The sequence below is a fragment of the Carcharhinus amblyrhynchos genome, chromosome 35 (genome assembly GCF_965287045.1).
Source record: "Carcharhinus amblyrhynchos chromosome 35, sCarAmb.v2.hapA, whole genome shotgun sequence".
Lineage (NCBI taxonomy): Eukaryota > Metazoa > Chordata > Chondrichthyes > Carcharhiniformes > Carcharhinidae > Carcharhinus > Carcharhinus amblyrhynchos.
This window is the reverse complement of record NC_137358.1, coordinates 14,489,535-14,559,827: the sequence shown is the minus strand read 5'-3', so window position 1 is coordinate 14,559,827 and position 70,293 is coordinate 14,489,535. Positions and strand designations below refer to the sequence as shown.

The 70,293-nt window shown below is 48.0% G+C and overlaps 3 protein-coding genes across 6 annotated transcripts in view; 2 read left to right on the top strand and 1 right to left on the bottom strand.

The window, feature by feature from the left end:
* adsl (adenylosuccinate lyase) overlaps positions 1 to 12,739 on the top strand; it is an 18,192-nt gene extending 5,453 nt beyond the window's left edge. The window contains exons 3-13 of the mRNA XM_080217560.1: positions 658 to 702; positions 796 to 875; positions 4,216 to 4,387; positions 5,460 to 5,506; positions 6,564 to 6,654; positions 7,026 to 7,095; positions 8,102 to 8,249; positions 9,236 to 9,326; positions 10,466 to 10,555; positions 11,273 to 11,449; positions 12,049 to 12,739. Coding sequence (XP_080073686.1) covers positions 658 to 702; positions 796 to 875; positions 4,216 to 4,387; positions 5,460 to 5,506; positions 6,564 to 6,654; positions 7,026 to 7,095; positions 8,102 to 8,249; positions 9,236 to 9,326; positions 10,466 to 10,555; positions 11,273 to 11,449; positions 12,049 to 12,135 — 1,098 coding nt within the window. The 3' untranslated portion in view covers positions 12,136 to 12,739. The remainder of the gene's footprint in view (positions 1 to 657; positions 703 to 795; positions 876 to 4,215; positions 4,388 to 5,459; positions 5,507 to 6,563; positions 6,655 to 7,025; positions 7,096 to 8,101; positions 8,250 to 9,235; positions 9,327 to 10,465; positions 10,556 to 11,272; positions 11,450 to 12,048) is intronic.
* A 1,483-nt stretch (positions 12,740 to 14,222) lies between these two features.
* Positions 14,223 to 41,699, top strand: pick1 (protein interacting with prkca 1). Of its 2 annotated transcripts, none has more exons than XM_080217495.1 (13): positions 14,223 to 14,308; positions 20,129 to 20,206; positions 23,618 to 23,729; positions 24,594 to 24,722; positions 26,971 to 27,037; positions 28,173 to 28,262; positions 29,390 to 29,443; positions 30,006 to 30,068; positions 32,077 to 32,210; positions 33,397 to 33,489; positions 36,995 to 37,045; positions 37,799 to 37,943; positions 41,311 to 41,699. In XM_080217495.1, exons 2-13 carry the CDS (start codon positions 20,166 to 20,168, stop codon positions 41,529 to 41,531), a joined length of 1,200 nt encoding a protein of 399 aa, XP_080073621.1. In that variant the 5' UTR covers positions 14,223 to 14,308; positions 20,129 to 20,165; the 3' UTR covers positions 41,532 to 41,699. The 2 variants fall into 2 exon arrangements, with proteins under 2 accessions (XP_080073621.1, XP_080073622.1); XM_080217496.1 differs by lacking the exon at positions 14,223 to 14,308 and adding an exon at positions 16,182 to 16,630.
* Positions 41,700 to 46,697: 4,998 nt separating this feature from the next.
* Positions 46,698 to 69,134, bottom strand: slc16a8 (solute carrier family 16 member 8). Of its 3 annotated transcripts, none has more exons than XM_080217468.1 (5): positions 68,897 to 69,134; positions 58,435 to 58,669; positions 56,249 to 56,392; positions 50,391 to 51,266; positions 46,698 to 48,822 (listed from the first exon to the last, which is right to left on the bottom strand). In XM_080217468.1, the coding sequence occupies exons 2-5, from the start codon at positions 58,652 to 58,654 to the stop codon at positions 48,482 to 48,484; spliced, it is 1,581 nt and encodes a 526-aa protein (XP_080073594.1). In that variant the 5' UTR covers positions 58,655 to 58,669; positions 68,897 to 69,134; the 3' UTR covers positions 46,698 to 48,481. The 3 variants fall into 3 exon arrangements, with proteins under 3 accessions (XP_080073594.1, XP_080073596.1, XP_080073595.1); XM_080217470.1 differs by lacking the exon at positions 68,897 to 69,134 and adding an exon at positions 68,780 to 68,867; XM_080217469.1 differs by lacking the exon at positions 68,897 to 69,134 and adding an exon at positions 68,730 to 68,828.
* Between the last annotated feature and the right edge of the window lie 1,159 nt (positions 69,135 to 70,293).

Here is a 70,293-nt window from a genome sequence, read left to right as displayed (position 1 = left end):
TGGGGGATTGTTTCATGCAGACAGTGGTGAGTGCCTGGAATGTGCTGCCAGAGGAGATGGTGGAAACAGGTACATTAGTAACATTTAAGGGGCATCTGGCTGGGTACATGAAGATGGACTGAATAAGACAGAAGGGTTTTTTTAGCTTAATTAGGGCATCATGATCAGCATGAGCTCAGAGGGCTGAAGGGCCTGTACCTGTGCTGTACATTTTTGTTCTTTGATATTTCAGATATTCTTGCGCTGTTGGTGGTTCTGTAGCTGCAATTGGATAGAGTTAAAACTCCCTCTGCACAGACCCTTCTTGTTGATGGAAGTAAATTTCTTGTCAGTGTTTGGTCTGGATTTGAAACTAGTTCTTGTTGATCAAAGGGGAACAGAATTTAGATCTGATCTGCCTGGCAAATCTTGGTTGTGACTTGCTGAAGCTAATTTCAGCATTAGCTTGAAATAGCAACTGCCTTTTTGTCCTTCTGGCGTGCGAGAGGAGGTGCCCAACATCCCCTCATACTAAACAGACAACGTCTGGGTAATCCTGCAACCACCCGGTTTATATTGTGGTTGATGTCCTGTCTCCTGAATCCCTATCCTGATCTCTCCAGCACTCCTCTTATCCTTGTCTCTCTTCTGGACTAACTGTTTCTCCTTCCCCCACAGGATTTGATTGTTCTCCGTGATGGTTTTGACATCCTGCTGCCCAAGGTGAGGTTGTTTGTGTGCTGATAGCTGCAGTTTGCTCAGTTGACGTGTACGAGTTACTTTGACACCGACTCACTCTCGTTCCCTCTGCTGCAGTTGGCCCGAGTCATCAGCCGCCTGGCGGACTTTGCTCAGAAACACGCTGACCTCCCGACACTCGGCTTCACCCACTACCAGTAAGTGGCATTTTCCAAAGGACCTCCCACCCAACACACACGTTTCCCAGACAACTTGAATCTCCTCCTGTCGTTGATATCTCCCTCTTATGCTTTAGATAGTCTTCCATTTATTTCATACATGCTCAAAGCAAAAGACTGCAGTCCCCACCCTTTGAGTGGTCTTCCAAGAGCCATACCTCTGCTATCTGCACGCACACACTCCCTCTATTGTACAGCCCCTGTCTAGCCATCTCCTCACTCTGCTGCAACCTCGAATGGACTCCGATTTCTTTGAGTTAACTGTTTCACTGATCAAATCCATCACCGTTAATCTGCAAGCTCTTCATTAAAGGAGATTAGAATACCTATAGTGCAGGAGGACGCCATTTGGCCCATTGAGCCTGCACTGATTCTCCAAAAGAGCATCTTACCCAGGCCCACTCTATTCCTGTAACCCTGCACATTTACCGCCTAACCTGCATGTCTTCAGTTATTCTCGATACTAGTCCTCTTTAACCTTGTCAGCCACCACCTTGGGCAGCACCAGACCCTTTGTGAGCTGAAATTGGGGTCATGAATAAATGGGTACTCCCAGCAAAATATGGAACCTTTGTAGGATTTGCTAAGCAGCTTTGACTCTCTGTCTGGGGAGAGGTTTTCTAAACATGTTATCTCTGAACGGTCTTCATTCAGGCTGCTGTGTTAAAATTCTTTAGCTGGTAGGATAGCGCTGTGGGCCCCCTTATCAATGCAATTGTTTAGAAAGGACCAGGCTGTGACCCTCAGCATAATGTAAACTGAAAATCTGACCTCGAGTATGGTGATGAACAGGGGAAGTGGGTAACCATCCTGACGTCTGAAGTACCCTGTTCTGAATCTACTGGTCTGAATAGTTAGATAGATGATTGATGCTGGGTAAGCTACCAGCCCCCAAAAAGGGTGTGTAATAAAATTCATTTATTAGTGTCACAAGTAAGGCTTAAATTCACACCGTAATGAAGTTACTATGAAAATCCCCTAGTTGCCACACTCCGGTGCCCATTTTGGTACGCTGAGGGAGAATTTAGCGTGGCCAATGCACCTAATCAGCACGTCTTTCAGTCTGTACTGGTTAGTCAGCATGGTAGTACAGTGATTAGCACTGCTGTCTCTCAGCGCCAGGGACCCAGGTTCAATTCTTGGCTTGGGTCACTGTCTGTGTGGAATTTGCATGTTCTCCCCATGTCTGCGTGGGTTTCCTCCAGGTGCTCTGGTTTCCTCCCACACGCCATAAGATGTGCGGGTTAGGTGGGTTGGCCATGCTAAATTGTCCTTAGTGTCAAGGGGACTAGCTAGGGTAAATGCATGGGGTTGTTGGGATAGGGACTGGATGGGATTGTGATTGGTGCAGGCTCGATGGGCTGAATGGCTGCCTTCTGCACTGTCAGAATTCTCCATTTCTTTGGGAGGAAACTGGAGCACCCGGAAGAAACCCACGTAGGCAAGGGGAGAACGTGCAGACCCTGCACAGACAGTGACTCAAGCTGGGAATCAAACCTGGGTCCCTAGCGCTGTGTGGCCGCAGTGCTAACCACTGTGCCACATGCCACCCGGTGTATCCTGGTGAGGGTGGTGAGATTGCGGTGCTCACTGGCAGCTGCCTTTCCCAGAATAGATGAGGCAGAAGAAAAGATCAATACACTCTGGCCACTGTTCCTTTCCCCTTCAGGATCAGAGAAACCCTACAGTGCAGAAGGAGACCATTTGGCCCATCAAGCCTGCACTGGTAACAACCCCACCAGATGCAGCTGTATCTTTAATTGCTCTGACCCAGTGCTCTGGAATTTTCTTCCTGGGTCCTTTTATTCCTTCCTGTCCTCTGGATAAAACCCAGTTCTTTGCCCAAATTTTGATCACTACCATCATACCCTGGCCTCCATTTTTGGATTATTTCTCTGCAGTGGAACATTTTTACACATTGCAAGTTGGCAGTTTGGGCTGTGATGTAATTGGTTTGTATGCAACTGTGTTGATTGCGGAGTGGGTCCTACGCCCTATCTCCATAACTCCATGTATTTACCCTGCTAATCCCCCTGGATAGTGTATGTTTTCTGTCTAATTAGTTAATGGATTGTAAGTGAACTGTTGTTTCCTAACAAGCCATCTTAAAATTTCTTCTGACTAGTTTACTGCCCATTTCGGTATCTGTGGTTCCAAAGCCTTACTCTAGTCTAAGTAATGATACTTATGAAATTATTGTCAATTGTCATAAAAACCCATCTGGTTCACTCATGTCCTTCAGGGAAGGAAATCTGCTGTCCTTGCCTGGTCTGGCCTACATGTACCTCCAGAGCCACACCAAGTGGTTGAATTTCAACTGCCCTCCAGGTGGCATGGTGGCACAGTGGTTAGCACTGCTGCCTCAGTGCCAGGAACCCAGGTTCGATTTCTGGCTTGGGTCACTGTACGGAGTCTGCATGTTCCTCCTGTGTATGCGTGGGTTTCCTCCAGATGCTCCAGTTTCCTCCCACACTCCAAAGATGTGTGGGTTAGGTGGATTGGCCATTCTAAAATTGCCCCTTAGTGTCAGGGGGACCAACTAGGGTAAATGCATGGGGCTGTGGGATAGGGCTTGTTTGGGATTGTGGTCGATGCAAACTCAATGGGCTGAATGGCCTCCTTCTTCTGCACTGTGGGATTCTGTGAAATGGCCCAGCAAGTCACTCAGTTCAAAGGCAATTAAGGATGGGCAACAGATGCTAGCCTTACCAGTGATGTCTATATTCCATGAAAGACTGAAGAAGATCCAAAATTCTACTGCCCCTATCCTAGCTCGTACCAAGTCCCATTCACCAGTCACCTCCGTTCACTTCTGATCTGGTCACACTTTGTCAAATTTTCATCCTTGTGTTCGAACCCTCCTGTGACCTTGTTCGCCACCTGCCTCCTCTCTCTCTGTTCTACAGCAACAACACCCCGCCCCTCAATCCAAACTTTGTCTCTCCAATTCCAGCCTCTTGTATATTCTCCCCTCCCATTCTGCCACCATTGGCAGCTGCACCTTTAATTGCCCTAACCCAGTGATCCAGAATTTTCTTCCTAGGTCCTTTTATTCCTTCCTGTCCTCTGGATAAAACCCAGTTCTTTGCCCAAACTTTGATCACTACCATCATACCCTGGTCTTCATTTTTGGATTATTTCTCTGCAGTGGAACACTTTTACACATTGCAATTTGGCAGTTTGGGCTGTGATGTAATTGGTTTGATTGCGGAGTGGGTCCTGCGCCGCGATTGGCCCATTTGGTGGGTCCTGCACCGCGGTTGGCCCATTCAGTGCTGGGTTTGGCCCGTTCAATGGGTTCTGTGCTGTGATTGGCTAGGCCGGCCCAGTTGACTACGGTTGGGAAGCGTTGCTGTCTCTGGCTCCAGGATCTGTGTATGGACCTGAGAAACCTGGAACGTGCCCGGAATGAACTTCGATTCCGTGGAGTGAAGGGAACAACAGGAACTCAGGCCAGTTTCCTCCAACTCTTCGAGGGAGACCACTGCAAGGTGAGGGATGTTAGCAATTCCGAGAATGGGAGATAGTGACTTGCACACTCCTCACAGCCATACTAACCAAAATCCTTCAGTGAGTTCCCCTCTCCCACCTGTCACTCTGCCTGAGACTTGATCTAATCACCAATTTCTTCACTTTTCAATTCTATTTCTGTGGAAATGTTTGCTTTTTAACAGCTCTATGAATCTGTAAAGTTTATTGGTCACCAGTAGACTTACATTAACACTGCAATGAAGTTACTGTGAAAATCCCCAACTCTGGCACCTGTTTGGGTACACTGAGGGAGAATACACGTCTTTTGGACTGTGGAAGGAAACCGGAGCACCTGGGGTAAACCCACGCAGATTCAGGGAGAATGTGCAAACTCCACATAGACAGTGACCCAAGCTGGGGATCAAACCTGGGTCTCTGGTGCTGTGAGACAGCTATTCACTGTGCCACCGTGCTCCCATAAGATGCTGGAAGTCTTTGTTCTGTGGAAAAATTACTTCAGAAAGATTTCTATTCTGCAACCTGCACCCCCCGCCTCCCAAACACACACACACACAAAATTTAGAAACATTAGAAACCCTACAATGCAGAAAGAGGCCATTTGGCCTGCTGAGTCTGTACCAACTATAATCCCATCCAGGCCCTACCCCATATCCCTACATATTTACCTGCTAATCCCTCTAATTTATGCATCTCAGGATGCTAAGGGACAATTTTTAGCATGACCAATCAACCTAACCCACACATCTTTGGATTGTGGAAGGAAACCGGAGCACCTGGAGGAAACCCACGCAGAAGAGAATGTGCAAACTCCACACACAGTGACCCAAGCCAGGAATCAAACCCAGGTCCCTGGAGCTCTGAAGCAGCAATGCTAACCACTGTGCTACCGTGCCGCCCTCCCCACAGTCCAGGCACTTTCTAATGAACAAGACTTGGTTCAGCTCTGTGCTCTCTCTATCTTTTGTGTCTATTGCTCTTTCTCTCCCCCTTCTCTCCTTCCTGCTCCCACTCCTGCTCTTTACATTTCCTCACCCTCTCCCACGCTGTTCTCATGCTCTGTGTTTCTTTCAGGTCGAGGCGCTCGATCGCTTGGTGACCGAGATGGCAGGATTCAAACAGTGAGTGATTATCCCAGGGTCGGTGTAGCTCAGTTGGCTGGACAGCCGGTTCGTAATGCGGAGCGAAGCTGACAGTGCGGGTTCAATTCCGGTACCGTTTGAGGTTATCCGTGAAGGCCCTGCTTTCTCTACCTTGCCCCTCGCCTGAGGTGTAGTGACCCTTGAGTTAAAAGTCACCTGTGGGTGACTTTGCCTTTTATTTCAGCTATAATCCAGGAGTGTTCAGTGTCTCCATGTGATTGGAGTCCACATATCCCCCAGGCCCCTCTTTCCCCACCGTGTGATATCAGTGAGTCCAGTTGAGGGTATAACAATCTCTGTTGAAAGGCCTTATTCATGAGTCAGTGAAAGCTAACATGTAGCTGTGACAGGCAAACGGTATGTTGATCTGATTTATTATTGTCACGTGTTGGAATACAGTGAAAAGTATTGTCTCTTGCACACTACACAGACAAAGCATACTCTTCGTAGAGAAGAAAGGAGAGAGTGTAGAATGTGGTGTTACAGTCATAGCTACGGTGTAGAGAAAGATTACCTTAAATAAAATTTAAAACCTTATTAGTGTCACAAGTAGGCTTACGTTAACATTGATGTGGAGATGCTGGTGTTGGACTGCGGTGGGTACAGTAAGAAATCTCTCAACACCAGGTTAACGTCCAACAGGTTTATTTGGTAGCACGAGCTTTTGGAGTGCTGCCCCTTCATCAGGTGAGTGGAGGATTGGGTTCACAAATAGGACGTATGTAGATACACTTCAGTTTACAGGATAATGGTTGGAATGCGAGTCTTTACAGGTAATCAGTCTTTTCAGATGCAGACAGTGAGAGTGGAGAGAGGGTTAAGTACAGGTTAAAGAAGTGTGAATTATCTCAAGCCAGGTCAGTTAATGAGACTATATCACCCTGTCAGGACTCTATCAATGTAGGTAGATCAGCCATGATCTAATTGACTGGTGGAGCAGACTCTGGTCAAATGGCCTACTCCTGTCCACCATTTATATCCTCCCCTGCCTTTCCTGAGTGTTGAATTCAAATGTTTTATATCTTTTTGCCCTCAGAACCTATCTGGTGACTGGACAGACATACAGTCGGAAAGTGGATATCGACTCACTGGCTGTGCTCTCAAGCCTTGGAGCCACGGTCCACAAGGTCAGAACTGTGCATGCTCAATGATCATTGACAATAAGTGATTCCTGAGCAGTGAACAGTATAAGCTATGCTTTCAGGGAGTGTGTGAAAGGTGATGGTACTGGAGTATTTTGGATGATGTGGGAAGTGTGTGTCTTGTTGGCCCCTGTACACCCTGGAATCTGATTCAGCCACTGCAGAGATGTCTCCTGTTTCGCATGCTGGTTTGTGCCCAGAATCATCCGGGCAGGTGGGAGCAGAGCTGTACCAGGGTATCTTCTGCAGCCGGACAGGTTTATAGAAGGGAAGGGCTGATAGGTCAGGCTGTGCGATGTAAGCGTCATCGAGTATGGAAACGTGACGGGAAATCTGACTGTATCTCTCTCTCTCAGATCTGCACCGATATCCGTCTTCTGGCAAATCTGAAAGAGATCGAGGAACCCTTTGAGAAGGACCAGATTGGTGAGTAATGTAGGGAGGAGTGGGAGGGTTAGAGTGGGGAGACATGACCTCACAGGGGGAGGGGTAATTCCTGCCCCTCTGAGGAGAGGGCAGTTTACATTTTGGGGACATGGGTGGGGAGTTGGGTTTGCAGTAATGGGCTGTGTGCCATTGGTAAAACTGACGCTGTGACCCTCCTAGAGCAGCAGAAAGCTCGGGGTTAGCAAGTGGACACGGTGGTCTTCAGCTTTGCTGCTGTGATTCTTTTGGAAATTTTAGGCCAGGCCTCCAGCCCGCCATGACTGGAGGCTTGGGGTGAACTGCAAACTCCCCCAATTCCAGCCCTGGGGCTGTATAGACTCTCAGCAGGAGGGCCCAGGTTCTAATCCCAGTTTTCTGAGTTCCAGTAATTCTCAGTATTGGTGGGAAAGTGGTCAGGATTTCCACACTACCTGTGTGGACACAGGGGGTCAGGGTCCAGCTGATCAAAGTAACAACTCTTATTGTTACATTTCCCCTGCCCCACACCCCTGGGTCCTGACTCGTTCTGCCCCGCCTTAAACAAGGGAGGGAAATAAAAAGAAATCTCACCTGTGGTCAGTCCTTTCTTTATCCCTTTGCTGCACTGGCTCACTGGAGGAGATAGGTGGGGTAGTGATGGTGGGTAAGCTGGTCAGTGCCAAGGGTGGAAGCTGTCATCATGGAAATGGAGGGGCACTTGGTGAGTTGTGGGGAGGCAGTCAGTTTGGGAAAGCGGGGGTGTTGAGGATGCAGTCCATCAGTCTGGGAGTGATGGGTTGGGGGATGCTGTTGCTTAGTGAGGGGCAGTCGGGCAGTACCATTTAGGAGCCTCAGTCTGAGGGTGAGGGGTGTTAGATCAGGGAGTGCAGATGGTAAGTCTGGGGGAGGGACTGTGGGTTACAGGTGCTGTCAGTTAGTGATGGGATGGCGAGGGGCAATCCGGCAGTGCCATTTGGGAATGTCAGTGTGAGGGTGTCCATTCACGGGCTGTCACTCCTGTTTGCAGGATCCAGTGCCATGCCCTACAAGAGGAATCCAATGCGCAGCGAGCGTTGCTGCAGCCTGGCTCGACATCTCATGGTGCTGGTCCTGGACCCACTGCAGACAGCATCTGTGCAGTGGTTTGAACGGACACTGGACGACAGCGCCAACAGGTAACCTCACCACATCCTCGGAGCAGATCACTTCACCAATAAATACCGCGACCATGGGACTGGAGTAGGAGGAGAGGAGTAGGTCTTTCCCTCCTCCAGGAGAATGGTAGATCTGTCTCCTCTCGGGTAACTGAGTGGCTGGGACCACATTCACAGATTCATCTTCCTGCTCTTTATCACGTTTACTGATCTTTGCCATCGGTTTTGTGCATTTGGTTTGGGTGTTACATGTGATATGGTGATGCCGTATGAGGGCTCCTGAGGTGACAGTTTCCAGCTCCTGGGATGACAGTTTCCAGCTCCAGCCATTGTTGAGATGTCACAAAAGCACAGTTTCATCTTTGACTCTGTCTTAAGGATTTGGATGGAGACAGTCAGAGCACACACTGCAGCAGTGAGGAGAAACTTTTGCCATAAGCCTGGGCTGGGATTGTTTTAAAAGTTGAAAGTTTATTTATTAGTCACAAGTATGGCTTACATTAACACTGCAATGAAAATCCCCTAGTCGCCACACTCCTGTGCCCATTTGGGTATACTAAGGGAGAGTTCAGAATGGCCAATTCACCTAACCAGCTCGTCTTTCGGACTGTGGGAGGGAACTGGAACACTCGGAGGAAACCCACACAGACACGGGGAAAGTGTGTAGACTCCGCACAGACAATGACCCAAGCCAGGAATCGAACCTGGGTCCCTGGTGCTGAGGCAGCAGTGCTACATCCAGATTGCATCCGCATCCTAGAGATTTCCTTAGGACATTTGACATCAGTGTGATACTGAACACATCTAGACATTGTCAGGATGCCTGTTAATCATTGTGTTTTCCTTCTTCCTTGCTTTCTCACTCTGTTTCACTTCATCTCTTCTGGCTTCTCCCCCCCTCCCCCCGCGCTGTTCATGCACTTGCCTGCACCCCCTGCCCCAACACACATTCATCCCCCCTCAACCCCCCTGCTGCTCACCCCCTCTTTCTCGCTCCTTCTCTCCAGGCGTATCTGTTTAGCAGAGTCGTTCCTGACTGCAGATATTATCCTGAGCACTCTCCAGAACATCACTGAGGGGCTGGTCATTTACCCAAAGGTAGGATTGTTGTCTGCTGTGAAGATGTTCACGTGCTGCAGCTGATGCTCCTGATATATTTACAGAGCTGAGATTGGGGTGAGAGCAGCCATAGGAATTCAGAGCAGGAGTTGGCAGTTCAGCCCTTTGAACCCACTCTTGCCATTCAACATGATCATGATTGATCTTACCCTGGTCTCAACTCCACTTTCCTGCCTGCTCCCATTGCCCTGTGTCCAGCATTTCATCAGAAACACATCGATCTCTTTCACAGAATCTCTGCAGTGCAGAGAGAGGCCATTCATCCCATCGAGTCTGCACTGACAACAATTCCACCCAGGCCCTATCCCCACAACCCCATGCATTTACCCTTGCTAGCCTGCCTGACAATAAGGGGCAATTTAACATGGCCAATCCACCTAACCTGCATACCTTTGGACTGGGAGGAAACTGGAGCACCTGGAGGAAACCCACACAGACATGAGGAGAATGTGCAAGCTCCACATAGTTACCTGAGGCCAGAATTGATCCCGGTCCCTGGCTCTGTGAGGCAGCAGTGCTATCCACTTTGCCACCCCTGCCCATGCATTAGTTGATTGATTCTGCTTCCACTGGATTCTGGGGTAGTGAGTTCCACAGATTCACAACCCTCAGAGTAGTTTCTCCTCATCTCAGCTTTGAACCATGTCCTTTCACTCTATATTTATGACCTCTTATTCCAGACTGCCCCACAAGGGGGAACATCTTATAAATCCCCTTTAGCATTTTATAAACCTCGATCAGATCTCTTCCCCGCCCCCATTTCTCTGAGCCCCAGCGAGTACAAGCCCAAGCTATCCAAACCTGAAGGAACCAAATTCAAACAGCATTGAGATATAATTGCAGTTTGCAGCAGATCTGGGATCCTTCACAGCACAAAGCTGGGAATGAGCCACCGCAATTATGCGGCATCTCTGTGACTAGGATACCACGTGGCAGAGAGAATGGGAGTTACAGGCTATCTCTGTGATTGTGGGGTAGAGGCTGGGAATAGAGTTGCCGAAGCTGTTTGAATTAGTGAGCGAGCTCCCCAATTTCTCCAGCTGCCCTTCCCCATTGTTGCTGCCACCCCTTCCCCCTCAGCTGCCGCACACTCACTGCTCTGCCGCTCTCCGTTCCAGGTGATTGAGCGGCACATTCGTCACGAGCTTCCATTCATGGCAACAGAGAACATCATCATGGCAATGGTGAAAGCTGGCGAAAATAGACAGGTCAGTGTTCCCCTGTGCCCGGGCTGGAGAGGCAGAATTAGTGGTGGAGCGAGTGGGGCAGTAAAAGGGGTTGCACCCCCTTGTCTTGGTGGGGGCACTGTAAAATGAGTTGCACTCCCCACTTGTCTGGGGGTGCTGTAAAATGGGTTGCACCCCCCTCCCCCTTGTCTGGGGGTGCTGTAAAATGCGTTGCACCCCCTAGTCTGGGGGGACTGTAAAATGGGTTGCACCGCTTGACTTGAGGAGGGTGGTTACTGTAAAACTGGCCTCACTCTGTCTAGAGTTGGGAGGTTGTGACAATGGGTTGTGCCAGTTTCATTTCAGAGGCAATTGTTCACTTCGTCTGACACAAAAGACAATTTTATATTCTCATCAAAAGGTTAAGAATGAAAGACGTATCTTTAAAATCTAACGATTAGTATTTCTCTAATTTTAATTTTACAACAGGATTGTTTGGTAGTTTTAGCATAAGCTGCCTGTCTGGTCAATACTGTTAGGTTTGGGATCTGAGGGGGATGTTTCGTGAACAAGATTGAAGCTGTTTTCGATGTTTAATGCAAAGTCGAGTTCTGGTGCCTGGGGGACCTGCAGTGACGTGGGTGGTGTGTCGCGATTTAACATTTGAGACTCTGCTGTCTTCCCGTTCCCACCGTTTCGAGTGTGTCTCTTGCTGTAGCTCTCCTGACCTGTGTTTTATTTCCTTCCTGCCTTCTACAGGATTGCCACGAGCGAATCCGTGTCCTGTCCCAGCAAGCAGCTGCAGTGGTCAAACAGGAGGGAGGTGACAACGACCTGATCAGCCGAATTCGGGACGACCCTTACTTCAACCCAATCCATGGGCAGCTGGAGGCACTGCTCAACCCCAAATCCTTCATCGGCCGCGCCCCACAGCAGGTGAGAGTAGAGTAGGAAAATGTGGGGGGGAGGGAGGGCACCAAGCTTGGAATCATCACTGATAACTAACTCATGCCATAGATTGTCACTGCCCTATGCTCCCCCCACCCACCCCCCTCATGCAACTGGCACCTTTTCACAACTGAGATATTCAGTCCTACATTAACACTGCAATGAAGTTACTGTGAAAATTCCCTGGTTGCCACACTCCAGTGCCTGTTCTGGTACACTGAGGGAGAACATAGCATGGTCAGTGCACCTAACCAGCACGTCATTCAGAATGTGGGAGGAAACCCATGCAGACTCCACAGAGACAGTGATCCAAGCTGGGAATTGAACCTGTGTCCCTGGCACTGAGGCAGCAGTGCTAATATCGGAATATAAACAAAGCACTGGAAGCACTCCGCAGTTCTGGCAACATCTGTGGAGTGAGAAACGGAATTGACATTTTTGAATGTTATCCTTCAGTTCTGAAGAAGCTGACCTGAGTATTTCCAGCACTTGCTTTTATTCGTGCTTCGGGTATCTCCTAATATTTTGCTTTCATTTTATTGATCATTTTGGCATTGATTATATTTGATTTTTTTCTCTCCTGAAAGGTCATCAGATTCCTCGAGCAGGAGGTTCACCCTCTCCTGATCCGTTACGCCAGTCAATTGGAGATGAGGGTTGAGTTGGAGCTGTGAGAAACCTGAGTCGAAAATCCATCAGAATAGTTCAAGGTTCCGGGTGTCTCAGATTCCTGTATGGAGCAGTGTGTGTGTGTGAGATTCGTGCCTTAGATCTGAAGACACATTCTGTTCAATTGAAAACAAGTTTATTGCTTGTGGAAAGACTGTGGTAAATGACAGAGGAAAGGGGTAATCATGTCTGCCAAACCCTGCAACACCTGTGATTCTAGAAACCTCTACTATCTTAATTTTATAAGAAGGGCGATTAGTAATTTTAGTGATGAAGCATGTAGGTGCTTTGTACGCAGTGTGATATTGTCCAGGTTCATGTGGAAATGTGATTTACAGCAACCCCCCTCCCATCATAACCAGAGTGATCCAACATGAATAATATTGCCCTCCACTCAAAATCATGGAAGGCCTCATAACTTATTCTAGAGTTCTGTTACAATTTGGACACCGTATCATCAAATTATTGTCAAATTTGTTGGAATTGAATTAACCCAACACTGCTGTCCATATAGTGATGACATGGTTAAAGGTTTCTACTCAAGTGGCTTCCATGCAACTTTTATCTCGATAGATTGCTTGTGTTTGAATAAAGACCTTTTGCAACTTGGTTTTGGTGTTTAACATTTTTTTCAATGAAGTTAGAGGTTTCAGTCACTCTGGTCTCTCTCTGTTGATCAACCCATAATCCCATTCCACCTGTCTCAATGTTTCACCCACACCCATTTGTTTTTTCGCCTCTGCCCCTCCCTGACCAGGATTATCTGAAATTATTGTGATGGGGCAGTAAGGTGGCACAATGGTTAGCACTGCTGCTTCACATTGCCAGGACCCAGGTTCCATTCTGGCCTCAGCATACTGCCTGTGTGGAGTTTGCACGCTGTCCCTGTGTCTGCGGTCCTTTGAGTGCTCTGGTTTCCTCCCACGTTCCAAAGATGGGTGGGTTAGGTTGATTGGCCATGCTAAATTGCTTCTTAGTGTCAGGGGGACTAGTAGGATAAATAAAGTGGGGTTACGGGGATAGGGCCTGGGTGGGATTGCATTTGGTGCAGACTAGTTGGTCCAAATGGCCGCCTCCTGCACTGTCAGGATTATATGAAACAAATTGGTTTTGTTTGCATCTGTGTTAAGATTGGCAGAATGAAATTCGATTGGGCTGACGGCTGCTGCTGGGTTGTAGTTGGGATAAATAAGATTTCAGCTGAAGATGGCATTGGGGTGGTGGTGGCTTCAGGGTAGAATTGATCATTGAGATGGGAGTGGGATCAGATTCAGGGTTGGAGGTTGGGTTTGGGACTGAGTTGGGATGAGGTTAGGGTTGGAGGTTGAGGGTGGTTGGAGTTAGGTTAGAGGTTGGGTTCAGGTCAGTTTACAGGGTGAGGGTAGGGGTCTGAAGTTGGGTTGGGATCAGGTTAAGAATTGAAAATTGGCAGTTGAGGGTGGGTTGGGATTGGGTTAGTGGTTGGAGGTGGAGGGTGGCTTGGAGTCAGGTTACAGGATGAGGTTTGAAGTTGGATTGGATTATGGGTTGGAAATTGGCAGTTGAGGGTGGGGGGCATGGCTTGGGATCAGGTCAGGTTACAAGGATGAGTTTTGAAGTTGGATCAAGTTAAGGGTTGGACATTGGTGGTTGAGAGTAGGTTAGGATTTGGGTCAGGTTACAATAGGTTAGGTTTTTCGAGTCGGACAGAGATAGGACATGTCCTTTTTCCTTTGTACTCTGCTGCTTTTCTTTTGGCTCATATCCAATCCTTGTTGCCCCCCCCAACCTGGGCTGCCTTGCCCTTAGGTTAGGGTTGGGTTAGAGCAGTTTAGGGGTTGGGTTTGGGTCAGGATGGGGTTGGAGGTTGAGTGGAGGGAGTCCAGATACTGGAAACCTAACTGGGGTCATTGGAGAAATAAATGTAACGTTCCTACGACAGAGAAGAAGCCATTTAATCGGGAAACTTGACTAATTTAACAGGGTTAAAAGACATTAGCGCAGCCATGCTCTTAGGATTTCCACTGAGAGCACTGCCAGTATTAAAGATGGTGAACACCGCATGGCCTCGCCAGGGCAAGCTGCCTATCATATGAGCTCATATCCGGGTCAGCGCGCCGGAAGGAGAAGTGACAAAATAGTGCGGCCGAGCTGACGTCATTAAAAAACAGAAACATCCGGAGCAAGATCAGGAAAAAGGTGAAAAATTGGGATCTGACGGGAGGGGGTGGGGGATCTGAGGAGGTTGGGGGTCTAAGGGGAGGGGGATCTAAGGGGAGGGGGATGAGGATCTGAGGGGGGGTTCGGGGGTCTGAGGGGAGAATCTGAGGGGACGGGGGGGGGAGTTTGGGGTCTGAGGTGAGGGGGCTCAGAGGGGAGGAGGAGTTGGGGATCTGAGGTGAGGGGGAGTTGGGGACCTGAGGTGAGGGGGAGTTGGGGACCTGAGGTGCGGGGGAGTTTGGGGTCTGAGGGGTGGGGGTTTGGGGATCTGAGCTGAGGGGGAGTTTGGGGTCTGAGGGGAGGGGGTTTGGGGATATGAGGGGAGAGTGGTTTGGGATCTGAGGAGATTGAGAGGGGCCTGAATTTTCCCTCAGTGTACCCGAACAGGTGCCGGAATGTGGCAACTGGGGGATTTTCACAGTAACGTCATTGCAGTGTTAACATAAGCCAACTTGTGACACTAATATATAAACTTAAAACTGGCAGGGTGATGGAGGCAGAAACTCTCATAACATTTAACAAGTCTTTAGATGTGCACTCGCGATGCCAAGGCATACAAGACTATGGGCCAAGTGCTGGGAAATGGGATCAGAATAGTTAGGTAGTTTATCTTTGTCCAACACGAACTCAGTGGGCCAAATGGCCTTTTTCTGTGTTGTATAGCTCTATGACTATAAATGTCTAAGTTGTAGGGTAGTAGGTAGGCTGTTACTAGTTGGGTGCCAGAATATTCAGCTGTTTTTTAACCTATCTAATCAAGTTTGCTAACAATACAAATCTACTCATGGAAGTAAGCTGTGAGGAGGATACAAAGCATCTGTAATGGGATATGGATAGGTTAAATGAGGAGATAAAGTGACGACGGATGGCGAATAATGTAGTAAAATGGAAGAACCAAAAAAACACAATTTTTAACTGGTTGACAAACTATGAAATATTAGAATTTAGAGGGTGCCTTTGTTATTTATTTATTAGTATCACAAGTATGTTAACACTGCAATGAAGTTACTGTGAAAATCCCCTAGTTGCCACACTCTGGCACCTGTTCAGATAGACTGAAGAAGAATTTAGTTCGGCCAGTGCACCTAACCAGCACACCTTTCAGATTGCGGGAAGAAACCAGAGCACCCGGAGGAAACCCATGCAGACAGAGGGAGAAAATCCAGACTCCACACAGACAGTGACCCAAGCTGGGAATTGAACCCGGGTCTCTGGCGCTGTGCGGCAGTAGTGCTAACCACTGTGCCATCGCGCTGCCCTTAGGTAATGAGCTCCAGACTCCCACCATCCTTCGTGTGAAATTTGTTTCCTCACATCCTCTCTAAACCTCCTGTCCCTTATCTAAAATCTATGTCCTCTGGTCATTGATGCCTCCACCAAGGGGAAAATTTCCTCCTGTCTACCCCTCATAATTTCATACGTCTCAGTAGTGTCCCCCTTCAGTCTCCTCTGTTCCAAATAAAACAACCCCAATCCATCTAATCTCTCTTCATAACTAACTCTCTCCAGCCCAGGCAACATCCTGGTAAATCTCCTCTGCACCCTTTCCAGTGCTATCACATCCCTCCTATAATGTGGATTCCAGAACTGCAAACTATACTCTGTTTAGCTGTACTCTCTTTTTGGTTTTTTAATCCTCTGTCCATGCTAATATATTATCCTTATCCACGTCAGCCCTTGTGCAACAACCTCCCCATGTCTGTGTGGGTTTCTTCAGAGTGCTCCAGTTTCCTCCCACAGTCCAAAGATGCGTGGGTTAGGTGGATTGCCATGCTAAGTTGCCTCATCGTGTCAGGGGGACTAGCTGGGGTAAGTGCATGGCATTTTGGGGATAGGGCCTGGGTGGGATTGTGGTCAGTGTAGACTCGACGGGCCGAATGGTGTCCTGAACTGTAGGATTCTATAACCTATAATGTGACAGCAGAAAATTATTTATTGATTCTTTTGTGTGAAGTGAGTTGTCCATCCCTAATTGTCCTTGGAGATACTGGTGATGAACTGCCTTCTTGAAACGTCGCAGTCCACGTAGTGCAGTGGTATTAGGGAGGGATTTTGACCCAGTGACAGTGAAGGAATGGTGATATATTTCCAAATCAGGATGGTGAGTGTTTGGAGGTGTTCCCATGCATCTGCTGGACTTGTCCTTCTAAGTGGCAGAGGTTTGGAAGGTTTTTTTACTTCATTTGTGGGACATGGGCATCACTGGCTGGCCAACATTTATCGTCCATCCCTAGTTCTCCTGCTCAGAGGGTAGTTGAGAGTCAACCACATTGCTCTGTATTCGCATGTAGGCCAGATCAGGTAAGAATGGCAGATTTCCTTCGCTATAGGTCATTAGTGAACCAGATGAGTTTTTCTGACATTCAACAATGGTTTCATGGCCACCAGTAGGTTCATAATTCCAGATTTCTTTTATTGAATTCGCATTCCACCATCTGCCATGGCGGGATTTGAACCCGGGCCCCCAGAACATTAGCTGCGTTTCTGGATTATTGGTCTAGTGATAATACCACTAAGTCGTTGCTTGTTCAATGGAGGTTTGACAAATTATTGTAGATGGAATCCCAAGCAGAACATCCACTGGTTCGCCTTGAACTACCTTGCTAGACACATTGTCAAAAGCTCTAATTAATTTATCGAGCAAGATTTTCCTTTCATAAATCTGTCTCACCAAATTATGATATTTTTAAGTTTCCTGTTACCAGTTCATTAATATTGCTTTAGATTCCAGCAGTTTCATGAGAATTGGTGTCAGGCTAACTGGTCTGTAGTTTCTCTCTCTCTCTCTCTCTCTCTTTTTCTCTCTCTCTCTCTTTCTCTCCTTCCTTGAATGGCTGAGTTACACTTTGGGACTTCTCCGAATCATTGCACCCTGTTGCGGCCACAGTCTCTCTTCAGTCCATTTGAACTTGTCAGATCCAGAGGTTCTGGTCCCATTCATTTCTTGAGTACCTTTTCTTTAAGGCTACTTTTCTTTAAAGTTAATAATTTTATTACTTTTAAGTTCCTTCCTTATTATTTGATTTGCTTTGATTTATTTTGTCACACATAAAGTATTGTTTCTTGCACACTCTACGGACAAAACATACCGTTCATAGAGTACATAGGGGAGAAGGGAAGGAGAGGGTGCAGAATGTAGTGTTACAGCCATAGCTAGGGTGTAGAGAAAGATCAGCTCAATATATGGTAGGTCCATTCAAAGTCTGACAGCAGCAGGAAAGAAGCAGTCCTTGAGTCGGTAGGTATGCAAACTCAGACTTTTGTAACTTTTTCCTGACAGAAGAAGGTGGAAGAAAGTATGTCCAGGGCACATAGGATCTTTGATTATGCTGGCTGTTTTCCTGAGACAGCGGAAAGTGTAGCTATAGTCAATGGATTGACCCAAACTGGCACCACGGTCTGGCGCCAGTTCGGGTCAATGCACTAGCCAGCATGTCGTTCAGAATGTGTGAGGAAACCAGAGCACCGGAGGATGGACTGGGCTATGTTCACGACCCTTTGTAGTTTCTTGCGGTCTTGGCCAGAGCAGGAGCCATACCAAGCTGTAATGCATTCGGAAAGGATGCTTTCTGTGTGCATCTTGGTGAAAGTTGGTGAAAGTTGTAGCGGACATACCAAATTTCCTTAGCCTCCTGAAAAAGTAGAGGCATAGGTGGACCCTTGGTTCCCTATTATTTCTGCTGCGTTTCTTTTAAGTCTTATGCTGTGAAGATAGATACTCAGGGACGAATTTCAGACTCTTGACAAGCGCGGCAACGCAGTTGGACAGGTCCACAACTCCCCAGTGCTGGTTTGCTGACTTATTATTGCCTCTGGGCCAGTTTGGAACCTGTCAGTTTGTGGATGTTACAGTTATCTGCCCACAAGGAGCTAATTAGTGACTAATTAGTCTGATTAAAAGGCCTATTCAGGCACATGTGCCTAATGAAAGGAGGCAGCTTTCCAGCAATAGAGCAGGGTCCGGCATTCCCACGTGGCTTATCCAACGTTCCCTGTCACAGTTAATAAATGACCACAGCTGCAGCCACAGGCTGCCCCGTGGAGGGATTTCCCCCTCTGCAACGGCACTGTGACCAGTTTTCATTTTAGAATGTTTAAATGTTGCTAAAATACTATCCCCATATCCTTTGATCCTGGAATCATGGAATGCTTATGGTGCAGAAGGAGGCCATTTGGCCCATCGAGTCTACACCGACTCTCCGAAAGGGAGGGGGATACTCTGAAAGAATATCCCCCCCGCAGCCCTACTCCACAAATTCACCCCGCTAATCCACCTATCTTACTCATCTTGGGACACGAAGGGTCAATTTACTATGGGTAATCCACCTAATCTGCACATCTTTGGACTGTGGGAGGAAACCGGGGCATCTGGAGGAAACCCACGCAGACACCGGGAGCACGTGCAAACTCCACACAGACAGTGACCCAACCCGGGTCGTTGGTGCTGCGAGGCAGCAGTGCTAATCATTATGCCACTGTGCTGTCCTGGACAAACACACACTCACACAACACTTGAATGGTTTCCTGCACCATGCTACCAGCAGATTTTGCCTGTCTCCAACTGAGCAGCAAGAAGCTTGTACTTGTTGGTTAAGGGTAGGTTCCCCCAGGACATCTCCTGGTACTTCCTTACCTGCCTGCTTCACATTCACGCCCTCCTGTCCCTGATCCTACCAGGCTGGTATCACTACCCTGCTTTGGGGGCACAAGTGCCTCCTGGATCGAAGTGTCCAGGTAACTCTTCCCCCTCCCTGATGCCCTGCAATGTCGGCCAACTCAGCAATCCTGAGGCTGATGTTCCTCCAGTTGTAGGTGTGGTCATCTGGGATTGCAATGCTTGCCAGAAACTCCCAAAGTTGTAATTGTGAACCAACAGCCAGCCCTGTCATCCCAATTATTTCATTAGGCAATGTAGTTAGTCAACTTATAAGTGCTCAAACTTTTAACTAAGCACTCGATCCAGTTCAAATTATAAGCAGTTTGAATATTTACCAGTGACATAAGCCACTCTTAAACGCTAAAATCAGCAGCTCCTTCCCCCTCCGCACACGGTATAGCAGAGTGGTCAGCACTGCTGTCTCACAATGCCAGGGATCCGGATTTGATTCTGGCCTTGGGTCACTATCTGTGTGGAGTCTGCACATTCTTCCCGTGTCTGCGTGGGTTTCCTCCCACACTCCATAGGTATGCAGGTTAGATGGATTGGCTGTGCTAAATTGCACCTTAGTGTCCATAGATGTGCAGGTTAGTTGGATTGGCCATGCTAAATTGCTGCTCAGTATCCAAAGATGTGCAGGTTAGTTGGATTGGCCGTGCTAAATTGCTGCTTAGTATCCAAAGATGTGCAGGTTAGGTGGATTGGCCATGATAAATGTGTGGGGTCAAGAATATTTCTGACTCAGCCTTATGAATATTCAATAATCCAGCCTCCGTAGCTCTCTGAGGAAGGGAATCCCAGAGCCCAACCACCTCCTGAGAGAACAACAATCTTCCCCTCTCCATTTAAATAGGAGACCCCTTATCTTTAATCTGTGCCCCCTAGTTGGTCTCTCCCACAAGGAGAAAAACATCCACACATCTATCTAAGATGCTGTCTAGATATTAGGGTATTGTCCATATGTTAGGATCGTGTTTGTATTTTAGGTTTTTGTGCCCCATCTGTGTCCATATTAAGTTTTGGGAGAATTGGCTGTGGGGGAAAAAGTTGAAAGAGGCAGCTTGGACAGGATGTGTTAAACTCTCTGGTGCAACGTTGAGCCTGAATGATGGATCCCACTCATAAAAAGTTCTTCTCCACAGAGGCCTGAAGCAGCTGGAGATTGTCGAGCGAACTATAATGTTCAGCGACATGGATTTTGAAATTGAAGAGGATAAATTGTGAGTAAATGTTTCTCTGATTGAATAATATGGCACAAAAATGTTATTAACTGTTACTGATCTGTATGCATTCATGAGGTGTGGGTGCCACTGATAACGCTGGTATTTGCGGTCCATCTCTGCAAACACTGATTTGATTTATTATTGTCAGTGAAAAGTAATATCCCTTACATGCTGTACAGACAAAGCATACTGTTCATAAAGTACATAAGGGAGAAAGAAAGGAGAGGGTGCAGAATAAAATGTTGCTGTTACAGCTGGGGCATAGAGAAAGTTAAACTCAATATATGATAGGTCCATTCAAAAGTCTGACAGCAGCAGGGAAGAAACTGTTCTTGAGTTGGTTGGTATGTGATCTCAGTCTTCTGTTTCTTTTTCCCAATGGAAGAATGTGGAAGAGAATATGCCTGGGTTGTGTGGGGTCCTTGGTTATGCTGGCTGCTTTTCTGAGGCAGTGGGAAATGTAAGCAGAGTTATTTGGATGAGAGGCTGGTTTGTGTGATGGACTGGCTCATGACCCTTTGTAGTTTCTTGCAGTCTTGGACAAAACAGGAGCTATACCAAGCTGTGATACATCTGGAAAGGATGCTTTCTATTGTGCATATGTAAAAGTTGATGGGATCTGGAGCCAACATGCCGAATTTCCTTAGCCTCCTGAGAAAGTAGGGGTGTTGATGGACTTTCTTAACTATAGCGTCAGCGTAGAGGATCCAGGCTGTTGGTAATCTGGACATCTAGAAACCTGAAGCTCCTGACCATTTCATCACTGTTGATGTAGACAGGGGCACGTTGAAGTTAATGACAATCTCCTTTGTTTACTGACATTGAGGGAGAGATTATTGTCTCTGCACATTGAGAAGGTCATAATGCACCATCTTGAACCACTGCAGCCCAGAAGCTATTCCTGCAGAGCTATGAGGTAGGGAGTTTGTAAGATTTTGGTCTAGGAGCAATGAATGAACAGTAATAGACATCTAAGTTGGGTATGTGACGTGGCAGAGAGCTCAAAGGCATTTCCATCTACCTGTCCACAATAGTGGCGGTCGTGGGCTTGGGGGGTTCTGTTGACGAAATCTTGGTGAACTCTAGCTTTGCCCCTTCTAGCTGGTGCTCATTCCAGTTGCAGTGTGACAGAGGGACAGGATGTTGGGTTCTGTCACGGGCATAGTGATTGGGTGGACTGCTGTATCCAGAATGGTGTCGAGCTTCTTGCACGTTGCTGGGGCTGCACCCGAGGCCAGTATCGAACTCCCCCGTTGGCCCTGGCGCTGTGAGGTAGTAGTGCTAACCACTGCGCCACCCTCGTCACAGTCTTGTTTCAAACCTGGAGAAAGGAGCTGAGGCCCAGAGTGTTTGGTTGAAGACATGTATGCTGAGTTCCATTGTGGTCAAAGATGTGGGGTGTTTGTGGAACTTTCTCTTCCTCCTGTTATTATTTTGATTCATTCTCTGGTTGTCGGCATCATTGGCAAGGTCACATTTATTATCCATTGCCCCTGGGAAGGCATTGGTAACTGAGTGGCTAACTGATCGTTAAGTGGTGACCAAATTACTGTGGGATTGGAGACACTAATGGATCCGAGCCGGTAAGATTGGCAGATTCCCTTCTCCAAAGAACTTCAGTGAATAAGCTGGGTTTTGACAGTTGTCTGGTCACTGTTACTGACACCAGCTTTTTATTTTCCCATTCTGAATGGAACTAAAATCCTCAAATTCCCCTGTGGAGGGTGGATCTGAACTCCTGTTCTCTGAATTATTAACACACCCTGGTTACTAGTTCAGTCACGTAACCACTGCACTACCACATCCAACTCGCTTCTCTGTTCATTATCATTATTGACTGGATGTGGTGACTTTACTCTGAATCTCGTACACAGGGCTGTTTAAGGCTGGTAGCTTCATTAGATTGGGATCCTACTCTTAAGATATCTACAGCATACTTTCTCCACCACATTGAATCAGAATTAGTCTTCGAGTTAGACAGTATTTGTTGAGTGAGATCTGTACTCGGCCACGTAGTCATACACCCTGCTGTACCATTCTGCTGCTGTTGATGGTCCCCAGCAGCTCAGGGTAACCACTTTGTTTATTACTCATTTGTGGGACATGGGCGCTGTTGGCTGGCCAGCATTTATTGCCCATCCCTAGTTGCCCTTGAAACTGAGTGGCATGTAGAGTTAAAGTTTACTTATTAGTCACAAGTAAGACTTACATTAACACTGCAATGAAATTACTGTGAAATTCCCCTAGTCACCACACTTTGGCGCCTGTTCAGGTCAATGCACTTAACCAACATATCTTTCGGATTGTGGGAGGAAACCGGGGCACCCGGAGGAAACCCACGCAGACACGGGAAGAACATGCAAATTCCACACAGACTGTGACCCATGCCGGGAATCGAACCCGGGTCCCTGCCACTGTGAGGCAGCAATGCTAACCACTGTGCCGCTATGTTGGGTCAATTTCCTGAGGGCAATTGAAAGTCAACCACATTGCTGTAGCTCTGGAGTCACATGTAGGCCAGATCTGGTAAGGATTTCCTTCCCTAAAGGGCATTAATTAACCAGCTGGGTTTTTCAAAGAACAACACAGCACGGGAAACAGGCCCTTCGGCCCAATGAGCCCGTGCCGCCATTTTATCATTGTGAGTTCCCTCTTCTACCCATGACCTTTGTCCAGGCTTATGGCCCTCCACATTGGAAACCAGATTGAGGGGAGACCTAATTTAGGGACAAATTGTTACATCAGTCAGCCTAGAGCACATCTTTGGGGTGTGGGAGGAAACCCATGCAAGCACGGGGAGAATGTGCAAACTCCCACAGATACTGGCCCAAATCCATGTATCTGCACAGCAAACAGTGATAGTCACTGAGCTGTTGTGTTGCCCATCAGCTGGTCCAGTTTAAGTGTACAGTAGCGACGTGAAGCACTAGGCTACTCTCGAAACATCCAAGAGCAGCCCTTGCATGACCCACCGCGTGTATGCCCCTTGTTGGACAACAAGGCGGACCGAAGCACCTGTGGATTAAAAGAGAAAAACATCAATAACGTGCACATCTTACGCAAACATTCAAGAGAATTCCCAGAAGCTCAAAAGTAAAATAAGTGATCCGACAATGTTTCACAGTCAGCAATAAATTCTTAATTCCAGATATTTTTATTGAATTCAAATTCTGCCAGCTGCTGTGGGGGGGATTTGAACCTGGGTCCCCAGAACATTAGCTGAGTTTCTGCATTAATAGTCTAGCGATAATACCACTAGGCCATCGCTGCCTTTAGTAGCTACTACTAAGATGAATGCACCACAGTAGATGACATTGCTATGTGTTGTCCATTGATTTAAATGGAGAGGGGCATGTTGTTTTAACATCAATGTAATAAGTATGAATTTTTTAATGGTTTTTTTATCAGAGGTATTCCGACTGTGCCTGGGACAGTGACGCTGAAAAAAGACTCTCAGAATTTAATTGGAATCAGCATTGGAGGAGGGGCCCAGTACTGTCCCTGTTTATACATTGTGCAGGTAAAGGAAGCCACTATAAACCTCCTGTCCAGAAATAAGATAACACGTCTCTCTCTCTCTCTCTCTCTCTCTCCCTCTTTCCACTTGTGGGTTGGCTGAAAGGCTCTGCTCACGTGTCTAGGTTCACATCTCGCTCATCACGTCAGTTTTGTCCTTCCTTATGTATGCCCATTCCCGCCAAGATTACTTGGTATTCTGTGTAATGTAGTAGTTGTTCCATTTCCTCTGAGCTCTGCCCCCTTCTCTTCTACACTCACTGTGTGGAGTCTGCGCGTTCTCCCTGTGTCTGCATGGGTTTCCATCGGGTGCTCCAGTTTCCTCTCACAGTCCAAAAGATGTGCTGGTTAGGTGCTAAATTCTTCCTCAGTGTACCCGAACAGGCTTCGGAGTATGGCGACTGGGGGATTTTCACAATAACTTCATTGCAGTGTTAATGTAAGCCTACTTGTGACACTAATAAACTTTCAACGAGGTCCCATCCCTGTAACCCCATATACCTGCCCCATAATCCCACCAGCCTACACATCTTGGAAGACTAAAGGGCAATTTAGCATGGCCAATTCACCTAACCTGGATATCTTTGGACTGTGGGAGGAAACCGGAGCACCCGGAGGAAACCCACACAGACACGGGGTGAACGTGCAAACTCCACAAAGACAGTGACCCAAGGCCAGAATCGAACCTGGGTCCCTGGCACTGAGGGGCAGCAGTACTAGTCACTGTGCCACCGTGCTGCCCTTTGTTCCTGGTCCACTCCCACTCAGCTAGTGTTCTGCTCTGGTCCTGCTCCTTGTTCACCCTGGGCCCACTGCAGCTCCTTTGGTGAGGTGTTGTGATTGACGTGGTGTGTTTTGGCCCCGGCAGGTTTTTGACAACACTCCAGCTGCTGTAGACGGCACTCTGGCCGCGGGTGATGAAATAGTCGGCGTGACCGGGAAATCGGTGAAGGGGAAGACGAAAGTGGAAGTGGCCAAGATGATTCAAGCTGTGAAGGTGTGAAGGAGAGGAGGAGGAGTGGGGTGGGGGAGAGGAGAAAGGGGTAGGCCATGAGCTACATACATGGTGGGGGAGGGAGCTGTAGAGGAGAGGGGAGAGGGCAAATGGGGAGGGGAGAGGGGGGGGCCTGAGGGGAAGGACGGAGAGTATGGGAGAGGAAGAGGAGGACGTGATGGGGGGACTACATGGAGGGGAGAGGGAAAGGTGTATGGGGAGTCTGGGGGTGGGCATACGGGGTGGGGGTGTGTGGGGGTCTCTATGCTGGAAATTTAATTCTACACAAGTGACAGTTAACATGAATAAGAGCCCATGGAATTGGTTACAAGACAGCTGAGAGAGAATATAATTAGTGGGGCAGCATGGTGGCACAGGGGTTAGCACTGCTGCCTCACAGTGCCAGCGACCCGTGTTCAATTCCCGGCTTGAGTTACTGATTGTGTGGAGTCTGCACGTTCTCCCCGTGTTTGTGTGGGTTTCCTCTGGGTGGTCTGGTTTTCACCCACAGTCTTAAGATATGCAGGTTACGTGGATTGGCCATGACAGTGTGTGGCGTTACAGGGATAGGGCGGGGAGAAAGCCTGGGAAAGATACCCTGTCAGGGAGTAGGTGCAGACCCAATGGGCCAAATGGCCTCTTCTGCACAGTAGGGACTCTACGGTCCTATGAATATGGATTATGGGTATGTACTCCACTCCAATTAGTGAGATTTCTCTCACCACAGCTCAACCTTTCACTATATAAATGTTTTAAATAAATAGTGAGTTGTATATGCATAGGCACAGTCATAGAGTTTCACAGCACAGCAAAAGGCCCTTCGGCCCATCATGAATGCATCAAGCACCTATTCTAATATCATGCTCTAGCATCTGGTCAATTATGTTGTATGTTGAGGTTTGCTGATGACACTGTGGCTTGCTGGAAAAGCTGCCGCGGAGGGACTGGAAAATTCCAGCGTAAATTAGGTGGCACAATAAAAGCACAGAAAGCTGCAAAAGCTTTGGACAAAAGATAGATCAGCGTAGTTTCTCATCTCGGCCCCCATATTCAGTCTGGTGCACCTGGAGGGGTGCAGAGCAAATTTACCAGTCTGTTACCAGGAATAAAATGGGACAGCTGAGGATGAGCTTTGATGGGAGATCCTGGAGACTTAGGCATGGGTATTGATGTGTGAGTTAAGGGACGAAAGGATAGTGTTTTGAGGGGAGAGCCAGTTAGGGATTGAGAGGATTGGGCCTCAATGTCAGAGTTTGGGGATTGGATGGGTTTTGATGGAGGAGTTTGAGGGTTATAGACTCATAGACACCTACAGTGCAGAAAGAGGCCCTTCGGCCCATGGAGTCTGCACCGAACACAATCCAACCCAGACCCTACCCCCATATCATACCCACTAATCCCTCTAACCTACACATCCCTGGACACTAAGGGGTAATTTCTTAGCATGGGGAGTCTGGGGATTGGATGGGTTTTTGATGGGGAGTTTGGGGATTGGATGGGTTTTGATGGGGAGTTTGGGGATTGGATGGGTTTTGATGGGGAGTTTGGGGATTGGATGGGTTTTGATGGGGAGTTTGGGGATTGGATGGGTTTTGATGGGGAGTTTGGGGATTGGATGGGTTTTGATGGGGGAGTTTGGGGATTGGATGGGTTTTTGATGGGGAGTTTGGGGATTGGATGGGTTTTGATGGGGGAGTTTGGGGATTGGATGGGTTTTGATGGGGAGTTTGGGGATTGGATGGGTTTTGATGGGGAGTTTGGGGATTGGATGGGTTTTGATGGGGAGTTTGGGGATTGGATGGGTTTTGATGGGGAGTTTGGGGATTGGATGGGTTTTGATGGGAAGTTTGGGGATTGGATGGGTTTTGATGGGGGAGTTTGGGGATTGGATGGGTTTTGATGGGGGAGTTTGGGGATTGGATGGGTTTTGATGGGGACTTCGGGGATTGGATGGGTTTTGATGGGGGAGTTTGGGGATTGGATGGGTTTTGATGGGGGAGTTTGGGGATTGGATGGGTTTTTGATGGGGAGTTTGGGGATTGGATGGGTTTTTGATGGGGGAATTTGGGGATTGGATGGGGTTTTGCAGGCGTGTTTGGGGATGGGATGGGGTTTGGGGATTGGATGATCAAGTGCCTTGACTGTGTACTTTGTTAGAATTATAGAATGTGTTCTTTAGCTGGATTTTCAGTGATAAATATCATAAATTGCTGCTTTTTGTGTATTAACATCTCTTTTAACATGCTGCAAGGGAGAAGTTACAATTCACTACAACAAACTCCAGGCTGATCCTAAACAGGGCAAGACTTTGGATATAGGTAGGCACTGCCTTAGATATTTAACTTGCTAATGGGTTCCTTTTCACCCCACAGTGGGTGTTTAGCACTGCTGCCTCACAGCACCTGTGACCTGCATGCGATCACTGGGCCACTGTCTGTGTAGAGGCTGCACACTCTCCCCGTGTCTGCGTGGGTTTCCTCCGGATGCTCTGGTTCCCTCCCATAGTCCGAAAGATGAACCAGTTAGGTTGATTGGCTGTGCTAAATTGTCCCTTAGCATCAGGGTGATTAGCAGGGACTATGGGGATGGGGCTGGGTGGGATTGTTGTTGGTACAGGCTTGATGGGCGGCACAGTGGTTAGCACTGCTGCCTCACAGCGCCACGACCCTGGGTTCGATTCCCAGGTTGGGTCACTGTCTGTGTGGAGTTTGCACGTTCTCCCCGTGTCTGTGTGGGTTTCCTCCGGGTGCTCCAGTTTCCTCCCACAGTCTGAAAGACGTGCTGGTCAGGTGGATTGGCCGTGGTAAATTCTCCCTACGTGTACCTGAACAGGTACTGGAGTGTGGCAGCTAGGGGATTTTCATGGTAACTTCATTGCAGTGTTAATGTAAGCCTACTTGTCATAATAATAAATAAACTTTAACATGCAACCTCTCCCGTGAAGAAAGGTAACAATTGTAGAACCTTATTTGCAGAGGTCATAACTTGTTGTTAGAGACTTTGCAAATATTATTTTATAATGTTTCCTTCCAGCGTCATGTTTTCCCTTTTTAATTCAATCATTCTTACTCCCATTTGTACACTTTCTGTGCCTGATTTGACTCTGTAATTCACTATTTCCTCCTCTGTCATTCTTCTGTTTAAATCTGAATCCTTAAATTCAGTGGGATGTAGATTATTTGTCCAGTTCCAGATGCCCCGTTGTCCTCAGAGTGCCAGTGTTCTCTCCCACTTGTAAAAACATTCAGCACAGAAATGCCCGTGCTGCAGAATGTAGAGACAAATCCAGAGAAATCTTTCAAACAGCGCAGCCAGTGAGCGCAGCTCCCAGACCTGAGGCAGTGTTCCCGTCATACTGAGGGGTGAGACAACTCCACAATTCAGCTTCACTTTAATCGAATCCCAGGAGGAGCATGAATATTTAACACTGACGGATTGTATCACGTTTTACAGTTCTGAAGAAAGTCAAGCATCGGCTGGTGGAGAACATGAGTTCAGGCACAGCTGACGCCCTGGGCTTGAGCCGAGCCATTCTGTGTAACGGTGAGTGGGACCGAGATTTATTCCAGGTTAATGGGGTCATTTGTAGCTCAGTTGCCTGGATGGCTGGTTCGTAGTGTAATGCCAGCAGCGTGGGTTCAATTCCCGTACCAGCTGAGGTTATTCATGAAAGCCCCGCCTTCTCAACTTTGACCCTCGCCTGAGGTTAAATCATCACCAGTCAGCAAACCCGCTCAAAGTGGAGAACAGCCTGTGGTCATCTGAGACTGTGGCGGCTTTACTATTTGCTTTATTTTAGATTAATAGAGTGAGACTGGGGTTTAATCCAGTTTAATATCAGAGTGAGACCGGGATTTAATCAGGTTTAATATCAGAGTGAGACCGGGGTTTAATCCGGTTTAATATCAGAGTGAGACTGGGGTTTAACCCGGTTTGATATCAGAGTGAGACCAGGATTTAACCCGGTTTGATATCAGAGTGAGACCGGGATTTAACCCGGTTTGATATCAGAGTGAGACTGGGGTTTAATCCGGTTTAATATCAGAATGAGACCAGGGTTTAATCCAGTTTGATATCAGAGTGAGACTGAGATTTAATCCGGTTTAATATCACAGTGAGACTGGGGTTTAATCCGGTTTAATATCAGAGTGAGACCGAGGTTTAATCCAGTTTAATATCAGAATGAGACCGGGGTTTAATCTGGTTTAATATCAGAGTGAGACCGGGATTTAATCCGGTTTAATATCAGAATGAGACCGGGGTTTAATCCGGTTTAATATCAGAGTGAGACCGGGATTTAATCCGGTTTAATATCAGAGTGAGACCGGGATTTAATCTGGTTTAATATCAGAGTGAGACCGGGATTTAATCCGGTTTAATATCAGAGTGAGACCGGGGTTTAATCCGGTTTAATATCAGAGTGAGACCAGGATTTAATCCGGTTTAATATCAGAGTGAGACCGGGATTTAACCCGGTTTAATATCAGAGTGAGACCGGGATTTAACCCGGTTTAATATCAGAGTGAGACCGGGATTTAACCCGGTTTAATATCAGAGTGAGACCGGGGTTTAACCCGGTTTAATATCAGAGTGAGACCGGGGTTTATTCTGGTTGAATGGCAGGTGGGGCCCTAATGACTGACAGATTCAACAACTGGTTTATCTTCCAGATGGTCTGGTGAAGAAACTGGAGGAATTGGAGAGAACAGCAGAGCTTTATAAAGGTGAGGGCTCGTGAAGTAAAGGCAGTGAGATACCTATCGGAAGAGGGGGTGGATGGAGTATAATCATTTTCACTGCAGTTCTGCCCATCATTAGATGATCCCCGGGAGCGGAGAGAGTCCCTGACTGGCAGGAAGCGGTTGCAATCTGAAATGTACGTGTCTTGGGTGGAAGGTTGGGTCTCTGTTGAGTGACACCTTGTAAATCTTGTTCACATGGACAGGAGCAGAGGTTTGCTTTGAGTTTGAACCTTCCCTGTCAATTTATGAATGAAATGACGCGACACCTGAGGTGTGGAACAGCGTGTGACATCGGGGTTTAATCTCGGGGAGTCAGTGCCAGGGCCTTTGGATGTTGTGCCAGTGACTGGCGCCCGAGTTAGTTCAAGCTGAAACTGTTCGGGCGCCCCTTACACTGATGCTCAAGTCTCAACAGGAGCTGCATCAGGGGCAACTGCTGAGTGTCAAAAGCAGGGGAGAGAGAGTGGGCTGGAAACGGTCAAGGGAGGAAAATGCAATGTTAATCATCGGCTCAAAATGTTTCCTGCTCCCCACTGTATTGCAGGATTGATGGAACACACAAAGAGGCTGCTGAGAGCGTTCTTCGAACTGTCACAGACACACCGAGGTAAGCCCCCTTCCGTTCATCATTCGAGGAGATTGAGAGCAGTGCCTTAGACAAGATGAGTATAATAACTGGCGGCAAACTGTTACTTCCCTGGAATTTACCTGTGCACAATGGAGTGTGAGAGTGACAGTAAGGAGAATAAATGAAGTGTATCATTTACTGTGTTGAGTTGCCCAGAATGGAAGATGAGAATCTTTGACGACTGCAACCTTCGTGCTGACACGAAGCAAGCAAAGCAGGCGCCCTCCCAACTCCGAACTATGTACAGATGCCACACCCATGCCCCGGATGCTGTCTGAGACAGATTCTTTGCATCACCTGGGGGACCCGTGGACTAACATCAGCGTCCTCGAAGGACCCAAGAACACCAGCATCCAGGCCATGATCATCAGAAACCAACTCCTGTGGGCTGGCTGCGTGCTTAGGATGTCAGAGCCCCAATTACCAGAGCAAATCATCTTCGCCCTGCTTGCTGCCTCACAGTGCCAGGGAGCCAGGTTCAATTCCTGGCTTGGGTCACTGTCTGCATGTTCTCCCTGTGTCTGCGTAGGTTTCCTCCAGGTGCTCCAGTTTCCTCCCACAGTGTGAAAGATATGCTGGTTAGATGCATTACACAAGTTAAATTCTCCCTCAGTGTACCCGAACAGGTGCCAGAGTGTGGTGACAAGGGGCTTTTCACAGTAACTTCATTGTAGTGTTAATGTAAGCCTATTTGTGACATTAATAAATAAACTTAAGCTTAAACCCAAACAAGAGAAGCACAGGTTGGCATGGTAGCACAGTGGTTAACACTGCTGCCTCACAGCGCCAGGGACCTGAGTTCGATTCCCGGCTTGGGTCACTGTCTGTGCGAAGTTTGCACATTCTCCCCGTGTCTGCATGGATTTCCTCCAGGTGTTCCGGTTTCCTCCCACAGTCCATAAATGTGCAGGTTAGGTTGACTGGCCATGCTAGATTGCCTCTTAGTATCGGGGAATCAGCAGGGTAAATATGTGGGGTTATGGAGATAGGAACTGGTGGGATTGTGGTTGGTGTAGATTTGATGGGCTGAATGGCCTCCTTCTGCACTGTAGGGATTCTGTGACTTCAAAGACATCCTGAAGGCCCAGGAAGTGCAACATAGGCATCAACGCCTGGGAGACCTTTGCTCAGAAGAAACCTACTTGGAGAAACCTTCTGGTTGAAGGGACACAATTCTTCGAGGACATCAAACAGAAGAGGAGACCCAGAAAAGGAGCCTGAGAAAGGAACGCTAGTGATCTGGAGTTCCCAACGCATCTCTCAGAAACAGAGTGCGGCTGAAGATGTGATTCTGGGATTGGACATAGCAACCACACATGGACCCACAGAACCCACGAGCAATGTCACAGAGATTCTTTGGTGGACAATCATACTCGATTGTGAGTGATCGAAGAAGAAGACCGCGCCGGGGGCAATGTGCTGGTGGGGGGAGATGGTTGCTAGTTGCCTGGATCTGAATGAATGAAGTCCCCTTATACCACAGCCTGGTCAGGACTCCCAGAATCGAAAACCTGAGAAACGTCCACCTTGAGGAGGGTTGATGTGGAGAAGCTGCGGTCCTGAGAACACACAAGGTCAAGGGGAGATTTGGCATTTAGAGTCGTGAAGGGCATTGGGATGAAAAGGGATTGGATCCAGCGAAGGAGTGTCAGTAACCAGAGGGCAAAAATACTAGCAAAAGAATCAGAGGGGAGATGAGGAGAAATTTCTGAGCTGTTGTGACTTGGAATGCCCTGCCTGATAACTTAATGGAAGTAGATGCAGTAATGACTATGGCTTGGTGAGAGGTTAATTCGATTGTCTCCCAAAGGGCTAGCACAAGTACAATGGGCTGAATAGCCTCCTGTTTCGTACCGTGAGGATACTGTCAGTCCCTGTGAGAGTTGGAGGTTGTAGCTCTTTATTTTCAGTGCTGTATGAGGGTTTAAGTGCTGCTGCTGTTGTCTGTGGGGGCGAGGGTTGTGAACACTGTCTCGATGTGTTTCAGGTTTTGGTGATGTGTTCTCTGTGATTGGGGTGAGGGAGCCTCAGCCCGCTGCCAGTGAAGCTTTCGTCAAATTCGCAGAGGCTCACCGGAGTATCGAGAAATTTGGCATTCGACTTCTGAAAACTGTGAAACCGGTAAGTTTGTGTCCTCCCCATTCCCCCCTGGCACTGTGTCCCTCCCCTCCTGGGTGCTGTTCCCCTGCCCTCACTACATCAGGGATTTGGCCTGTCCTCTCACACTGTCATCAGGGAGCTGATAAATATCTTTGTAAGGAACTTTTCTTTTTTCCATTCAATGAGGGAGAGAAAGATAAAGCTGATTTTGAGCAAATTCTGAGAACGTGGAATGTCTGGGCTGGTGAAGGGCAAGGATTTGGTAAAAGGCAACTCACGTTTGACTAACCTGATGGGCAAAGTGACCGATTGAATCAGTGAGAGAACAAGGCAAGTGGATGTGAAGTTTCAGAAGGAGTTCAGACTGGGAATTGGTAATGAGGGGTGGACGGGGAACTTGGGGGGGGTGGTTTGGTTGGTGGCTGGCACAGAGTGAGGGGCAGAGAGCAAGGGAGGCGAGCAGGGAGTTGGGGGGGGCAGGCGAGGGGGGTAGGGAACGTGAGGGGACAGGGAGTGAGAGGGAACGTGAGGGGACAGGGAGCAAGGGGGAACGGGTAGCGAGGGGGGACAGGGAGCGGGAAGGGGCAAGGATCGAGATGGGCTCAGGGGACAAGAGGGGGATGAGGGAGAGGGGGCAGGGAGTGAGTGAGGTCAGGGTGCGCGGGGGGACAGGAAGTGAGAGGGGCAGGGAGCAAGGGGACAAGCAAAGGGGGGGGCAGGGACTGAGGGGGCAAGCGAAGGGGGGCAAGGAGCAAGGGGGCGGGAAGGGAGCGAGGATGGGGGTTAGGGAGAGACCAAAAAAAGGTCTTGATGGTGTTGATGTGGAGAAGATATATTCTGGGAATTTGTGCTGATTCCACACAATACAAAGAGAGAATCTGGAAAGAGAAGTTTAGACACCAACAAAACAGTGCTATAATAGTTAGGAAAGGAGTACCCGCACTGGTTACTGCCCTGGCACAGTGCCGTACCCACACCGCTTCCCTGAGTTACTGGGGGTTTTATTTGATGTGCTGTCTTCCTGTGGCCCTGTAGCTTCACTCATTGGGGTGGAGAAATGAGGTACCTCGGATTATTTTGTGGCCTGAATAATGATGTGAATTTGTCACTGTTTTCTTCAGTTATTTGTTTATCTGCACCCTGTCAGTGCCCAGGGTGTGAGCTGTGTTCTTTCTCATGGATTAATCATAGTTTTCTTGATTTGCAGATGCTGAGTGATCTGAATACTTACCTTAACAAAGCCATTCCTGACACCAAACTCACTATCAAAAAATACCTCGATGTCAAGTTTGAATATTTGGTATGTATTCTTATCCCTCCTTTCTGTATTCACCTTTATCCTGACCCTGGCTGCCCCTGGTGCAGGCACTGATGCACAGTCCACTTCAGTCTCATCTAGACACTAAACACGGGGGTTAAATGTCACACTAAACCACGGTGACAGTGGTTAGCACTGCTGCCTCACAGCACCAGGGACCTGAGTTCTATTCCCAGCTTGGGTCACTGTCTGTGTGGAGTCTGCTTGTTTCTCCCCATGTCAGCGTGGACTTCCTCCGGGTGCTCCTGTTTCCTCCCGCAGTCCAAAGATGTGCAGGTTAGCATGGATTGGCCATGCTAAGTTGCCCCTTAGTGTCAGGGGCACTAGCTAGGGTAAATGCATGGGGTTATGGGGATAGGGCCTGGGTGGGATTGTGGTTGGTTCAGACTTGATGGGCCAAATGGCCTCCATCTGCACTCTATGATTCTATGAAACTGTGACCAACCCTGTACAGTACTTCAGTCTGCTATCCCACCTCTGCATCTCAACTTTGGAACTCTCTGCCTTAAAAATATTAAAGGCTGTGCCTCCATTGCCTTCAGAGGCAGAGGTAGATTGATCCTTATTAGGCAAGGGGACCCAAATGTTACTGGGGTTGGTGGGAATGTGAAACTTAAAACACAAACAGGTTAGTCATTATCTTATCAAATGGCAGCCCAGGCCTGAGGGCCAAAGGCTCCTAATTCGTATGTTTGTATTTTATCGGTTTCATTCTTTTTAACAAAATGGGTTTTCAGGAATGTATTTTGTGGAATTCGCTGACCTCCATTTTAATAGAATTCCCACAATGCAGAAACAGGCAATTCGGCCTATTGCATTTGCACTGACCCTCTGACACTGACCCCACCAAGGTCCTACCCCGTAACCCCCATGTATTTACTCCGCTAATCCCCCTAACCTACACATCTTTGGACACTAAGACACAATTTAGCCTGGCCAATCCACCCAACCCCCCCGCACATTTTTTGGACTGTGGAAGGAAACCAGAGCATCTGGAGGAAACCCATGCAGACATGGGGAGAATGTGCAAACTGCACACAGAAAGTGACCCAAGCCAGGAATCGAACCCGGGTCCCTGGTACTATGAGGCAGCAGTGCTAACCATTGCGCCACCATTATGCCACCGTGCACCATGCAGGAGCTGGAGAACTTGGCGCAGGCAGGGAGTGATGCTCCCAAGAAACCTGCTCCTTATCCGGTCTTGTGGAATCCGTGGACCATATCTATATTAATTGTCTCAGGCTGCACTCTCTATTTTGTTACTTGAAAAACCTTTTATGGATGTTTTGTTTGCACTTCACTCCCAGGCTCCTGACCTATGGGCATCCAGTGCGGAGAGGGGCAGGGAAAGTGGAGGACCTCCTCGTGAACCTGCTCCTGGGCCTGGCCAGACTCACCATAAACAGACTCAGGCAGCAGGCGACCGAGTGGGTGGGCCCAACCCGACTGTCTGCCCCTCTACCACGGCTACATTCGTGGCTGGGTGTCCCTGGAGAGGGAGCATGCGGTGTCCGCGGGGACCGTTAAGGCTTTCCGTGCTCGTTGGGCCCCACCGGGGCTGGAGTGTGTTATTGACCCCATTAATCACATTTCGACTTGATATTTTAAGTTTCCTTTGCATGTTTGTTTTTGCTTTGGCTGGTTCCTCTGTTTTTAAGGGGCTGCCCCTTTTACTTTGTCCCTCAGTTTACTTGATTTAGTTTTAGTTTGCCAAAAAGATTGGAGAATTGGTGCAGTCTCGGTGAGCTGAATGGGCTCCTTCTGCACTGTTGCGATTTTGTGATTACCTGAATAGTTCCAGAGGGGACATTAGATTCTGATTTTGGTTTCAGTATTTAAACTGCAACTTCTCAGATGATGATCTACTCTTTCTGGGGCAGTTACATCCACGTGATTTCAGTGCATGCTTTCGGCTGTTCATTGTCCAGCTCTACCTCTTAAGGAAGGCCACTCTGTTAGTGTCTTAGCGGCAGTACGGTAGTTGCAGTCATTCCTGTTCTTCCCCATCTTCTTCACTTTTTTTGCACAGTCACAGCTTTGGAGTCTCTGATTCATTCCCGTCCTTGTTCGCTCGGGAGAGGATTGTTTTCCCAGTGCTTTAGGTTAAACCCAACTGATCGCTACTTCAGAGATAGCTGTCACCAAGCCCAATACAACTCTGAGGGAGCACCGCACTGTGAGAGGGCCAGTGCTGAGGGAGTGCCGCACTGTGAGAGGGTCAGTGCTGAGGGAGTGCCGCACTGTGAGAGGGTCAGTGCTGAGGGAGTGCCGCACTGTGAGAGGGTCAGTGCTGAGGGAGTGCCGCACTGTGAGAGGGTCAGTGCTGAGGGAGTGCCGCACTGTGAGAGGGTCAGTGCTGAGGGAGTGCCGCACTGTGAGAGGGTCAGTGCTGAGGGAGTGCCGCACTGTGAGAGGGTCAGTGCTGAGGGAGTGCCGCACTGTGAGAGGGTCAGTGCTGAGGGAGTGCCGCACTGTGAGAGGGTCAGTGCTGAGGGAGTGCCGCACTGTGAGAGGGTCAGTGCTGAGGGAGTGCCGCACTGTGAGAGGGTCAGTGCTGAGGGAGCGCCGCAATGTTCGATGTACCATCTTTCAAATCGACATCCTGAGGTTGGGTATGGATTTGTAGATCACCGTGGTGGTTTGGAATAAAGTCAGGGACGGTTATGTCAGATTCTTGGAATAAGCTGCTGCTTTCCTTGGACTCTGGGTGGCATGGTGTCACAGTGGTTAGCACTGCTGCCTCACAGCGTTCGATTCCAGCCTCAGCTCACTGTCTGTGTGGGGTTTGCACATTCTCCCCTGTGTCTGCATGGATTCCTCCGGGTGCTCCGGTTTCCTACCACCCTCCGAAGATGCGCAATTGGCTGTGCTAAGTTGCCCCTTACAGTCAGAGGGATTAGCAGGGGAGGCAACTGCCCAATGATATTATCACTAGACTACTAATCCACAAACTCAGTGAATGTTCGAATCCCACCATAGCAGATTTGAATTCAATAAAAGATATCTGGAATTAAGAATTTAATGATGACCATTGTCGATTGTTGGAAACACCCACTGATGTCCCATGTTGCACTAACTCACACTAAGATGGTCTTTCTTGACTCCCTTGCTATGACTGTAACACTACATTCTGTACTTTCTTCTTTCCTTCTTTATGAGCGGTATGCTTTGTCTGTATAACATGCAAGAAACAATACTTTACACTAATACATGTGACAATAATAAATCAAATCAATAGGGAAGGAAATCTGCCGTCCTTACTCGGTCTGGCCTACATGTGATCCAGAGCCACAACAATGTGGTTGATTCTCAATGCCCTCCAAGGGCAACTAGGGATGGGCAATAAATGCTGGCCAGCCAGTGATGCCCATGTACCAGGAATGAAAAAAAATACATGTGGGGTTATTGTTGGTGCAGATTTGATGGGCTGAATGATCTCCTTCTGCACTGTAGGGATTCTGTGATTTTGTTTCTCTTTTTTTTGCAGTCGTATTGCTTGAAAGTAAAAGAAATGGACGATGAAGAATACAGCTGCATAGTAAGTGATCACTGCGGAATCTGATACTCAGTCGTGGTGATGTTTAGGAGGCCTCTGGCCAGGATGCAGCTGATGGGGTTTCTGGTTGAGAATGGGCCGGGATACGAACCATCAGCTCGCTGTATGTTGTGAGCTCTCCGGAGCGTGGCGCAATGCACACTAGGAGGCAACACCAGGATGGGGTCGAGATGCAGTGGTGGGAGAGACGTCTGTCACACCGGGAGGAGGGAGCCCCTTACGCTGGGCACTGAGTCGGGAGGTCTTCCTTGCACAATAAGCCACTGGTTTTCCCCCCCCATTCCACATCACCCCCCGACACTGCCAAGTTTATTTTTAACCAAAGTCTTTGCTGCTGTGGTTTAGCCTGAATGTTTGTTGTCCATTATGGGTGGCACAGGGATTAGCACTGCTGCCTGACAGTGCCAGGGACCCAGGTTTGATTCCACTGTCTGTGTGGTGTCTGCACGTTCTCCCCGTGTCTGCGTGGGTTTCCTCCGGGTGTTCCGGTTTTCTTCCACAGTCCAAAGATGTGTAAGTTAGGTTGATTGGCCATGCAGAATTGCCCCTTAGTGTCAGGGGGATTAGCCGGGTAAATATGTGGAGCTACGGGGATAAGGCCTGGGTGGGATTGTGTTTGGTGCAGACTCGATGAGCTGAATGGCCTCCTTCTGCACGGTAGGGATTCTGTGATTCTATTCTAAGTTTGAGTGGTTAACCTGTGTCTCTCTGTCTCTGTTCCTTTCCCCTCCTCAGGCACTGCAGGAGCCCCTGTACCGAGTCGGGACTGGGAACTATGAATACCGTCTGATCCTGCGCTGTCGGCAGGAGGCCCGAGCACGTTTCGCCAAGATGAGGAAGGATGTCCTGGAAAAAATTGAACTTTTGGACCAAAAACATGGTTAGTTTTAACTTGCATTTTGGCAAAATTGTACAGTCAGGAGAGGCACGTTCTCCTGGGTCAGGTGTGTGGCAGAGTCAGGTCAGGGTGGTGGCGGTACTGAGTCGGGATGTGGCAATGCCAGGACAGAGACATGGCAGGAGATGAGTTACGGCAGTGCCAGATGGCAGTGCCAGGTCAGGATGTGGCAGTGCCGCGTTGAGGTCACCAAGTCCCACTCCAGAGGGTTGAGCTCAAAAATCTCAGTTGGCAATCCAGCGCAGTACTGAGCTTCACTAATGAAACTGATGATCTCATTGCCATTTGTGGGATCTTGCTGTGCACACATGTGGTTGCTGCATCTCCTCCTCCAATTACACTTTACAAGCCATTGATTTGGCTGAAAAGCGCTCTGGGGTCTTGACCGCGCAATATCAATGCGAAGCCTTTCTTTAATCGATTGGGAGAAATGGCAGCAACAATATGATTGACTCACTCGAAGGTGGAGAGAGTCATAGTAAAATAATGAAGAGCAAAGAGAAAGAGTTTCACGAGGACAACCTCCGTCAGTGCGCCTTGTTAAAGGGTGTGTACCTCAACAGAAGAATTTGCAGCAATGGACTGGGGAGTAGAATCATAGAATCCCTACAGTGCAGAAGGCCATTTGGCCCATTGAGTTTGCACTGACAACGATCCCACCCACACCCTATTCCCATCACCCCACGTATTTACCCTGCTAATCCCCCTGACACTAAGGGTCAATTTAGCACGGCCAATCCACCTAACCTACACATCTTTGGACACAAGAGGCAATTTAGCATGGCCAATCTATCTAACTTGCACATCTTTGGAGTGTGGGAAGGAACTGGAGCAGTCAGAGGAAACACACGCAGACACTGGGAGAATGTGCAGACTCCACACAGACAGTGACCCGAGGCTGGAATGGAACCCGGGTCCCTGAGCTGTGATGCAGCAGTGCTAACCACTGTGCCACGATGCCGCCCCATCTAATAATATCCAGTCTTCATCTGCAGCTACCAATCTCACCCAGCAGTGATCTCCCTTTATGAATTGCATCTACACGAGATAGACAAAGTTAGCAAGGCAACAACAGCATACTATTTCATTTCTATCATGAGGAATAGGGCCAGAGGCTTAGCAGGCAGCTAAAATATTTAAAAGGAAAGTTTGCAACAGACCGAGAGAATTAATAGACAAGTTGTTTCACATTAAGCAGCACAGTGGCACAGTGGTTTGCACTGCTGCCTCACAGTGCCAGGGACCCGGGTTCAAGTCCAGCCTTGGATCACTGTGTGGAGTTTGCACATTCCCCCAGTGTCTGCATGGGATTTCCTCTGGGTGCTCCGGTTTCCTCCCACACTCCAAAGGCATGTGGATTAGGTGCTTTGGCCATGCTGTCAGGGGGATTAAAGGGGTAAATACGTGGGGCTATGGGGTTAGGGCCTTGGTGGGACTGTTGTCAGTGCAGACTCGATGGGCCGAATGGCTTCTTTCTGCACTGTAGGGATTCCATGACGGTTGTAGGAAAGATAATGAAATCTTTACTCAAAAGTGGAATTAAAAAATCCAGAAATTGCAGTTTTAATAGCGCAGATTTCAAAAGAGAAGGTCATCTTTGACCAACTTTGTTGAATTCTTTGAACAGTAACGGTGGATGAAGGTGGTCAAGACGGCCAAATATATTTGGATCTCTAATAGGCCTTCGATAAGGTAGCACAGAGTATGGTCAGAAAGTGGAGGTGAGGGATAAGCCATCAACTGGATAGCAAGCTGACTAAACAGAATGGAACCTAAATAAAAGCAAAATACTTCGGATGCAGAAATCTGAAATGAAAACTGAAAATACTGGAAAATGGGGAAGATGTTTCATGGAGTGGACGTGGAGAAGATGTTCCCATTAGTAGGAGAGATTAGGATCCGCGGGCACAGCCTCAGAGTAAAGGGACGTCCCTTTAGAACCGCGATGAGGAGGAATTTCTTTAGCCACAGAGTGGTGAATCTGTGGAATTCGTTGCTACAGAGGGCAGTGGAGGCCAGGTCATTGAGTGTCTAAGCCAGAGATAGATAGGTTCTTGATTGGTGAGGGAATCAAAGGTTATGGGGAAAAGGCGCGAGAATGGGGTTGAGAAACCTATCAGTCATGATTGAACGGCAGAGCAAACTCGATGGGCCGAATGACCTAATTCTGCTCCTATATCTTGTGGTCTTATGTAAAACCCAGCAGGTCTGGCAGCATCGGTGGAAAAAGAGTTAACATTTTCTTCAGAGCTAGAGAAGTGGAGAGGTGGGTTTTATAACTGTTGGAAAGGCAGGGGAGGAGGAAGAATTGGAGCAAAGTATTGCTAGGGTGGGAAGTTGTGTTCCACAAAGATCAGTTCTGTATCTACCCTTCTCTGTTTTCCCCTCTGTCTCCCTTATTCTGCCTATTCACAGAATCCTACAATGCTGAGAAGGCCCTTTGGCCCATCGAATCTGCATTGACACATGAAAGGCCCTGGCCTGCCCACCTAATCCCACTTGCCAGCACTTGGCCCAAAGCCTTGAATGTTATAACGTGCCAGGTACTTTTTAAAGGATGTGAGGCATCCCACCTCCACCACCCTCCCAGGCAGTGCATTCCAGACCGTCACCACCCTCTGAGTAAAAACGTTTTTCCTCAAATTCCCCCTAAACCTACTCCCCCTCACTTTCAACTGGTATCCCCTCGTGACTGACCCTTCAACTAAGGGGAACAGCTGCTCCCTATCCACCTGTCCCTACCCCTCATAATCATCATAGAATCCTACAGTGCAGAAGGAGGTCATTTGGCCCATCGAGTCTGCACCGACTACAATCCCACCAAGGCCCTGTCTTCTTAATCCCATGACACTAAGGGACAACCTAACCCGCACATCTTTGGAGGAAGCTGGAGCACCCGGATGAAACCCACAGAGGCACGGGGAGAACATGTAAACTCCACACAGGCAGTAACCCAAGCCGGGAATTGAACCTGGGTCCCTGGCGCTGTGAGGCAGCAGTGCTAACCACTGTGCCAACATGCCGTCCCTAATCTTGAGCAGCTCAATCAGGTCACCCGTCAGTCTTCTCTGCTCCAGAGAAAACACAACCCAAGCCTATCCAACCTCACTTCACAACTTAATGTTCAAAATGTTCCATCCCAGGCAGCATCCTGGTGGATCTCCTCTGCACCCCCTCCAGTGCATTCATGACCTTCCTATAATGTGGCAACCAGAACTGTACACAGTACTCCAGCTGTGGCCTCACCAAAGTTCTATACAACTCCATCTTGACCCAGTTCCCCCCTCATACCACTAGTTCTGCGCCCTGGTTACTCTGTTACTTGATTATGGTCCGTTCTGATTCTCAGTGCAAGACATCGTGTTCCAGCTCCAACGCTTTGTCTCCGCCATGTCCAAGTACTACGATGAGTGCTACGCCGTCTTAAAAGACGCCGATGTGTTTCCCATCGAGGTCGACTTAACAAAAACAATGTTGAACTACAGCCCGAAGGATATCTACGCAGACGCAGAGGAAGAGGACGAGAAGGAGAACGAGGAAAACGGAGAGAAACTTTTTGACGATGAATAGAATTTTATTTTCCCATCTGGACAGGGAAGTGAACCCATTTTACACTAAAATCAAATCCAAAATGTGTTGTGTATAGTTTGAGTGATGATCTATTTTATTTATGTCTGAAGTGGGTGCCACCATTAACTCATCAGATCCTTGAGATAAATACATATTATTTATAGGCTTCTACTTGTGTCAGGGTGTTTTAATATGTTCTGTTCCTTGCGTTCTTTCCGTCTGATGGTAGGGTTTGGAATTCAGTTGGAGCAGCAGTTGCTTGGGCATCCATTGATTCTCCAGTACATGTGCGAGTTAGAAATTAATAATCTCGGGATCCAGTTAGCCACACATTCACCATCCTCTGGGCGAAGAAATTTCCCCTTACTCAGTCCTAAAAGGTTTCCCCCTTATCCTCAAACTATGACCCCTAGTTCTGACTCCCTCACCATTAGGAACATTCTTTCTGAATCTACCCTATCTAACCCTGTTAGAATTTTATAAGTTTCTATGAGATCCCCTGTCACTCTTCTAAGCTCCAATAGAATATAATCTTAACCTATTTAGTATCTCCTCATATGACAGACCTGCTGTCCCAGGAATCAGCCTGGCAAACCTTCACTATACTTCCTATATAGCAAGGACATCCTTTCTCAGATAGGACACCAAGACTGCACATGATACTCCAGGTGTGGCCACACCAATGCCCTATTCAATTGCAGTAAAATATCCTTACTCCTATACTTAAATCCTCTCACTATGAAGAACAACATATCATTTGCTTTTACTGCCTGCTGTACTGCGTGCTTTCAGCATCTGATGCACAAGGACACCAAGGTCTCGCTGAGTATCCAACTCTCTCAACTTACACCCATTCAAATAAGCTCTAACAAAGGGTCATCCAGCTTCGAAATGTTGGCTCTATTCTCTCTCCACCAACTGAGTTTTTTTTCTACCATTTTCTGTTCTTGTTTCAGATTCCAGCATCTGCAGTATTATCATTCAAATAATAAGCTGCCTTCCTGTTATTGCTACCAAAGTGGATAACCTCACATTTATCCACATTACACTACATCTACCATGTATGTGCCCACTCACTCAGCCTGTCCAAATCACGCTGAAGCATCTCTGTATCCTCCTCACAGCTCACCCTCCTGACCAAACTTCGTATCATCTGCAAATTTGGAGATCACAGAGTCCCTACAGAGCAGAAGGAGATCATTTGGCCCATCAAATCTGCGCTGACCACAATCCCACTCAGGCCCGAATCCCGTAACCCCTTATATTTACCCTAGCTAGTCCCCCTGACACTAAGGGGCAATTTAGCATGGCCAATCAACCTAACCTACACATCTTTGGACTGTGGGAGGAAACCGAAGCACCCGGCAGAAACCCACCCAGACACAGGGAGAATGTGCAGACTCTGCACAGTGACCCGAGTCCGGAATTGAACCCGGGTCACTAGCACTGTGAGGCAGCAGTGTTAACCACTGTGCAGCAGTACGCCATTTAGTTCACTCTTCCAAATTATTGCTTATATTGAATCCAAATTTGTTTGGGAGGGTGACCTTTTCTTTAGTTGCATAAATTAAGAAGACAAAATTATTTATTTACCACTATTTACTCATTTTCATTGATAATATTACCACGATGAGTTTTTGAAGAGCCTACATTGTCCCAGACCCTTTTTACCCTCACGATATCTGCAAATGTTTTTTTGAACTGACTTTGATAACCCTTGCAAGTTTCTTTTCATTATTTTTTATTTGCAGTTCTTACCAGTGTCCCCCTAAGCCGTGTGGGTGTGCAACTGCACAGTAGCCTGAAGGGTACCTTGTGTGTCTTTAAAGTTAATTTATTAGTGTCACAAGTAGGCTTCCATTAACACCGCAACAAAGTTACCGTGAAAATCCCCTCGTCGCCACACTCCGGCGCCTGTTTGGGGACACTGAGGGAGAATTTAGCGCGGCCAATGCACCCTAACCAGCATGTCTTTCGGACTGGGAGGAAACTGGAGCATCCAGAGGAAACACACACAGACACAAGGTGAATGTGCAAACTCCACACAGACAGTGACCCAAGCCGGGAATTGAACCCTGGTCCCTGGCGCTGTGAGGCAGCAGTGCTAACCACTGTGCCACTGTCTTGCCCCACATATGATGTGTGTCTTGTACATATGATAAATAAAACAATGGATGACAATGCACAGAAAAGAAATGGTGCACAACAGCTAGAAATATTGACTCTTAATATCTGATTTGTCACCCTCTGCTGTTCTTTGTGCTATTCTTTTAAGCTTTATTTTCCACTTTTATGTTATCTCTTACCTCTTTAAACCTCCGCGGCTGCTTCTTTCTCTGGCAAGCAATCAAAGGAACGATAGCTGATTTTATGAGCTATTTGCATTTTCACTGAACCGGCTGTGTATTCTTAGACATGCAAGGTTAAATCTTTGAGATAGCAATTATTGAATCCCGTACAACAATCACATTACCCTTCCTTTTCCTTTGGAGAACCTTCTGGAATTTTCTGGCAATTTTTCTCTCCCTAGTTAACAAGGGCAGTTGAGAGTCAACCTCGTTGCTGTGGCTCTGGAGTCACAGGTAGGCCAGACCGGATAAGGACGGCAGATTTCCTTCCCTAAAGGGGCATTAGTGACCCAGATGGGTTTTTCCAACGATCGACAATGGTTTCGTGGTCATCAACAGGTTCTTAATTCCAGATACTTCTGATTGAATTCAAATTCCACCATCTGCCGTAGCGGGATTCGAACCCAGATCCCCTGAACGTTAGCTGAGTTTCTGGATTAATAAATCCAGCGGCAATACCACTAGGCCATCACCTTCTCTACCTAGCCAGCTGGTATATATAAAAAAAGAAGCTTTTCTCATTCTCCTTCTGGTTCTTTTGCCAATCACCTTAAATCTGTGGCTTCTGTTTAAAACAATTTCTCCTGATTTCCCCTTTCTGACCCCACTTAATGTTTTAAATACTTCCATCAAATTTCCTCTCAGCCTGAAAGAGAACAATCCGATTTCTCCAGTCCAGCTACTTGAATGTAATCCCTTGTCCCTGGAACCATTTTAATACACCGAGCTGAAAAGGGAGGATTGTTGCTTAAGCTTTCTGTCTTGCACTCACTGGGAAGGGTGCCAGATTTCCGACAATCAATGTATAGCATAGGAGGGAGGGAGCCTGAGTGGTTTACCCAGCTGTAAGGATATTCCAGTTGCAAGCAGTAAAAGAACTTACTTTACAAAGGAAATCAAATAAAAGGTTTAATACATAAAGTTCACGGCACCACCACTTGGGCCACACCCTGGGCCACAAGTGCTTCCCATAATCCCCATCTGCTTTCTATTTGTACCTGGCTACCTGACCACCACCTCACTTTGCCATTGGTTACATTATCTACTGGGTTGACCAACCCTCACGGCGTTGGTTACATTATAACATCAGTGGTTGACAAGCCAAACCTGATTGGCTGAGGCATTGCCATAGAGAAAGGGCTCCTGGAAAATTCAATAAAAGGTGCAAGTCTTGAACATATTCCTCTTGTTTGCACAGAGAATGGGTCCCTGTATATGAATGCATGTTCCGTTTAGCAAGTGTAAATGAGCTGTGTGTTACGGACACAGCTGAATATCATAAATTGGTCATTAGTGTAGCTATTGGCACACTCAGGATTGTTCAACAAGTGCCCTACTTTTTTTTTCCTGATGAGTGCAGGACGAAAAGCTTCGGTGGGCATCTCTCTTTTCAGCAAAGTTCTGTACTACCAGGTGACGGCTTTAGTACATCTCTTGTGTACCTTCTACAAAGCCTTCAGGGTCCACCCTCCAATGTGCTGCCCAGAATTTAATTCTGTGGCAGCTGGGGCTGAAGGGGAGAGGGTTGAGGTGTGTTTCGTTAACCTTTCTGACCTCTCTGTCTCAGATCCCCTAGAGTTTTTGAATAGCTTTGTTAACCCGTCCTGCTACCTTTAAGGATCTGTATTCAGTCAACCCCAAATCTCCCCCTTCTTGCACCCATTGTGCCATTGCTCCCTGAGTGTATCACTTCACACTTTTCTGTGTTAAATTGAATCTATCATGCCACCAACCTGTCTCTGTTCTCTTAGTGTCTTATCATTAGTTTCCTTGCTATTAAATACATTTCCATCTTTTTTGTCTTTTGTAAATTTCAAAATTATGTCTTGTTTGGTCTGTCACGAGGAGAGACTAAATCAGTTAGGATTATATTAATTGGAGTTTAGAAGAGTGAGGGGGGCTCTCACAGAAACTTATAAAACTCTAACAGGGTTATACAGGGTAGGTTCAGAAAGAATGTTCCCAATAGTGAAGGAATCCAGAACTGGAGGGGTCATAGTTTGAGGATAAGGGGTAAACCTTTTAGGATTGAGATGAGGAGAACTTTCTTCACCCAGACAGTGGTGAATCTGTGGAATTAAGTATCACAGAAAGTAGTTGAGGCTAAAAATGTTTGATTTCAAGAGGAAGCTGAATATAGCTCTTGGGGCTACGTGGATCAAGGGTTTAGGGCAGTACAGGCACAATGGTCAGTGCTGCTGCCTCACTGCGCCAGGAACCTGGATTCAATTCCTGGCTTGGATCACTGTCTGTGTGGAGTTTACACATTCTCCTGTGTCTGCGTGGGTTTCCTCCTGGTGCTCCAGTTTCCTCCCACAGTCTGATAGATGTGCGAGTTAGATGGATTGGCCATAGTTAATTGTCCCTTAGTGTAAGGAGGACTAGCTAGGGTAATTGCATGGGGATAGGGCCTGGGTGGGATTATGGTTGATTCAGACTTGATAGACCAAATGGCCTCCTTCTGCACTGTTGGATTCTATGGTAGCACAGTAGTTAGCGTTGCTGTCTCACAGTGCCAGGGACCCAGGTTCACTTTCAGCCTCGGCTAACTGTCTGCTCGGAGTTTACAAGTTTTCCCTGTATCTGCACGGGTTCCTCCAGATGCTGTGGCTTCCTGTGGGCCATCGTGTTGACGGTTAAGGACTGGAACCAAAAGAGAAAATGCTGGATAATCTCAGCAGGTCTGGCAGCATCAGTAAGGAGGGAAAAGAGCTGACATTTCGAGTCCAGATGACCCAGTTCCAGGGCTTTGACAAAGGCACTGGGACTTGTCAGGGCGGGAGACTCTGCTGAAGAGGGTTTCACATCAAAATGAATATTGGCAATGAAAATCAAGTTTTTATTGAGATGGAAGTCAATCATAGGACAGGAACAAATTTATTGCAATTCAATCCTTTCTAGCAGAAAGTCAATGACAAGACTATCAAGGTCGTAGATGGTTTAGCGAATACTTAATGTCCGCTCTCACTCATGTACATGCTCGCTCTCACTCTCCCTTCATTCACATTGTCACTGACTCTAATATGCTGGTTCTCACTCTCCCATACTTACGCTCACTCACTCGTCTCATTATAAAAGTTGCATGGTTACTAGTAATCACAGTAATTGCACGACTTACACAGTCTGAACACATTATTTGATTGGTTTGACTCCGTGAATGACTGAGATTTACCCAGTGGTCTTTCACAATGTGCTTACTCTTATTTAAGCATCATTTCACCATTTTGCTTTACTGTAAAGAGATTAAACAGTTTGGCCTTGTACTTGCTGGAGTTAAGAAGGGTGAGAGGGGATCTGATTGAGATACAAAAAATTTTAAAAGGGATTGATAAAATAAATGCTTCCCCTTATGGGGGTAATCTAGAACAAGAGGTCACAGGTATGGGCGCTAGATTTAACAATGAGATGAGGAGGAGCTGCTTCTCGCAGAGAGTGGTGAATTTGTGGAACTCGCTGTCCCGTAGCTCGGTGGAGTCTGAATTGTTGAATGGTTTCAAGAAGGAGATGGATGGATTTCTGATTAAAAAAAGGGGGGGATAAAGGGCGGGATTTTGTGGCCTCACTCGGGCAAGACCAGAAATTCCAGCCTGAGATCAACAGAGATTTCCGCTGTTTGCCCCTCGCCTGCTCTGATTCTGTGGCGAGCGAGGTAGTAGAATTCCAGCCATGGGGAGCAGGTGGGGACGTGGATCTGAGACCAGGGGGAGATCAGCCATGATCTGATTGAATGGCGGAGCAGGCTCCAAGGGCTGAATTTGCCAACTTCTGCTCCTAGTTCCTACGAGAGGGTAAGATGTGGAGGAAAAGGGACCCAGGAAAAATGCTCAGGGGAGGGCGAGGGGATCAAGAGAGAGAGGAGGAGGTGGATTGGAAAGAAAGGATGAAAGGGAGATAGGCAGAGAAGAAAGAGAGCGGCGGGGAATAGAGGAAGGGAATGAGATGGAGAGAGAGGATGAACGAGAGAGGGAGGAGCAGGGGAGAAATGGGGAGAGGTCTGAGGCAAAGGAAAGATGAGTAATGGAGGACTGAGGGAAAAAGAACAAGAGGGAGGAGGGGAAACTAAAATGTGAGGGGCATGAGGCAAAAAGGAGAGAAAGAATGGAAAGAGGAGGAGACGAGAGAGGGGAAGAAGGAGTGAAAGTGGGAAGGCAAGGGACGGGAGAGGGTTGAACGACCGGCGAGATGCAGGGGGAATTGTACAGACAGCACAGAATCAGAGGCTGTAACAAGCGGGAGATAGGAGGGTATTCACAGGTAGCAGAGTATTTAAAAGTTGACAGGATATTGAATAGAGAGCAGGATGATCACTGGCCAGGAGGGCATTTACTCATAAGCCAAGTAAACAGAACAGGGAGAAGAGAAGGGGAGAGCTGAGGGAGGGGATAAAAAGGGAAGGAGAGAGGGTGGGACTGAGAGAGGGGCAAAGGAGAAAAGAAATGAGGTTGTAGGAAGGAGGTAGGTGGAGAGAGAGAGAGTGCTATCCTCGCCTCTCCATTATTTTTACACTCAATTTTTTTCACCAGTTTATACCCAGTATAGAGATTATCCCTGGCAGTGAGTGTGATTGTCTAGTCTATCTGGTATTGACTTCTTTGCACACTTTTAGTGGTGCTCGGAGCACTGTGCTTGTGCTGTGGCTTCACTATCTGCACCTCTGCCACAATCCCTTTGGTCCCTCTCTAATCCACTTGATCTCTGATCCAGGGATCCTTCATCCATGGGGCTCTGGCCTCTGGTGTAGTCTTGCTCCATCTCCGTATCCTCCACTCCTGCCGTTTCGCATCCTGCCTCTTCCGCCTCCACGCTTTCTCTCTGGTTCTTGCGCTGGCCACGTTTGAGGCAGACGAAGAAGGCTGCCGAGAGGAAGATGGCCGAGAGAATCAGCTCAAATCCCGCCATGTAGAAGATGAGCTCGTAGTTCTTGTAAGTGTCGACCAGGCGGCCTGCGAAGAGAGTCAGAGATTCAACCCTGGCATTGCACCTTCAGCCCAAACACCACCCAGAGACAACTGACCACTCGGCCACCTATCACAACATCAGAACAAACTTTGGGTGGGGCAAATTTGACAGTCTTCCAAAATGTGAAGGGGTGGAAATGGGGCTTATCAGGAAAGGCTACACACAGGCTCCAAACACTATCGCAAGACGGGATTCCCCCATTAATTAAAGGAGCCACCCTAAAAAAAAAGGTATCCCCACTAAGGGGGCCTCCATTTTGAGACACCCTCATATTTTAGCTACTAGCGCCCACCTCTCTCGGTGAGGTTGCCCTGTGATTGACCCAGGAGCCCACCCATGGTGAACTTGGGAAGCAGCCTAGTAGGAGGTTGGTTCTGGAGATGAGGGGGCTAGCTCATGAGGACAGATTTGAGTAGACTGGGCCTGTATTCATTGGAGTATAGAAAGTTGAGGGGAGATCTTATAGAAACATATAAGATAATGAAGGGGCTAGACAGGGTAGAAGCAGCGAGGTTATTTCCACTTAGAATGGAAACAAGAACTAGGGGCCACAGCCTCAAAATACAGGGAAGGGGGGCAAGTCAATTTAGAACAGAGATGAGGAAGAATTACCCAGAGGGTAGTGAATCTTTGGAATTCTCTGCCCATTGAAGCAGTGGAGGCTACCTTGTTAAATGTGTTTAAGATAGATAGATTTTTAACCAATAAGGGAATTAAGGATTATGGGGAGTGGATGGCTAAGTGGAACTGAACCACTATCAGATCAGCCATGATCTTATTGAATGGCGGAGCAGGCTTGAGGGGTTAGATGGCCTCCTCCTGCTCCTTTTTCTTAGGCTTCCTCCAGGAAAATAGCTCTTTCTTGTTCCCCGTCAAGTGTGGGCTCAGGAACCCTACCTAGGTAGGGGAGTTGATGGCCTAATGGTATTATCGCTAGATTATCAATCCAGAAACTCAGTTAATGTTCTGGGGACCTGTGTTTGAATCCTGCCACAACAGCTGGTGGAATGTGAATTCAATAAAGGATATCTGGAATTAAGAATCTATTGATGATTGTGAAAGCATTTTTGTGGGGGTGTTGGATATTGGAGAGTAGGGTATCAGGTGTTGGGGTGTGGAAGTAGAGTATTGAGTGTGTGGATATTGGAGAGTGAGGGCATTAGGGATGAGGCTATTAGAGAGTGGGGATAGGGGTATACTGTAGGGTGTGGGAATGTTGGAAAGTAGAGTATCAGGTGCAAGGGCCTGGGAGTAGGTGGTATCAGGTGTAGGGGTCTGGGAGTAGGAGTATCACTCAAGCAGGCATTAGAGAGTGGGGTATTGGAGAGCGGAGGTGTAGGGGCAAGGGGATTGGAGAGTGGGAGTGTTAGGGGTGAGGGGTATACTGTAGGGGTATGGGATATTGAAGAATAGGGTATCAGGTGTAGGGGTCTGGGAGAGGGGAGTGTTAGGGGATGATGAGCAGGTATTGGAGAATGGGTGTGTGGGTATCGAGCGAGCGGGTATTGGAGAGTGGTAAGGTTATCTGACCCTTCGCTGGCTGCACACTGACCTGCTGACGGGGGCCCGATGAGCACAGCGAAAGCCTCGATGAGCAGCAGCAGTCCGATGGCGCTGGGGAACTTCTGGGAGCCGACAATGTCCATGAGAACCTCAAACTGCAGCGCCCCCACCATGCCGTAGGTGACCCCGAAGAAAACACAGAAGGTGACCATCCCGGTGTAGCTGGCTGCTTTGGCACTCAGCACGTCGGTCAGCCCATTGCACAGCATGGAGAAGCTGAAGAAATAGGCCACACGAGGGCGGACAGCAGCCAGACCGGCCACCACCCCGCTCAGCGGGCGAGCAAAGATGTCGATGAAACCAATGATGGATAGCAGGAAGGCAGCCTCTCTGTCGGGGATGCCGCTGTCTTTGGCATAGTTAACAATCATGATGGGAGGTACAAAGAGGCCCAGGACCAGAATGAACTTGGAGATGGTGTAGATGACAAAGCCTCGATTGCGGAAGACACTAAAATCCAGCAGTTTCTTCCTCTTCTTGCTCGCTCCTTTCTTCCGGCTACTCTTCTTGGTGCTGTTGCTGGTCCCAGCCTGTTCGCAGTTCTCCATCTCCAAGCTGGTGCAGTCGCCCTTGGTGGCTGGAAGCATCTCCTTGGCCTCAGACCTGTCTTTGATGCTCTCCGTCCGACTCTTGAGGGGTCTCATGACTGCGCCGCACGTGCAGCAATTGAGTAACAAGCCGCCCATTATGAGGAAGCCCCCTCTCCAGCCGTAGTAATCCAGCAGCACCTGTCCAAGTGGGGAGAGGGCACTGAGGAACACTGGGCTCCCGGCAGCAGCTAATCCATTCGCCAGCGGCCTCCTCTTCTCAAAGTACCTGCCCAGCATGATGAGAGAGGGCTGGAAGTTCAGAGCCAATCCCAGACCTGGAGAGAGACAGAAATAATATATCACCTTTAATGAGGACAGATGCTGCATTTATATAGCACCTCCAATGTAATAAACCAACCCAGAAGTGTATTGACGAGAATTGCTGAACCTTCCTGGGTCTGTTTATTACTAACCAGCCTCTAAACTTGTTTCGATTGTCGACTGAGGGCATAACAGTGGTTAGCACTGCTGCCTCACGGCGCCAGGGACCCGGTTCGATTCCGACCTCAGGTCACTGTCTGTGTGGAGTCTCCCCGTGGGTTTCCTCTGGGTGCCCTGGTCTCCTCCCATACTCCAAAGATGTGCAAGTTAGATGGATTGGTCATGCTGAATTGTCCTTAGGGTGGATTTGTACCATCCTGCCTGCCACAGGCATTGTAGCAGGTGGGACAGGACCATGCAAAGGTCCACTGATCTCGGGCAGGATTTTCTGTTCTTGGGATGAGCATGGCCAGAAAATCCTGCCCTTAGTGTCCAAAGATGGGCAGGTTAATTGGACTGGCTATGCTAAGTTGGTCATTAGGGTCGAAAGATGTGCAGTTAGGTGGATTGGCCGTACTAAATTGCCCCTTTGTGTCCAAAGAATTGCAGTTAGGTAGATTGGCCATGCTAAATTGCTCATTAGTGTCCAAAGATGTGTGGGTTAGGTGGATTGGCCATGCTAAATTGCCCCTTAGTGTCCAAAGATGTGTAGATTAGGTGGATTGGCCATAGTAAATTACTCTTTAGTGTCCAAAGATGGCCATGCTAAATTGCCCCTTAGTGTCCAAAGATGCATGGGTTAGGTGGATTCGCCATGCTAAATTGCCTCTTAGTGTCCAAAGATGTGTGGGTTAGGTGGATTGGCCATGCTAAATTGCCCGTTAGTGTCCAAAGATGTGTGGGTTAGGGGGATTGGCCGTGCTAAATTGCCCCTTAGTGTCCAAAGATGCATGGGTTAGGTGGATTGGCCATGCTAAATTGCCTCTTAGTGTTCAAAGATGTGTGGGTTAGGTGGATTGGCCATGCTAAATTGCCCGTTAGTGTCCAAAGATGTGTGGGTTAGGTGGATTCACCATGCTAAATTGCCCCTTAGTGTCCAAAGATGCGTGGGTTAAGGGGGTTTGGCCATGGCTACGGGGAAATTGTAGGGGTTGGATTTGAATAAGATGCTCTTTAGATTGTCAGTGCAGGCTCAATGGGCCAAATGGCCTCCTGTAGGGATTCTATGGTTCTGTGGTCCTGATGGGTCAGAGAGGAATTTCCCAAATTTTTCTGGGCTGTTAGTTTCTCCAAGGTGACATGATTCCAGGTGGTGTGCAGAGTGTATATGTTGTAAAACTCAAGATATTGCAGTTGTGCAGATCAGTCCCAGTGGAATGATTTTTATTCAGTGATTGGATATGGGCATCACTGGCTGGGTCCAGCAATTATTCCCCATTCCTAACTGAGTGGCTCGCAAGGCTATTTTAGTTTATTTATTTATTAGTGTCACAAGCAGGCTTACATTAACACTGCATTGAAGTTACTGTGAAAATCCCCCTAGTCGCCACACTCTGGCACCTGTTTGGATACATTGAGGGAGAATTTAGCACAGCCAATGCACGCTAACCAGCATGTCTTTCAGAATGTAGGAGGAAACCGGAACACCCGGAGGAAACCCACACTGACATGGGGAGAACGTGCAGACTCCGCACAGACAGTGACCCAAGCCGGGAATTGAACCCAGGTCCCAGGCTGAGGCAGCAGTGCTAACCGCTGTGCCACCATGTCACCCTCAGGGGGCATGTTTAAGAGTCAACCACATTGCCATGGGTCTGGAATTACAAGTAGGTCAGACCAGGTAAGGACGGCAGATTTCCTTCCCTAAAGGACATCAGTGAGCCAGCTGGGATTTTTTTCATACAACAATTGACAATGGTTTCATGGACTTTTACTTCCAGATTACTCCCAGATACTAGCAAAAGGTGAAATCGCATGAGATCAGAGGTGAGCTGGCAAGGTGGATACAGAACTGGCTCAGCCATAGAAGACAGAGGGTAGCAGTGGAAGGCTATATTTCTGAATGGAGGGCTCTGACAAGTGGCGTTCCTCAGGGATCAGTGCTGGGACCTTAAGCCCTTTGGCCCGCCAAGCCTGCACCGACCATGCTGCCTGACTTGACTAAAACCCCTACGCTTCCGGGGACCATATCCCTCAATTCCCATAATGTTACGCCATTGTTTAAGAAGGGTGCCAGGCAAAAGGCAGGGAATTATAGGCCGGTTAGTTTAACGTCTGTTGTAGGTAAAATGTTAGAATCCGTCATCAAGGAGGAAATAGCGAGGCATCTTGAGGGGAACTGCTTGATAGAGCAGACACAGCACGGTTTCGTTAAAGGGAAGTCGTGTCTGACAAATTTACTGGAGTTCTATGAGGATGTGTCTAGGGCGGTGGATAGAGGAGAGCCGGTGGATGTGGTCTTTCTTGATTTTCAGAAGGTGTTTGACAAGGTACCTCACAAGAGGTTATTGCAGAAGGTCAGGGGACATAGGTTGGGGGTAGGGTGTTAGCGTGGATAGAGGATTGGTTGTCAAATAGGAGGCAGAGAGTGGGGGTCAATGGGTGCTATTCGGATTGGCGGATGGTGACTAGTGGAGTGCCCCAGGGGTCAGTGCTGGGGCCTCAGCTATTTACCATTTATATAGATGATCTGGAGGAGGGAACCGAGTGTAGGGTGTCGAAATTTGCTGATGACACCAAGATTGGTGGAACGGCAAATTGTGCGGAGGGTGTGGAGAGTCTACAGAAGGATCTAGATAGGCTGGGCGAATGGGCCAGGAACTGGCAAATGGAATTTAATGTTGGCAAGTGTGAGGTGGTCCACTTTGGTAGGAAGGATTATTACTTACGTGACGAAAAACTGCAGCAGGCGACTGTGCAGAGGGACCTCGGGGTCCTTGTGCATGAGTCGCAAAAACCCAACTTGCAGGTGCAGCAGGTGGTCAGGAAGGCGAATGGGATGCTGGCCTTCATAGCGAGGGGGATTGAATATAAAAGTAGGGAGGTCTTGCTGCGGCTGTATAGGGCATTGGTGAGGCTGCAGCTGGAGTACTGTGTGCAGTTTTGGGCGCCGTACTTACACAAGGATATTTTGGCTTTGGAGGGAGTGCAGAGGAGGTTTACTAGGCTGATACTGGTGTTGAGGGGATGAGCTATGAGGAGAGGCTGAATAAATTAGGCTTGTACTCGTTAGAGTTTAGAAGAATGAGGGGAGATCTCATTGAGACGTATAAGATGATGAATGGGATGGATAGGATAGAGGTGGAGAGACTCTTCCCGCTCAGAAAGGATAGTAGGACTAGAGGGCACAGCCTCAAGATAAAGGGGGGGTGGTTTAAAACGGAGTTGAGGAGGAACTTCTTCACTCAAAGGGTGGTGAATCTCTGGAATTCTCTGCCCGTTGAAGTGGTGGAGGCTGCCTCGCTAAATATTTTTAAGATGCGGGTTGATGGGTTTTTGATAAGAGAGGGGATTAAGGGTTATGGGGAGAGGGCGGGAATGTGGAACTGAGCCACGACAGATCAGCCATGATCTTATTGAATGGCGGGGCAGGCTCGAAGGGCTAGATGGCCTACTCCTGCTCCTATTTCTTATGTTCTTATGTAATATATATAAATGGTTTGGAGGAAAATGTAACTGGTTTGATGAGTATGTTTGCGGATGACACAAAGGTTGGTGGATTTGCGGATAGCGATGAGGACCGTCGGAGAATAACAGCAGGAGGATTGGTTGGAGACTTGGGCGGAGGGATCGCAGATGGAGTTTAATCTGGACAAATGTGAGGTAATGCATTTTGGAAGGTCTAATACAGATAGGAAATATACAGTAAATGGCAGAACCCTTTAGAGTATTGATAGGCAAAGAGATCTGGATGTACAGGTACATAGGTCACTGAAAGAGGTAGTACAGGTGGAGAAGGTAGTCAAGAAGGCATACGGCATGCTTGACTTCATCGGCCAGGGCATTGAGTTTAAAAATTGGCAAATCGTTGCAGTTTTATATAACTTTAGTAGGCCACCCTTGGAATATAGTGTTCAAATCTGGCTGCCACACTACCATAAGGATATGGGGGCTTTGGAGAGGGTGCAGAAAAGATTTATCAGGATGTTGCCTGATATGGAGGGCATTAGTTAAGAGGAGAAGTTGGAGAAACTTGGTTTGTTCTCAGTGGAACAACGGAAGTTGACTGGTGACTTGATAGAAGTCTGCAAGATTATGAGAGGCATGGACAGAGTGGATAGTCAGAAGCTTTTTCCCAAGGTAGAATAATGAATTACTAGGAGGCACAGGTTTAAAGGAGATGTACAAGGCAGATTTTTTACGCAGAGGGTGGTGGGTGCCTGGAACTTGCTGCCGGGGGAGGTACTGGAAGCAGATAAGGTAGTGACTTTTAAGGAGCGTCTTGACAAATACATGAATAGGATGGGAGTAGAGGGATTTGGTCGTAGGAAGGGTAGGGGGTTTTAGTTCAGTCGGGCAGCATGGTCGGTGCGGGCTTGGAGGGCCGAAGGGCCTGTTCCTGTGCTGCAGTTTTCTTTGTTCTTTGTCTTTTCCCCAAGGACAGAGGAGATTCCAAAACTAGAGGGCACAGGTTTAAGATGAGAGGGGAAAGATTTAAAAGGGACTGAGGGGTAACTTTCACATAGAGGGTGGTGAGTGTGTGGAATGAGCCGCCAGAAGAGGTGGTAGAAGTGGGTACAATTACAACACTGACAAGATATTTGGACTGGATCATGGATGGGTAAGGTTTAGAGGGATATGGACCAAACGTGGGCAAATGGTTCAGTTTAGGGAACTTGGTCAGCAGGGACGTGTTGGGCCGAAGGGCCTGTTTCCAGGATGTATATCTTTGTGATTCTGTCATCTGTGACTTTGTTGCTTGATTGATTGAGAAAAACAGGAAAAAAAAATTGAGTGTGCCAGTTAACCTTTTAAACATTTTTGGTTGGCAACATACCTGTAACCACTCCCGCGGTAAGGTAGAGCTGGGTGATGTTTGTGGAGAATGATGCCAGGATCATCCCAGTAGAGGCCAGTAAACCACCAACCAACATGACGGGCCGGCAGCCAAAGCGATTCACCACAATACTGCAGATGGGGCCTGTGACAAGAAAGCAGAGCCGGTGAAGCCTGGGATCTCCCACAGAGACACAACCGCAGCCATCAGAGTATTCAGCAAGGCTGGGATCTGACTCAATGAGGGTGAATTTAACCGTCCAACCTGCCATGGGAATGGGTGTGGGCCAGGGGTGGGCTGTGGGAAAGATCTGTTGACCTGAGGAGGGATTTTCCAGTTTCAGGATGAGCGAGGCTGGAAAATCCTACCCAATCCCGCCCGCCGTCCAAACATGTACAGGCTAGGTTGATTGGCCATGCTAAATTGCCCCTTAATGTCAGGGAGAATAGCAGGGTAAATACATTGCATAGGGCCAGGGTAGGATTGTGGTCAGTGCGACTCAGTGGGCTGAATGGTCTCCTTCTGCACTGTAGGAAATCTATGATTTTTCTTTGTTCTAGCAGAACCCTGGCTCCCCCCATCTTTCCACATGATTGAAGTTTCTCATTCCTGTTACTGTCCCGGTAAATCTCCTCTGCATTCCTTCCGAACATTCTGGAACCACAATTCTCCAACTGGGGCTGAGTCATTTTGGAGGGTTTCTGTGTCTTTAGTGGTTCTCATCCTCTCCTTTTCTCTCTGAATTTATTGATAATCCTATTGGTGATCATATCCTAGAGTCCCCACAGCACAGGAGGAGGCCATTCGGCCAATCGAGTCTGCACTGACTCTCTGACAGAACATATCATGCAGCCTCTAGCCCAGTATTCCCATGTATTTACCCCGCTGATCCCCCTAACCTGCACATCTTTGTTCACTAAGGGACAATTCAGCATGGCCAATCCTAGAACCTGCACATCATATCATTGAGTCCATGGGCAGCACGGTGGCACAGCGGTTAGCATTGCTGCCTCACAGTGTCAGAGATCTGGGTTCAATTCCTGGCTTGGGTCACTGTCTGTGTGGAGCCTGCATCTTCTCCCTGTTTCTGCAAGGATTTCCTCTGAGTGCTCCAGTTTCCTCCCAAAGTCCAAAGATGTGCAGGTTAGGTGCATTGGCCGTGCTAAATTCTCCCTCAGTGTACCCGAACAGGCGCCAGAGTGTGGCGACTAGGGGATTTTCACCATAACTTCATTACAGTGTGAATGTAATAAATAAATAAACTTTTTATCTTTGGACACTAAGGGGCAATTTAGCATGACCAATCCACCTATCCTGCACATCTTTGGACCCTAAGAGGCAATTTGATATGGCCTAATCCCCTAACCTACACATCTTTTGGACTTTAGGGGGCACTTTAGCATGGCCAATCCACCTAATCTGCTCATCTTTTGGACTGTGGGAGGAAACTGGTGGAAGAAACCCACACAGATATGGGGAGAATGTGCAAACTCCACACAGACAGAGGCCAGAATCGAACCCAGGTCCCTGGCACTGTGAGGCAGCAGTGCTAACCACTGCACCACCCCTCAGCGTTGAAACAAAAAGCACAGAAAGGATTAGGAAATTTGGGCAGTGAACAAGTAAAAGGCTTCAACAGTTCATCAGTTGGAGCAGAAACTGCCAACTCACAAAGACTGCCCATTGATCCTGATCCTTTACTCACCCCCTTGCCTCTGCCTCCACCCTCCCCGCACCCGCCCAAGCCCCCATCAGTCTCTGAATCACAAGGGTCTGTATTCATGTCCAGAATGTCAGCATTTCAGGCCAATGCCCCAGTACAGTACTGAAGGAGTGCTGCACTGTCGGAAGTGCCATCTTTCCAATGAACTGAAGCCCCATCTGCCTGCTCGGGTGGATGCATAAGATCCCATGGGACGATTTTGAGGAACAGGGGAGCTCTCCCAATGTTCATCCTTCATTAGATGACAGAAAAAAAAGATAACCTGCTCATTATCAAATTTCTGTTTGTGGGATCTTGCTGTGCACAAATTGGCTGCCACATTTCCCACATGACAGCGAATTTCATTGGCTGCAAAGCACTTTGAGATATGGTGCAAGGCACTCGAATAAATGCATAGGAATCCAGTTACCAGACAGGCATTCTCCCTGGGAACGAAACCACAGTCTGACCTCTGCAAACCCACCTGTACCATAGAGCATGGCCAGTATGATGGAGGAGATCCAGGCCGTGTCACTGTAACCAATGTGGAAATCATGCATTAACTCCTTGAAATACACACTGACGGCTTTTGGAAATGCGTAGGAGAATCCTGTAATCACAAAGCAGCCAAAAAGGACCATCCATCCCCAACCGCCATCAGGGGGTTTGACTGTCTGCAAGGCACCTGGCCCAGGGTTACCCATCTAGAACACCAGCGTCTGAAAGACAAGAAGCACCTTCAGTAAACAAATAAATACTAACAGCTAGTGAAGGACTCATTGGTGCCAACCCAAATCCATCTATAACCAACCCAAATCCATCCATAACCAACCCAAACCCACACATAACCAACATAAACCCATCTATAACCAACACAAACCCATCCATAACCAACACAAACTCATTCATAATCAACCCAAACTCATCCATAACTAACCCAAACCCATTCATAACCAACTGAAACCCATCTATAACCAGCCCAAACCTGTCCATAATCAACCCAAACCTGTCTATAACCAACACAAACCCATCCATAACCAACCCAAACCTGTCCATAACCAATGCAAACCCATCCATAACTAATCCTACCTACAAGTCTCACCTCCACCAACCCTTCAACTTTGGATACTATGGTTACATGACGAGGCAAGTAATCTCTAATATAAACAGGGCCTAGTTTTAAGGCTGATAAAATTGGATACCCTAAATTAAAGAATTGGGCATATTAAAATCATACACTGTCAAACCTCAGGCAGGCCAATTGTACAATACACAAACCTGTCTGGGCCTGATTCATCAATCACCCATCAAAGGTCGTTGCACCCTACTGATACTTAGCAGGAGACCATTGCACCCCATTGAAATGCACCGGCCTATTGTTAGAAGCCCAGATCGGGCCAGACGTTCCTTCACCGAGAGTTCCTGCAGTTGGCTTAATCTGATAACAGGTTACATGTAAGCAACAGCATGGAGATGGACACCTGGGGGCGGACCCTGGTGTCCTGTCAAGCAGACATCAAGAAACCCACTGGGTATTGGAACCCTCTCCTGGGACTTCATTGGCCGGAAGCCAGAGAAGTTTCTGGAAAGGCAAGCAGGCAGGCGACAAAGGGACACACTTTCAGACACCAGCAGCAAAGACTCGACGAGGGAGGTGGCCTTGACCATTCGGAAGACTGACAAGACAAGTAAGGAAGGAAGAAGCCGCCATCCAGACTCACCTTCGCGACGACAGACCAGAGGGACTCAGAGAATTGAGCCTGCAGTTTTAACCAAACCATCTTCTCAGGTAGTATACTTGAATGTGGGGTATCCTCTCGTTTTTATGTGGGTAATTTAAGGGTTAATATTGCTATTATTAATAAAGTTGTTGAATCTTTTCTTTTGTTTGTCCTTTGTCCATCTTGCAAATAAGGGCACCGGGGTTAAACCTTGGAGTAAGCAAACTGGTCAAAAGTATCTGAGAATTAACAGGTGCAACAAATCCATAGGCCTGGATGTTAAAATCAAACCCGGTCATCATAACTGGAGAATTTTCATTCAATTACCTAAACAAATCTGGAAGAATAAAGTTGGTTTCAGTGTTGGTGGCCATGTTTTCAGATATGGGCCCATTTGGTTCCCCGGTGTCCTTTAGGGAATTTTGGCCCAGTCTGGCCCACTCGTGACTCCAGACCACAGCAATGTGTTTGGATACTTTGCTCTGAATTGGCCCAGCAATCCACTCAGTTGTAAATAACCACGATCATAGAATCTCTACATTAGGAAGGAGGCCATTTGGTCCATTGAGTTACACCAGCTCACTGACAAAGTGCCTCACCAGATTCTCTCCCCAGCTCTATCCTCACAACCTTTCATATTCACCGTGACTAATCCCCCTAACGCACACATCTGGGGACACTAAGGGGCAGTTTAGGACAGCCAATCCACCTAACCCACACATCTTTAGACTGTGGGAGGAAACCGGAGCACCCGGAGGAAACTCATGGAGAGAATGCGTAGACTCCACACAAACAGTGACCCAAGGCTGGAATTGAACCCCCGTCCCTGGAGCTATGAGGCAGCACTGCCTCATAGCTATGAGGCCGCCATGGGGAACCAGGGTTTACACGGGATACAGAAGAGATACAGAGAGGAACAGAGGATACAGAGTGTACCCTGGGAATATGGAGTGACAATGCTAAAAAGTACAGGGAATACATAGGGATACAGGTGGGGTACACAGGAGAGGATATGGGGTGCCGACAGTGTACAAGGATGGGGTGGAGTAAGGAGATTCACATGGTGAAATGGGGGGAGGAGGTATTACCCGAGAGGGTGTGGAAGGGTGAGACGTGGATATTGGGATACAGAGGAATGCATGGTGAGACACAGAGGTCATGATGTGGACTTATACCTGGTGTTGTCAGACTTTTTATTGAGACACAGAGGTGTCAGGGAGGTGGATGGGGGAGGAGTGGAGGAGGGTATACGGTGATACATGGGGCATTGAGAGCAGAGGGGGTACACATGTGTTTGGAGAGCGAACTCTTTATTAAACATTTTCCAGATTTGAATGTGATTTCTCTCCCCCTGTCAGACATGGAACAGAGAAACTAGAAGCAAGAGAAAGCCATTTGGCCCTTTGAACTTGCTCTGCCACTCATTCTGATCATGGTGGATCATCAGAATTCAATATCCTGATCCCTCCTTCCCCCCTATATCCCATAGAGATTTCTGATCAAAATGATCCGTCCCTACATCACTTTCCAGCAGCACGGTGGCACAGTGGTTAGCACTGCTGCCTCACAGCATCAGGGACCCAGGTTCGATTCCGGCTTGGGTCGCTGTCTATGCGCCGTCAGCACATTCTCCCCGTGTCTGCGTGCGTTTCCTCTGGGTGCTCTGGTTTCCTCCCACAGCCTGAAAGATGTACAGGTTAGCTGGATTGGTCATGCTAAATTGCCCCTTAGTGTTGGGGGGGGGGGGCTAGCTAGGGTAAATGCATGGTGTTGTCAGGATAGGGCCTGGGTGGGATTGTGGTTGGTGCAGTATCGATGGGCAGAATGGCCTCCTTTTGCACTGTAAGGATTCTCTGTGTCCTCCCCACAGTTTACCATTCTACCTAACCTAATGCCATCAACAAAGTTTAACTGAGGATCGAGCTTGCTAGTTTAAAGACCAGCGCTCTGATCACTGACCTATGAAGCTAACTAGCCCTGTAGCCACTGGAATTTAGAAGAATATCATGGGCGTCACTGGCTGGCCAGGATTTATTGCCCTCCCCCAGTTGCCCTTGAACCGAGTGGCTTAGCTAGGCTATTTCAGAGGACATTTGAGAGTCAACCACATTACTGTGGCCCTGGAGTCACATGTAGACCAGACCAGGTAAGGATGGCAGATTTTCTTTCATCCATTTTCTTTCGCTCCGGAACTGCTGGGACCCCATAAAACTCTCCCTGCCATTGACCAAGCATCAGTGATGAATGCAGGTCACTGAGTTTGTGTTTGATGGAGCAAGAGTTAACGAGCTCAGGATATTTGAGAGTGAGGGATTGATTGGGGGTGACGGGACTGCGCCTTTTTGGCTATTAATTTGTTCAGCACACGGGTCCTGAGCTCAGGTTGGAATTCCTGCCTCTAATCCCTTGCACAGCAGGGGAGTCAGCAGTTTTGCAGTGAAGCAGGGAGTTCAGTGTAAGAGCGAGAAGTGTTAGTTTAATCTCAACCTGGCCCCACAGCATTAGCCCTAATGAAGAAACAAAGCGGCATTAGAGAATTAGACAAATGGCAAACGAAACCGGTCTTTGGGACTCAATGATCGATTGTACAGTCTCAAAATCTAAATCTGACTTCTTGGACAAGGGACAAAACATGAGTCTCTGGAGAGAGTTACTTGGCCTCACGCATCCAATTATACTAACCTCACTCACTGCATTCTCCACAACTTCTGGAACCAATGTTGGAATAAAGATAGCGAGCAAAATGAATCCCTTCAGAAGCACCTCTGTCTGAGAGACTGGAGAGACTGAGATTGATTCCACTGGGCCAGAATCCCTACAGTGCAGAAGAGGCCATTCGGCCCATCAACTCTACACCGACTCTCTGATAGACCGTCTTACCCAAGCCCCCTACCCCTACCCTATCCCTGTGTTCCATCTGATCTATAATCTATGCCTAACCTGCAAATTTTTGGACACTGTAGGGCAATTTAGCATGGCCAATCCACCCAATCTGCACATCTTTGGACACTAAGGGGCAATTTACAAAGAACAAAGAACAACCCAGCATGGGAAACAGGCCCTTCGGCCCAACGAGCCCACGCCGCCATCTTAACAAAGCATTTTCCTACACCTACCTTGCCCTGTGTGTATACGAATGGTACTCCTAACCTGCATACCTTTGGACACTAAGGGGCAATTTAGCATGACCAATTCACCTAAATTGTATATCTTTGGAGTGTGGGAGGAAACTGGAGCTTCCAGAGGAAACCCATGCAGACACGGGGAGAATGTGCAAACTACACACAGACATTGATCCGAGGCCAGATTTGAACCAGGGTCACTGGCACATTGAGGCAGCAGTGCTGACCACTGTGCCACCGTATCACTGAAGTGGATTCTTTCTGATTATGAAAGGTTTGGATCGGGAATGAGGGAAGGTGTTCGCCTGGTTGGGGGATCAGTCAGGAGTGACCATTAATTTAAAATGGAAAAGCAGAGAGGTTTACATTCAACTGGTGTGGAATCTTACTTAAACAGGAGGGGCACCATGCAGGTCTTCATATATTACGAGAGGGACTGAAGAAGATTGCAAAAAAAATGCAGAGAATGATTCTAGGACTGAGGTACTGCGCTTACCAGGAAATATTGAACAGACTGGGGCTCAGAAAAGATGTTCCCACTTGTGAAGGTGAGGTGGCCAAAACTAGGGGCCATCCATTGAAGCTCTCTTCCTGCACCTAGTGGCACACTTCCACCTCAATCCATAGCTAGTAATCCCTAGAACAGATCACTAATCTGTGGCCAGGGGGCTTTTAGTTTGAGGGGCACCCCTCTACATCAAGCATGGCTGACCTGGAGTCTCTTACTGCCAGCCATTGGCATGTTTGGAAGAATTTTGCAGGTTGACACTCAACCTGTTTGGTCGCATTATAAACACACCTTCCCTCGCCATCAAATCCTGGGATGGGGCTTGCACCCAGAGCTTCTGGCTCAGAGGCAGGGACACTAACTCACTGCGCCACAGGACTTCCACACTGAATGTAGTCACTGGTAATTCCAATAAGGCATTCAAGCTTTACCCAGAGAATTGTGAGGTGAATAACAAAGGACAGCTGGATAAGTAAATGAGTGTGTGGCCAAAAGGTTAGATAAAGTGGGAGGAGGGTATACACCAGCAGGGAGGAGATGGCCAGTATGGCCTGTTTCCCTGGTGTACATTCTATGTCATTTAAAGACAATCTGATACATAGAATACAGAGCAGAAGGAGGTCATTTGGCCCATCGAACCTGTACCGAACACAATCCCACCCAGGTCCTGTAACCCCTGTAACTCCACACATATTTCCCCTTCTAATCCCCGTGATGTTAAGGGGCAATTTAGCATGGCCAATCCACTTAACCCACACATATTTTGACTGTGAGGGGAAACCAGAGCACCTGGAGGAAACCCACGCAGACACAGGGAGAATGTGCAAACTCCACACAGACAGTCACCCAAGGCTGGAATAGAACCCCGTGCTAACCACTGTGCCACCGTGCCGCCCCTAAATACGTACTGTAAACACAAAAAGATCCATTCAGATTTATTCATAAAAACAAAACTCAGCACATCTACAGCAATACAGTGCGCAGTGGACACAGCCTCACAGTGCTAGGGACCTGGGTTCGATTTGGGTGCTCTAGTTTCCTCCCACAGTCCAAAGATGCACGGGTTAGGTCCATTGGCCGTGCTAAATTGCTCCTTAGTCCAAAGATGTATGGGTTAGGATTGGGTTGGTGGGGAGGGTGTTGGAGGCATGAATATGTGAGGTCAGGGGGCTGGGGGGGGGGGGGGGGGGGGGTGGCGCCTGGATAAGGTGGCCTGTTGGGAGAGTCAGTGCAGGCTCGATGGGCCGAATGGCCTCTTCCTGCACTGAAGGGATTCTACAATCCTAGCAAGAACACGTCTTTAACATAATTAAATATCATAAGCCACTTTATAACAGTGCCAGCAAGCACATTTCAATCAATAAGGGGACCTTAGAAAAGGGGAATATAAAATTGGTGGAGGAGGTAGATTTTAAAGACCATCTTAAAGCCGGAGAGAGAGAGAGGATTATAGAGGGAATTGCAAAGCTTAGGCTCCCAGTTAGTATCACAAATAGGCTTACGTTAACACTGCAATGAAGTTATGGTGAAAATCCCCCTAGTTGCCACACTCCGGCGCCTGCTCAGGTACACTGAGGGAGAATTTAGCACAGCCAATGCACCCTAACCAGCACGTCTTTCAGATTGTGGGAGGAAACCGGACCACCCGGAGGAAACCCACGCAGACACGGAGAGAACGTGCAAACTCCACACAGACAGTCACCAAGGCTGGAATTGAACCCGGGTCCCTGGCACTGTGAACCAGCAGTGCTAATCACTGTGCCACCTTGTTGCCCAGGCAGCTGAAGGCACGATCGCCAAAGGTGGAACGATGGGAATCGGGGATGCTCAAGAGGCTAGAAATGGATGGGTGCAGGGATCTTGGAGGGTTGGAGGAGATTACAGGCATGGAGAAGAGTGAAGCCATGGTGGAATTCGAAAACAAGTCAAAAATCGATGGATTGCAAAGTTAATTTATTAATCACAAGTAAGTTTACATTTACTGTGAAAAACCCCCAGTCGCCACACCTGTTTGGGTACACTGAGGGGGAACTTAGCATGGCCAATGCACCTAACCAGCAAACCATTTGGACTGTGGGAGGAAACCGGAGCACCCGGAGGAAACCCACACAGAGAGTGGGAGAACGTGCAGACTCCACACAGGCAGTGACCCAAGCCAGGAATCGAACCCAGGTCCCTGGCACTGTGAGGCAGCAGTGCTAAGCACTGTGCCACCCCGCAGGATCTGGAGAAAGTCAGCGAGTAGAGTAGTGATGAGTGACCAACGCTTGCTGTGATTAGGATACAGCTACAGGGTGTTGCATGAGTTCAAGTTAACAGATGGAGCAGGTTTGAATCTTACCAGGAGAGTGCTGCTATAGTTCAGAAATAATAACGGCTTGGTGAGATTCTTGGCTGAGAAAAACCAGACTTTGTTATCGAGATGGATGTTTGTAATCTTGGGGATATAAAGGATAATAGGTCAGGAATTCAGCTCAGGGTCTAATTAGACATCATTGTTCGATTATGCCCAGGGGGAGAATGAAATCATATTTGCTCTCACAAAAGCAGAATTATTCTAAACTTGGAGACATAAATGGAAGATTTGAATAGCTGTTGAAAGAGATTGAGAAAGGACAAAGGAATAGCAAGAGAGAGCCTCCAAGGAAAGGAGTAGGATACTTGTGAGAACAGACCAGATATATCCCAATTAACCCACCATCATCTTCAATTAATTTTGAAAGATTTTCAGTTGGAGCCTGCAGATTAGTGAATAGAGACAGCGGGAATAGAGAGAGAGAGAGAGCGCAGTGTGACCTTACACAACCTAACACTGCCTAGCCTGAACCAGCCCTGTTCAATCCAACCCAAACCAGTCTCATCCAGTTCAGCCCAGCAAGACCTAGACCAAGCCACCCTGACCCAGTCTGACCTAGCCTGATCCAGTCCAACTTGACCCAGCTCAGCCCAAACCAGTCCAACCCAACCTAACCCCAGTCTAAACCACCCTGACCCAACCCAATCCAGCCCACCCCAGTCCAACTCAACCTAACCCAGTCCAAACCACCCTGACCCAACCCAATCCAGCCCACCCCAGTCCAACCCAACCTAACCCAGTCCAAACCACCCTGACCCAACCCAATCCAGCTCAATCCAGTCCAAACCGCCCTGACCCAACTCAATCCAGCTCAACCCAGTCCAATCCAACCTAACCCAGTCCAAACCACCCTGACCCAACCCAATCCAGCTCAATCCAGTCCAATCCAACCTAACCCAGTCCAAACCACCCTGACCCAACTCAATCCAGCCCACCCCAGTCCAACCCAACCTAACCCAGTCCAAACCACCCTGACCCAACTCAATCCAGCCCACCCCAGTCCAACCCAACCTAACCCAGTCCAAACCACCCTGACCCAACTCAATCCAGCTCAACCCAGTCCAATCCAACCTAACCCAGTCCAAACCACCCTGACCCAACCCAATCCAGCTCAACCCAGTCCAACCCAGCAAGACCTAGACCAATCTACCCTGACATAGTCCAGCCCAGCCCACCCCAGTCCAACTCAACCTAACCCAGTCCAAACCACCCTGACCCAACTCAATCCAGCCCACCCCAGTCCAACCCAACCTAACCCAGTCCAAATCACCCTGACCCAACCCAATCCAGCTCAATCCAGTCCAATCCACCCTGACCCAACTCAATCCAGCTCAACCCAGTCCAACCCAACCTAACCCAGTCCAAACCACCCTGACCCAACTCAATCCAGCTCAGCCTAGCCCAACCCACCATATTCAACTCAAAGCCACCCTGACCTAGTCCAACCTATCCTCACACAGTCCCAGCCCAACCTGACCAAATCCAACCCAGCCCAGCCCTGGCCAACCCACCCTAACCCAGTCCAACCCACCCTGACAAATCCAGCTCAGCCCAATCCAGTCCAACCCATCCCGACCCAGGCCAACCCACCCTAACCCAGTCCAGCCCAGATAAACTTGACCAAAGTCAAGGTGACCCACTCCAGTCCAGACTCTTGGCCTCAGGTCCCTGTTGTCCCCACGTCCACTCTATCCAGGCCTTTCAGTATTCTAAGTTTCAATGAGATCCCCTTTTTGTCCTTCCAAACTCCATCAGGTACAGACTCAGAATCCTCAAATGCTCCTCATACATCAAGGTTTTGATTCCCAGGATCATTCTCGTGAACCTTCTCTGGACCCTTTCCAGGGTCAGAGCATCCTTCCTTCGGTATGGGGTCTAAATTTGCTCACAATATTCGAAATGCGAACTGACCAGAGTCTTATAAAGCTTCATGCCCAGAATGGAGGTGTTAATTACTGCTCTGCTGAGCGGGGAATATCGTTGTTCATGTGTCTGACCCCAGATTCCCGAAAAACTGCTCTACTCGGAACCAGATCGGGGCAGCACACTCCCGGGAAGACACCGGAAACGGTTTCGGAATGTCCTCAGAAAGTTTCCAGAAGTGGTCAGGCAGACCTACAATGTCAATGGCTCATTAAAATGGGGAATGCTGAACACATCCCGGGAGTCAGTCCTGAGCTCTGGGAACTGAGTCAGAGAATCAGGGAGGGAAGACCAGACAGATCCGACTTTCCAAACAACGACAAGACTGAAGTACAGGAAAGAGATAGAGAATCTGGTGAACGGAGACAATGACAATAATCTCTCTCTCAATGTCAACAAAACAAAAGGAGATTGTCATCATCGAATTCAGGAAGTGTAACGGAGAACATCACCCTGTCTGCATCAATGGGGATGAAGTAGAAAGGGTCGAGAGCTTCAAGTTTTTAGGTGTCCAGATCGCCAACAACCTGTCCTAGTCCCCCCATGCCAACATCATAGTTAAGAAAGCTCATCAACTTTCTCAGAAGACTAAGGAAATTTGGCATGTCAGCTACAACTCTCACCAACTTTTACAGATGCACCATAGAAGGCATTCTTTCCATAGAAAGCATTCTTCAGCTTGATATGGGCTCCTGCTCTGCCCAAGACTGCAAGAAACTACAAAGCGACATGAATGTAGCCCAATCCATCACGCAAACCAGCCTCCCATCCATTGACTCTGTCTACACGTCCCGCTGCCTTGGCAAAGCAGCCAGTGTAATCAAGAACCCAACGCACCCCGGACGTTCTCTCTTCCACCTTCTTCAGTCGGGAAAAAGATGCAAAGTCTTGAGGTCACATACCAACCAATTCAAGAACAGCTTATTCCCTGCTGCTGTCAGACCTTTGAATGGACCTACCTCGCATTAAGTTGATCTTTCTCTGCACGCTAGCTATGACTGTAACACTACATTCTACACTGTCTCCTTTCTCTCTCTATGAATGGTATGCTTTGTCTGCATAGTGCGTAACAAACAATACTTTTCACTGTATACTAATACATGTGACAATAATAAATCAAATCAAATTAAATCAAATCCAATCACCCACCACTCAGAGTCATCACTCGGCTCCTGTCTCCATTTCCCTCTCATCCTCACCTGATGATCTTCGATTCTAAATCTCTGGAGGTGAAATGGTTAATGGGTTTGAGGAGAAGTGTCCGAACTCTCCCTCCAAGGACTTAATCCAGAGTGAAGGTCTTAGCTCTGACTCACCCCTGCCGGATGCTCCCTTCTGCTGAGAGTGGGGTCCCGCTCTCCAACTTCTGCAAGGTCTCCTTGTCAATTGCCCCCGAGTTGCAGCTCGCTCTGTGCTTGGTCTCGTCTCCCTGAACCACTAGGTTACAGGCTGTCACCTCACGTTGTTAACGCTCCTTCTGGCACACAATAAACTGACTTATCAGAAAATCCCAGAGTTTTTAACTGAGAGAGATTTCATATCCTGCTGGGGGAGGGGGAGACCAACTTCCCTCTTCAACCCTGGGTCCCCCCTCACCCTGAATCCCCCCCTCACCCTGAATCCCCCCCCTCACCCTGAATCCCCCCCTCACCCTGAATCCCCCCTCACCCCAAATCCACCTCCGTGTAAAAGAACCAACATCAAAATCATCAAATTTACCAGCACAACTTCTTATTCCTTACCCTGTAATCTATCTTACCTCGAACATACAATACTACCTTACACCTAACTTAAAATTCTCTCAACACGTCTTAACCATTCTGTATCAAGAAAGTTCCCCAAACAGATGGAAGATTAATGTGTTTGTGTGGATGTGTTTTTGCTGGCCTAAATCGCCCTAAGACATCTTGAGGCACTAAGGGGCAATTTAGCATGGCCAGTCCACCTAACCTGCACATCTTTGGTCACTAAGGGGCAATTTAGCATGGCCAATCCACCTAACCTACACATCTTGAGACACTAAGGGGCAATTTAGCGTGGCCAATCCATCTAACCTACATATCTTTGGACATTAAGGGGCAATTTAGCATGGCCAATCCACCTAACCTGCACATCTTTGGTCACTAAGGGGCAATTTAGCATGGCCAATCCACCTAACCTACACATCTTGAGACACTAAGGGGCAATTTAGCGTGGCCAATCCATCTAACCTACATATCTTTGGACATTAAGGGGCAATTTAGCATGGCCAATCCACCTAACTACATATCTTTGAAATGTGGGAGGAAACTGGAGCACCCGAAGGAAACCCACACAGACACGGGGGTGAAGGTGCAGACTTTGCACAGGCAGTGACCTGAGGCCAGGAATTGAACCCAGGTCCCTGGTGCTGTGAGGCAGCAGTGCTAGCCACTGTGCCAACATTGATTATTTTCCTGATTAGGGGAACAGAACTCCTTGCCACAGGAATTAGTGTCTATGTGCTGTAGGATTAGCATCATTCACGTGTAGGGCCCAAGCCATTCACTCGTTAAGCCAGCTTGATGTTTAAATAGGTCATAGATTCCTACCTTGCAGAAGAAGGCCATTCAGCCCACTGAGAATGCACTGCCCACCAGGCCTTGTCCTCATAACTCTGCTAGTTCCCCTTACACCAAGAGGTAATTTAGCAGGGCCAATCAACTTAACATCTTTGGACTGTGGGAGGAAACCG

Excerpts from the sequence above, each read along its gene's own strand:
- pick1 (XM_080217495.1), top strand. The coding sequence starts at position 20,166 with ATGTTCAGCGACATGGATTTTGAAATTGAAGAGGATAAATT. Across the intron at positions 28,263-29,389 it reads CCGAGCCATTCTGTGTAACG|ATGGTCTGGTGAAGAAACTG; the intron begins GTGAGTGGGACC and ends TTTATCTTCCAG. Across the intron at positions 30,069-32,076 it reads ACTGTCACAGACACACCGAG|GTTTTGGTGATGTGTTCTCT; the intron begins GTAAGCCCCCTT and ends GATGTGTTTCAG.
- slc16a8 (XM_080217468.1), bottom strand. The coding sequence starts at position 58,654 with ATGGGTAACCCTGGGCCAGGTGCCTTGCAGACAGTCAAACCCCCTGAT. Across the intron at positions 56,393-58,434 it reads GGCCATGCTCTATGGTACAG|GCCCCATCTGCAGTATTGTG; the intron begins GTGGGTTTGCAG and ends TTCTTGTCACAG. Across the intron at positions 51,267-56,248 it reads TACCGCGGGAGTGGTTACAG|GTCTGGGATTGGCTCTGAAC; the intron begins GTATGTTGCCAA and ends GTCTCTCTCCAG.